Raw genomic sequence first — 72,089 nt, 5'->3', positions numbered from 1 at the left:
ATTTCTCACATAACTAAAGAGATAATAACCATAATGAAAGGCATGGGTAGTGAATGGATACAAATATTTTTTAAATCCTAGGGAATTTAGGAAAATGATGGAAACCATGAATGCCCAAAATATTAAAATAAATTAAATGAAACATATTAAAACAGGTACCCAGGAGATTAAATATATGAAATAACAAATATATGAAAATATATGCAGCAGAATCAACCAGTGTAAGGACAGAATATCAGACCTAGAAGAAGGTTTGCAGTCAGTGATCATGAAAGGAAAGACATTAAATAAGTTAAAGGAACACAAAAAGTCCATCCAATAACTGCTAGGTGATCCAAAGAAGAATAATATATGGCTGATCAAAATCAATTAAAAATCAGCAAGTAACACAAGGAACATAAAGATACTACAATAAAATAGAAAACATGGAGGAAATGGACAGATATATATATATATATATATATATATATATATATATATGAATCATTGAAGCATTCAAGATGATATAAAAAGTCTAAACAATCCAATATCAGCCAATGAAATTGAGGAACTAATGAAAAATCTACAGCACAAAGATCCATGTCCAGATAGATTCACTGTTGAATTCTACTGAAAATGTAGAGCTATAACTCCACTTTTCCAAATAATGCTTTAATTAAATTGAAAGGGAAGAAATACTCCCAAACTCATTCCTGAAAGCAAGAATTACCCCCAATGAAAAAATGATAGTAAGGTCCAACCAAAAAGAGAACTAAAGGTCAATTTCCCCAATGAGCATAAACACAAAAATGGACACTAAGGTTCTGGCAAATAGAATGCAACAAATCAAGACCAAGTTGGATTCATCCCAGGGATGCAGGAATGGTTCAGTGTAGCAAATCAATAAATGTAACACACTACATTAACAAAACCAAGGACAAAAACCACATGATCATCTCAGCAGATGCAGAAAAAGCACTTGACAAAATCCAACATGCATTTGTGATAAAAACTGTTCAAAAAATCAAAATAGATGATCTTTATCTCAATCTGATAAAATCTATCTATGGCAAACAAATAACCAACATCATACTAAATGGACAAAACACTAAAAGCTTTTGATCTAAAATCATGAGCAAGACAAGGATGTCCATTATCAATACTCCTGTTCATTATAGTTCTGGAAATATTATCCAGAGCAGTTAGACCAAAGAAACATATAAAAGGAATAAAGGTAGGAACATAAGAAGTTAAATTACCACAATTTTGGGTGACATGGTATTCTACATAGAATACCTCAAAAACTCTCACAAAAGATTTCTAGAATTAATAACAAAATTTGGCATAATAGGGTACAAAGCCAACACTCAAATATCAATGTCATTCCCATACACAGATAACAAACTCATTGGCAGCAAAATGAGGGAAATCGTGATAGCACTGGGAAAATTTTTTGCAATCACTCTAATGAAGGAAGTGAAACATTTTTACTTTGGAAACTACCCTATTATGGAAAAGGAATATATTTTCTTTGGTAGAAAAAACGAATACACTGAAAATTACCAAACTTCCAAAATTATTAAATGGATTTAAGGCAATACAGATGAAAATACCAATAGAATACCTCACAAAATTACAGAAACAATCCCAAAATTCATATGGAACCAGAAGAGACCTGGAATAGCAAAAGCAATTTTTTCAAACAAAGACAAGGCAGGGGCCATCATAATCCCCAATTTGAAGTTATTCTATAAAACTACTATGTCAAAAAAAAATAAGCACGGTACTGGAGGATAAAAAAAACAGACATGAGGATCAGTGAAACAGATTAGAAGATGCAGAAACAACTCCAAACATATACAAGCACTTTATCTTTGACAAAGTGGCCAAACACTTTCACTAGAAAGGTACACTTTAAAAAAGAGTGCTGGAAAAACTGGCTTCACATATACTAACACTAAATCTAGACTGGTATCACTCAACAAGCACTAACATAAAATCAAAATGGATCAAAGATCTAAATATTAAAGTAGAAACACTAAGTTTGCTTGAAGAGAGAATAGTTACAGCTTTTGAATAGGCAAACACTTCTTGAACTAAACCTTGGTTGGATAGGTACCATCCTAGAGAATCAACCTGGGATTTAGTCTTTCTCAGCCTAGATCTGGTCTCTATTTTCCCAGAACCACCCCACTCCACTGCTTTTCAGGAATCACACTGTTTTTGGTAAATTACAAGCTCCAGCAAATCCACAATCATTGGTAAACAGCAGGAAACCATAAAATGAGTTATGTTATCACTAGACAAATGGGACAGGATGTGGTAATGAAAAGATAAGGCAGAACATGAGACATCAGTTCCAAACATCTGATAACATCTATGCAACTGTACCAGATGACCTGAGAACTTTGGTCATGGATGTCTGTTCAGATTCCCCCACACACACCCATGATGCTCCTTGCCTCACTTTCTCACATGACCTCTTTCCCTCCAGGTCCTATAAAAAGCCCTGCTTTTCTTTGTTTCCCACAGATGGCCTTCTTGCCCTCCTTCTTCCTGCACCATGTACAATAATTTTCCTATTGTGTTGCCTCTACACGAGCCTACTGAACTAGCCTCTGCTGGTCTCTAACTCACACCAACATTACAATATTATTAAAAACTTTTTAACAGCAAAAGAAACCACCAACAGAGTGAAAGGCAACACATAGTGTGGGAAAACATCTTTGTTATCTATTCTTCAACCAAGGATTAATGTCTAGAATATATAATGAAGTGTAAAAAATCAGACCCCCCCCTCCAAATTTAAAGACTCAATCCAAAAATAGATATCTGAAAACTAAAAGGAAGAAGTACATGCAGGAAATAAATACATTTAAAAATGTTCAACGACACTGGTCATTTGAGAGATGCAAACTGAAACAACACTGAGATTACATCTTACACCAGAAAAAATGAGTTTTTGTCAAGAAATAAACCAATAGCAAATGCTGGTGGAGCTATAGGAAAAAAGGATTCTCTACTGTTGGTGGGACTATATACTAGTGCAACCATTGTGAAAATCAGTATGGTGTTTCCTCAAAACACTAAGATTGGAGGTCTCATTTGATCCAGCTATTCCCCTTCTGAGTATCCCTTTGAAAGAGTTAAAAGCATAATACCAATGTAATATATGCACATCTATCTTTATATAAGCACAGTTTGTGATAGCTAAATCTTGGGAAAAGCCCAAATTTCCATCAATTAATGAACAGATAAATAGGATGTGGGTTTTTTTATACAATAGAGTACCACTCAATCATAAATAAGGATAAATGAGACATTTCTAGGTAAATGGATGCACCTCAAATACCATACTCATAAGTGGAATAAATTAGATGCACATGTATAGGTATCACATTGTTTCTCTGGTGTAAGCAGCTGAAAGAATAAATAAGAACCAAAATATATAGCAGATATTGGAAAACAGGAAGAAAGCATTCAAGTGAGAAGAGGAATTAAAAAGGGGAGAGAGAGAAAGCAAAGAAGTGAAAGGAAACAGATTAGAAAAGAATAAAGTATAAACAAATCTTCTGTAAATAAGGAGGGGGAAAGTGGTTGAAGAGAGGAGAGTGGAATGGGAAAAATTAAAATTAAAATGTATTATGTAGGGGAAACTCAGCTGGCAGCTGGGATGAGTCGGCGTGCCATCCCAAGCCATGGGAGATTTTATTAAGATAATTGCTCCCAGAGCTCAAGGACCTGACTAGAGCCCAGCCACACTAGGCTGCACTCACTCAGCAGGATTCAGGCCCACACAGGACATGCACAGTGACCTTCTCCTGAATGGGGAATCAGAAAACTCAGCTGGCAGCTGGGGTAAGTTTGCACGCCATCCCGAGCCCCAGGAGACTTTATTAAGATCATCACTCCCAGAGCTCAAGGACCCGCTCAGAGCCCAGCCACAGTAGACTAGCGTTGGGAGGTTTTGTGGCCTGAGTAGTTTATGCCCAGCAAACTTCTTCAAGTTGAGAGCAGATGAAGTGAGTTCCAGGGCATTGGTCTTTGCCCGAGGAGAGCTTTACCCCATCCACAGTGGTTAGGTGCCTGCCCACCTACCTAGAACACTGAAGGTGGCATGGGACCTGCACAGGAACCTCCTGGACCATGCTTAGGAACCTCCATTCAGTCCCAAGAGCCAAGGGCATAGGAGACAATTTCCAACACATCCAGGGTAAGCCTTGAAACAACACTTGAAACACAGAAAAATAGGAAAATGACAAAACAAACAACAAAAATGCAATCTCAAACATCCAGCCTATCCGAAGAAAGCCTAGGAGCCATGTACATAGAAGAAAATATATTCCATACACCTGAAATACCTGTAATAATAGCAACTGAAATAAAGAAGCAACTCCAGAAAGCTTTAAAGGAACTCAAACTAGAAATAATCTCCCAGGTAAAAGAAGAAATGATAAAAGTAATGAAAGAGAGACTGAACACATATAAGGAAGCCACAGTTAAAAAATTAGAGGAACAAAACAAAAAGATTGAGTCCCTGGGTGAACAATATAAGAAATGAACAGAATACATGCAGCAGATTCAAAGGGATATACACAAAATCAAAAATTCCATCAAAAGTTGTCAAAAAAATCCTCAATGAAAGTGAAGATAGAATTTCAGACCTCGAAGACAAGATTGCAGCTAGTGAACAGGAAAGGAAAGATCTCTTTAAAATAACAAGGAATCAGGAAACAACAATTCTACAGCTGCAAGATGATGCAAAGAAAAACAACATAAGATTGATAAGGATAACTGAAAAAGAAGGGAACAACACAAATGATATCAAGAGGCTATTCATAGAAGTAATCGCTGAAAATATCCCAAACATGAGAATGGAAACTGACATTAGGATTAGTGAGGCATATAGAACTCCAAATAACCATAAGCAAAATAAATTACACCCAGACATAAAATAATCACCATCCCAGAAATCCAGCATAGAATAGAATACTAAAAGCTGGCAGAGAGAAAAGAAAAGATCACCTATAAAGGAAAGCCCATCACAATCACAGCAGACTTCTCAACACAAACAATGAAGTGAAGAAGAGGATGTACTGAACTATTTCAGATCCCAAAGGAAAATGATTTTCAACCTAGGCTGATGTACTCTGCGAAACTGTCCTTCAAAATTGATGGAGAAATAAGATACTTCCATGACAAAGAACAGCTTAAGAACTTCAAGAACACCAAGCCAACCATGCAAAGAATACTTAAAGACAGTCTAGATACACAAAGGAAAAAACCACTAAGCAAGGTAGACAACTAAACAGCATGGAAAGATAAAGATGCAACAGCAGAAAGATAACATGTCAACAATAAACCAACATATAACAGTTATAACCATTAACATAAATGGTCTCAATTCACCAATTAAATGAAATAGACTGGCACAATGGATCAAGAAATAACATCCAACCATATGCTGTCTGCAAGAAACCCATATAACCCAAAGGGAAATGCACAGACTGAAAGTCAAAGGATGGAAAACAATACTTCATGCAACAGGAACAAAAAAAAGTGGGAGTAGCTATTCTGTATTCAGATAATGTGAACTTCAAACCAAGAATGATACTAAGAGATAAAGAAGGTCACTACATATTGGTTAGGGAAAAACTTCAAGAGGAAGAGATAACTATCTTAAATATATATGCACCAAATTCCAGAGCACACAGTTATACAAACCAAGTATTAACAGAAATGAAAAATCAAATTAGCAATAGCACAATTATAACAGGAGACCTTAACACACGATTGACACCAAGGGACAGATCAACCAGACAGAAAATCAGCAAAGAAATAACAGAACTGAATCACATCTGAGAAAAATTGAACTTGGAAATATAAACAGAGTGTTCCATCCAACAACATAAGAATGTACATTCTTCTCAGCAGCACATGGGACATTCTCTAAAATAGACCATATACTAGCTCACAGAACATATTTAAATAAGTGCAAAAGAATTGAAATTATCACATGGATGTTATCAGATCATGGTACCATGAAACTAGAAATTAATGATAAAAGAAACTTTAAAAACACCACAAACACATGGAAATTGAATAATACACTGTTGAGCAATCAGTGGGTCAGAGGGAAAATTAAAGAAAAAATTTAAAATTACCTATAAGCAAATGAAAACACAAATACAACTTACTGGAATCTGTGGGATGCAAAGAAATCCGTCCTCAGAGGAAAATTTATTGCACTGAGTTCCCACATCAGGAAAACAGAACAAATATAAATAAAAACCTGTTCCTACACTTCAAACATCTAGAAAAACAAGAGCAAGTCAAGTTCAAAGCCAAAAGATGAGAGGAAATTACAAAAATCAGAGCAGAAATCAATGGAATAGAGACTAAGAAAAGAATCCAAAGAATCAATGAATCAAAGAGTTGATTCTTTGAAACAATAAATAAAATTGATAAGCTCCTAGCCAACTTTATTTAAAAAGGGAAGAATAAGCTCAAATTCATGCAATAAGAAATTAAAAAGGTGAAATCACTACAGACTCTATAGAAATACAGAAGATCACCAACACCTATTTCAAAAATCTACTCTCACAGGTTCGATAACACAAAAGAAGTGGATAGATTCCTAGAAATATATGAAGTACCAGAGCTGGGTCAAGAAGATGCAAAACTGCTGAATAAGCCAAATTCTATTAATGAAATTGAAAATGTAATTAAGTTCCTGCCTACAAAGAAGAGCCCAGGTCCAGACAGATTACTGTATAATTCCACAAGAAATACAAAGAAGACTTAATGCTGACACTCCTCAAACTATTTAATGAAATTGAAAAGGAAGCAATTTTTCCCAAGTCATTCCTGGAAGCAAATATTACTCTAGCACCAAAACCTGAGAAAGACCAAACTGAAAAAGAGAACTAGGGGCCAATCTCCCTAATAAACATAGATGCAAAAATCCTCAATAAAATATTGGCAAACAGGATGCAGCAAATCATCAAGCAGATTATAAACCATGACCAAGTGGGATTCATCCCACACATGCAGGGATGGTTCAACATATATAAGTCAATAAATGTAATCCACCATAACAATAAGGCCAAAATAAAGAATCACATGGTCATCTCTATAGATGCAAAAAAAAAGCTTTTGATAAGTTCCAACACTCATTCATGCTAAGAACCTTACAGAAAATTGGAATAGATGGTCTTTACCTCAATATGATAAGGGCCATCTGTGACAAACCAACAGCCAGCATCATATTAAATGGCCAAAACTGAAGGCCTTTACCTTAAAATCAGGCACAAGAGAAAGAAGTCCCCTATCACTGCTCCTATTTAACAAAGTACTGGAAATACTAGCCAGAGAAATAAGACAAGGGAGAGAAATAAAAGGGGTAAAGATAGGAAAAGAGGAAGTTAAATTATCATTATTTGTGGATGACATGATACTCTACATAGAAAATCTCCAAAACTCCATTGAAAGACTCCTAGATACAATAAATAAATTCAGCAATGTATCTGGATACAAAATCAATACTCAAAAATCAATAGCATTTCCATACACTAACAACAAAATCAGTGAGAGAGAAATAAAAGAAGCCACACCCTTCACACTAACATCCAAAAAATGAAATACTTAGGAATTAATCTCACAAAAGAAGTAAAAGATCTATTTAAGGGGAAATTATAATGCCCTGAAAAAGAAATTGAAGATAATCTCAGAAAATGGAAAGACATCTCTTGCTCATGGATAGGAAGAATAAATATCGTAAAAATGGCCATTCTCCCAAAACTGTTACACAGATTCAATGCATTCCCAAAGAAAGTACCATCAACATATCTCATAGATCTAGAGAAACCAATCCCAAAATTCATCTGGAACCAGAAGAGACCTTCAATAGCAAAGGCAATTCTAAGCAGCAAAAGTAAGGCAGGAGGCACCACAATCCCTGACTTGAAGTTTTACTACAAAGCAACTGTAGTAAAATCAACATGGTACTGGAATCAAAAGAGAGCCAAAGATCAATAGAGTAGATTAGAAGATATAACCACAACTACAAACACATTCAACCACCTTACCTTTGATAAAGGGGCCAAATATGTTCACTGGATGAACAACAGTCCCTTTTAATAAATGATGTTGGAAAAACTGGCTCTCCTTATGCCGAAAACTAAAACTAGACCCATGCCTATCACCATATGTCCAAGAGACAACAAGATAGAGGTTATTGGAAGCCACCCACCTGAGTTTCCCAAAATCATAGCAAAAGAAGAAAATAAATGAATGAACAGAAAAAATAAACTCTCAGGTAAAAAAAAAAAGAAGAAATAATGATTAAAATGAAGGACATACTCAATGACTCAATGACGTACTCAATGACTCTAGAGTAGACAAATACTTTTTAAAAGATTTAGGAAAATGATAGAATCATGTGTTATGGTTTGTGTTTAAATGTCCCCCAAAAGCCTCATGTGGTCATGAGGGGTGGACCTTTTGAAAGCAGCTGAGTGTAGACTTCCGGAAGAACATGGCGGACAGATAACAGCAGCTACGGAGGCTCTCTGAAAGACTCAGCTCAGAAGTCAGGAATGGTGCGGAGTAAGGAGACATAAGCCGGTGGAGATATGCTCTGCTGACTCAGGAACGAACTGGGCTGAGAGAAACCAACTTGGAATGCAGTCCTGGTGCTAGAACAGGAACAGAAAAGCCTCAGTGTGGAGGCTGGAGCCCACACCATTGGAAGCCGCGATTTGCGTTTCCCACCACGCGGCGGCTGCCTCTACATCGGCTTGGCAAGGAGAGAGACTCGCGGAAGCTCTGAGAAAGGGAATCTGCAAACGGAGTCGAAAACATGACGGGCAGGGAGGCGTGCACTGACTTGTGGTGAGGTGAGTGAGAGAAACTGACACTCTACCACAGTTTGACTCTAACGGAGGACATTCTGGGACTGGGCAGTCCTGCGGGAGCAGGGCACGGTGGCGACTTCAGCCACACATCCCCCTCTCAGGTGGGATTGGTGAGAAGTGCCTAGCCTACGTGACACTGCTGGCAGTCCCAGTAGGCTAGCCCAACCCAGACCCCAGAGCCTGATGGTGGCCTGTAGGGGCAGGCCCCGTGTAGGCTGCCTGGTCTGGAACTTCCTGGTGTGCTGCGGTGGGCGGGAACACCTAACCGGCGCAATTCGATCAGGCTGTGGCTGACAGGGAGGGAAGCTGGGCCTCCTATATAAGCTTGCATATATAAGGAACAAAGAATATGGGAAGAGGCAGCAACAAGAAAGCCTCCTCGGCCCCCAATTCTGAGAAACAGGTAATAGCGGACACCGCACCAATAGACATAAAGCACCATCTAGAGAGCCTCATAGATCAGTTCGGGAATGAAGTTATCAATGACCTGAAGCTAGAAGTAAGCAGAATAGTTAGAGAAATGCTAAGCACCACCCAGGAAAAAACAGATGGTGGAATGGAAGAACAGAAAAAGAGGGGAGAATTGTTTGATGGAGAAAACAGAGAAAGCATAGAATACGTGAAGCCGGTTCAAAGGGACTACCAGGAAACTAAAAAGTCTATCGAAAACTGGCATAACAGCTTGAAAGAAACTAAGGACAGACTATCTGAACTGGAGGGCAGATTTGTAATATGGGAGAATGAAATGAAAAACTTCTTAAAAATAACAAAGAAACAAACAGCAATAATACAAAGACAAGAAGATGATGATAAGAGGATCCATAACTTAAGAATTAAGAACATAAAAGAAGAAGTAGGGACACAAACAAATGAACTACAAAAGCTACTCACAGAAATAATCCAGGAGAATTTTCCTAATTTAGCAAAAGGTAAAGATACTCAGATGTATGAGGCATACAGGACCCCAGCTACCTACAACCCAAACAGAGCAACACCCAGGCATATAATAATAAAAATTCAAGAAATTCAATACAAGAACAGAATATTAAAAGCTGTCAGAAACAAGAAACAGACCATTTACAAGGGAACACCCATCAGAATTACAGCAGATTTCTCTGCACAAACCATCAAATCACGAAGAGCATGGGGGGAAATAATTCAACCTTTGAAAGATAATAATCTCCAGCCAAGATTGAGATATCCTGCACAACTGTCCCTGGAAATTGATGGAAAAACAAGGTGCTTCCAGGATAAAGAGGAACTAGGGGAATTTGCAACCACCAATTCAACTCTACAGAGAGTATTGCAGGATATTCTAAAAAAAAAGAAAAATACAAAGAATCCAGAAATAGTGGCGGGGAGGCCACAACGAATGGAGCAGAGAACAAAATGAAGAAGACAAACTGACAGCTAATGACAGAAAAAGAGCTCAACAGAAATGAGACAGAGAAGATTGGATGATGGGAACAGCTAGTCTGGAGAAAATGACATCTTAATAGGTAATACTGATTTAGTATCATCTTGTTTTGAAGTCTCATCAAGCTTTTGTTCTTCTGTCTCCATTGGTCTAAATAGGTTGTATCTTATTGGATTTTATTATTTACGATAGTATAAGCAAAAACTTTTAAAGACAAGGAGATTATACAGAAACTATTGTTCATTTTCTGTTAGTTGATTCTAAATACCCTGTAATGCTGTCATTCTCTTAAATGGTTTTACATTGTTTTGATATATTTAATGCTACAGTATACGAAGTTGTACTCAAGGATTTCAAGGAAAGAGACAATATGGTAACTACTTTTATGTCAGGATTATCTGGTGGTGAAACACTATTCTGCTTAAATGGTTATGTTTTGATCTGCGCTGTTTTGCTGTTATGCCCTCTTTTTTTTCAATCTCCACTCCATTATTTACTTTTTTATTTTTATCCTTTTAAATAAGGGAAAAATAAATAAAAATAGCAGGATATATTATAGTAACCCACTTTGACTTTCTATTATCTCGATTTAAAGCCCTGTATTATTCTCACCATCTTGTTTTTGACTGATGTTCCCCTATTCTGTTTTGCTGGATAGTACAAGGTTCGAAAGTTTAGGCAACAGTTGTGAAGATAGTGAGATTCATTATGACGCCCATTCTCATTGACTTTTATCTACTTTTGAAGACCTACAATGTCTCCAATGTTTTGGTTTTGTCGGTTTTGTTCTTTACTGTTTTGTTCAATTGCATTATAACTAATGATATAGGCAATTCTATTAGAGATAGCGGGAGGCATTATGGTAACCATTGTTGATCACCTTGTATTATGTTTGTACATTATCTATTATGTCCACCCTTTTGATTTGACCGACTCTGTTCTGTTATGTCACATTTGGTTTTACTCTCTTCCAAAACAGTAATAAGAACCGTGGGAGCAATAAAACCCAAAATGTGTAATAGTCATTGTACAAAAGAGAGGAAAAGAAAGCGCTCTAAATGATATAACTGCATGTATATTTAAGTGTATAAGATAGAAAATGATATCACTGAGTTTTATTGGATCATTGAACAGAACTGTTTGCAGTATCATTGTTGGAATATCCACTTTACAAGCTTTAATTTTGTGACTTGAACAATTATTTCTAAGATGACAATATGTAATCCATTAACTAGTGATTTCCTACTGTTTGTTTTTTTTTCTGTGAATCTGTATAACTTGTACCCTTTCTCTGCTTTTTTTTCTCCTTAAATAAAATTTTAAAAAATAAAAAAAGAAAGCAGCTGAGTGTAGTATTTATGAATGGTTCATTGTCTAGCACTGGGATTTCTAATGTGAGTGCTGCACCCACACAGGAGTGTGCAACATAAAGGAGCCATGCTTTCTCCTTTTGCCTTTTCACTCTTATTGCTTGTGGTTGCCATGCATGGTTTCCCCTTCACCACACCACCCTGCCTTAGAACCAGCTGAATATAGACAGAAATCTTCAAAAACTGTAAGCTAAATAACTCTTTCCTTCCTTACTTCATTTTGAGTGTTGGATATTTTATCTCAGCAATGAGAGACAAGTAACCAAGAAATAATTTAGTACCAGGAGAATCAGGTCATTGCTGTAACTGTTCCTGATGATGTGGTTTGAGAGCCTTTGGGAATAGCTTGTTAAAAGAGTTTGAAAGGTTTAGGGATGTTGTCTGAAATAGTAGAGCCAAGACACCTTTTGCTGTCCTGTATGGGAGATCTCAGAAGACCAGAAGGCTGAGAGAAATTCTGCTGGTAAAGATCAGGTTCAGGAGGTTTCTGTTAGGAGTAAGGACTGCACTGGCTGATGGACTCCAGATGATGTATGTTATGGCTTGGCAGAAAGTTTGTCTGCATTTTGCTCATGTCCAGAGATTTTTGCCTAAGACTGAGATTAAGGGTGGCAGACTAATTAATCTGGCAGAAGAAATTTCAAAGCAATTGAACGTTGAGGTGGTGGCATGGTTATTGTTGGAGGCTTTTAGTCAAATTTATGTTGTGAATTAAGAGAAAATAGCCCAGCAGAGTAGTTTGAAACATAAGTTTGGCCAGAATAAATGCTCCAGTAAATTTGTGGACTGCAAAGATGGCAGTGAGATCTCTATTGTTGAGAATAAAGAATATACAAGGTGGTCTAAGGGCATCACAAGCAGCAATGGGTCCCCATGCTTTTCAGCCTCAAAACTACAAAAGTGAAAGACTCTACTTTAAGGAGAAAGCTACAGGGTTCCATGTTCCAGAATGGTGGCAGCATAGAGTATTTGTTTTCATCATCAGGCCCAGAGTGTTCTTGACTCCAATAACTGAGAGGAAAGCTTTGCTGCTGCTCCAACTGGCAGCAGACCTCAGCATCATCTTTGTGGTACCAGTTATAGGTGAATGCAGAATGCATGAGTTCTAAGATTAAAAAGGCTTCCATCCTGATTTCAGAAAATCTAGGAGGCCATGCAGTGCACCCCTGAAAGAACAATTATGAAGCTGTTATATGAAAACAAGCATGCAGTAGAGAACCCAGAAGCTTGGAAAGTCAGAAATGTGGATCATGTAGGCAAACTGTCAAAGAAGGAGCAAAGCCAGACCAAGAGAAAAGCCATGGAAGCTACAACCATTGGAAGGCCATGGGGGTGAAGTCACTCTTGAGCTCCATTTGGAGCTCACAACAAGGTTGCTTCAGATGCTAAACATGGAATTCCAGGACTTAATGTTTGTCCTGCTGGGTTTTGGACTTTGGTTCCCTTGCTTTGTATTCCCTTGTTTCATACCCTTTAGAATGGTAATGCTTACCTTGGGCCAAGGAATGTTAGAAGTGTCTAACTTTGTTTTCATTTGTACAGGGGGTTACAGCTGAGAGTTTGCCTTAGATCTCAGAGGAGACTTGTACCTTAGACTTTTCAGCAATGCTGATATTATTAGGACTTTTGCAACTCTTAGAGATAGACTAAACGTCTTTTGCATAAAGAATGTGCATGAGTCTTTTGGGAAGTGTGGAATGTTATGGTTTGTGTTTAAATACCCCTCAAAAGCCTCATTTGGTCATGGGGGGGGGCTTTCAAAGGTGGTGGAATCTATTATTTGCTATTGGTTTGCTGTCTAGCACTGGGATTGGCAATGTGAGTGCTTCAGGTAACCAGCGTACAATATAAGGTGACTAGCTATAATAGAATGCTTTTCCCTTTTGCTCTTGTTGCTTGTGGCTGCCATGAACAGTTGTCCTTTAGCCATGCCACCATGACTTGGAAGCAGCTAAGGTGGACTGAAACCTCCCAAAAACTGTAAGCTAGCCAAATCTTTCCTTTCTTCATTTTTTGGTATTTTATCTCAGCAATGAGAGAAAGATAACATGAGTACCCAACATAAAAAAAAATCTGTGAAACAGATTCAAACAGATATCTAGAAGAGTAAAAATTCCAATGAAAATATATATAACTCATTGAATGAAGGCAAGGACTCAGTATCAGGACAGGATAATGGTTACAATACTGAAAAAAATACCTTAAAGTTATCAAGAAAGGTGCAAATTGTGTGGGGCCCAGGAAGACAGAAGCCAGTTTGCCACTCCTGTGAATCTTCAGAAGCCATGTTAGGTCTGGGAGGAGCATACCAAGAAGCCAGCTTGCCCTTTCAGTAAGCTGAGCAAACCATGCAGATTCCAGGAAGAGAAAAAGCCAGTTCATTCTTCCCGTGAGCTGATCAGAACATGGGCTGAGAATCAAATTCCTCCCACTCCAAGCAAATGGCTGATTTAGAGGACAAGCTGAATAGATAGCAACCAACCAACGTACAAAAATTACTAAATGCGGGGCTGGGGATTTAGCTCAGTGGCATAAGCACCTGCCTTGCAAGCAGGTGGTCATGAGTTCAATCCCTGGTACCGATAAAAATGAAAAAGACAAAAAAAAAATAAAAAAAATTTAAAAAATATGCATGTTTCTGGCACCAATAGTCTCACTTTCCTAATTAAAAAAAAATTACTAAATGCTTGGATTGTTTCTCTGACTTTATAGACATAAGGTCATTGGTCTGAGCATCTATTAGAAGCATAACATACACAATAAAGCAAATATGGGGGATTTCCTTCTGTCTTGTTTTTAAAATCTAATATTGGTCTCACTTTTTTGTTTTGTTCTGATTTATTATTTTTTATTCAATGTTCTGTTTTGATTGGTTTTTTCTGTTTTGTTTTATTTGATTTTACTATGTCTGATGGAATGGATAACTATTGTGAAGACACAATATATATTATGTCAGCCATTGTTGATTTCCTACTGTCCTTCTTTGAAGTTCTTTATCATTTTCACTGCTTTGTTTTGATTGGCTTTACTCTTTTGTTTTGTTGGGTTTTATTCTCTTTAAAATAAAAAAATTAGCAAGGGATCATGAAAAATCAATTGAAAGATGATGCAAAAAAGAACAAATAATATGGATTGGAGTCAATGAGAAAGACAGAGACAGGTTAAACACCATTTTTAAAAAAGGAAAACAACTATTCACAAAATAATGGCAGAAAAATTCCAAAACATGAACAAAGAATTTGACATACAAATAAATGAGGCTTATAGTCCAATTAGGCATGAAGAAAATAAATCTACACCAAGGAACATAGTAACCAATATTCCAGAATTCAGCAACTGAATGGAATACTAAAAGCTGCTAGAGAGGCCTGACCCTAGGCTGAGCAAAGTGGGAGTTTTTTACTAAAGCTAGCAGAGAAATCCAGCTTTGGATGGCTGATCAAATAACCTCAGGAGTCATAAGCAAGATGGCAGATCAATAAGTAGCAAGTAAAGAACCTTTCTGAGAAAAACAGCTCAGATGCTAGAATTTAACAACATGAAGAAGACCAGATGAAAGGAGAGGGATTCTCATGATGCAGGAAGAAACTAAGGAAAAAGAAAAAGAAAAGAAAAATGTGGACAGAAAGCTGGAGCTAGAAGCACTCTCACCAGAGCAGGTCCAACTCATGGTTGTGCTGAAGTCGGGGGTTGTGAGCCCAAGGATCTCAGCAGGAAGATGCATCACAATGGAGAGTGGAGCAAGCATGGAGATCTGCACTGGCCCACAATGAGTGCTTGAAATTTGGTCCTCCCACAGGAGGGGATGACTTGCTAGGTTACATTTTGGAATCAGGCAGGACAGGCCTAAACCTGGAACTATAGCAGCTTCAGCTGGCCACTACTGGCATGGAGTAGATTGGTGGAAACTGCTTGGACTGGGTCCTGCCCCTGTGTGGGACCCAATAGCCAGGGACAAAGTTGCCCCTGAAACTGTCCTGAACAAGTTCCATCCACATGGCACACAATAATGTGGTGAAGATCCCCAGTGGTTAACAGGCTTGCAGGGGATGGGTCAGCCTGCATTGCCTTTGCTTGTACCTCAGTGATCAACAGCAAACTGGAGAGAGCAGCAGTCCATAGCCAGCATGCTTCAGAGTAAATGTAACCAATACAAAAAGGGTCTAGGACCTCCATTATACACTTGTCTGGAAGAAACCAGAAACATGACAAGAGAAAGAAACAAAAAAAGTCTTCAGCCACCAACCCAAACAATATAGGTCCGGGAGAGGTAAACACAGAAAAGATCAAGGGCAGAAAACCTGCAGTATCAGAAGCAGCATCAGCTAACATAAAGAAATATCTTCATGACATTATAGAAGAACTCAAAACAGAAATACTAACACAAGCAAAACAAGATATAAGAGTAATAAAAGAAATGCTAAGCACCTCTCAAGAAGACACAGATGGAAGAATAAAGGAGCACAGAAAAAGGAGAGGAACCTTCGATGAAGTATATTTTTAAAATCTAGAATAAATGAAACAGATGCAAAGAGATTACCAGGAAATTTAAAATCCATTGAAAGCTGGAAAAATTGCTTGAAGAAACTAAAGATAGACCATCAAACCTTGAAGACAGGTTTTCAATGTGTGATCAGGAAAGGAAAGATCTCTTAAAAATAACAAAGAACCAGGAAGTAACAATACAAAGGCTAGAAGATGACAAGAGGATCTATAACTTAATAATAAAAAACGTGAGTGAAGAAGCAGGGATAAACACAAATGAAATACAAAGGTTATTCACAGAAATAATTAAGTAAAACATCCCAAGCATAGGAAAAGGAAATGATATACAGATAAAGGAGACATACAGAACTCTAGCCAGCTACAAACAAAATAGATCTACACCCAGACATATAATAATCAAGATCCCAGAAACTCAACACAAGAACAGAATATTAAAAGCTGTCAGAGAAAAGAAACAGATCACTCATTTTAAAAAAACATCAAAGTCACAACAGACTTCTCAACACAAACCGTCAAATCAAGGAGACCTTGGAGCAAAGTATTCCAAGCCCTGAAAGAAAATAACCTCCAACCAAGATTGATGCTCCCTGCAAAACTATCTCTCAAAATTAATGGAGAAACAAGATGCTTCCATGATAAAGAGGAACTAGTGGAGTTTGTGACCAACCATACAAAAAATACTGCAGGGTATTCTAGAGAGAGAGAAAAAAACACCAGGGCTTCTGGAACAGTGGTAGAGAGTTCTCAATTAATGGGGCAGACAGTGGAATGAAGGAGAAAATTAGACAACCAATGGAAGAAAAATAGCATAGCGGAGATGAGATAGAGGAGGTTGGCTATAATCTCTAACATAAAAGGCCTTGATACCCTAATGAAAAGAAACACAGGCAGACTACATCAGGAGATATGGTCCATTGTGATACTCTGTATAGAAAATATAGTCAATCTGAAAGAATGCTTATGGACTGAAAGTCAAAGATGAGAAAACAATGCTCTATGTGACAGGGAATCAGAGTGAAATAGGGGTAGCTCATCCAGCAGCTGCACATAGATTGGAAAGAGATGACACTTTTGTGCAATGGAGAATTACTCAGCTATATGGAGGGAAAATCTTGAGGCTTTTGTAGGTAAAGAAATACAAGTTAAGATCAAGCTCAAGGGTAAAAAGTTCAGAACCACTTAGGTAAACAGTGGGTTGCCTCCCTAATCTAAAAAGTAAAGATGTTAGCGGGATGCAAAATGTACAATGCACCACCCTATGAAAGTGAAAGGGGAGGAATTGTCTAAAAAGGGAAGGCAGAGGACATTGTTAATTGTGTATCATGATTTAAAGCCCATATTGTTCTCATTGCTCTGTTTAGTTTAGTTATATTCTGTCCCTGTCTGTCTACTTCTATTAGATTTGAGCACACAGACAGCTATCCCAGAAATAGCAAGATATACTACAGTAACCATCCTTAATTTCCTAATAACTTAATCTGAAGCCTTGTATTACTTATACTGTCTTATTATGACTGATCATATTTGAATCTGGTTTGTTAAATTGCTGTCTTGTCTTGATTCATTTTATTTGAATCTGTTATGTTTGATAGTATCAAGTCTGAGATTATAGGCAACTACTCTAAAGATGATAAGATTTGAAAGAAACATTAGGGTAACTACTTGTATGTTGGGATATCTTGTGGTGAAACACTATTTTGCTTAAATTGTTATGTTCTGACCTGTGATGTTCTGTTGTTATGTCCTCTTTTATCTCAACCTCCTTTTTTATAGTTTTTTTATTTTTATATTTTTAATTAAGGAAAAAAATAAATAAAAAATAGCAGGATACATTATAGTAACCAAAAAAAATAAAGATGATAAGATTCACTAGATACCCTTTTGAGGTTCTATAATGTCTCCAGTGTTTTGTTTTTGTTGAAATTTTCCTGTATTGCTAGGCTCAGTTTTACTATGCCTGATGATATAGACAATTCTATTGAAGATAACAAGAGACATCATAGTAACCATTGTAGATCACCTTGTATTGTAGTTTGAATCATGGACTATATTCATCCTTTTGTTTGAATGACCCCATTTTGTTTTCTTTCTCATTTGGTTTTGTTCTTTGCAAAATAAAAAACTAGTTAAATTATAGTTTACTTTTTAATAAGCTGATAGGGAAAAGAAACAAATCACCTATAAAGGAAAGCCCATCAGAATCACAGCAGATATCTCAACACAAACCCAAAGTCAAGGAGAACTTTTAGTGAAGTTGTCTCTTGGACTTTTCTTTGGTAGGCTGGATATCTAGGGTTGCATTTTGTTTCTGCATCTTATTGTTTTCTATTTTTAAATTTTATTTCATTTTCTATGTTTCATTTTCTATGTTCATTTTCTATGTTTATAAATTTCTTATAGTAAATAGCATTATCATTAATATCAAGTCTTCTCTAGGAAATTTCTGTTCCTCAGAAATGTGTTGTAAGTGTAATTGGTTCTTGGTCTTTGTCTCTGTGTTAAGATGCTACCTTCTCAGTTTATTAAGGATGAGATGTTGTGTCTATTTGGCTCAACACCCAGACCTTTGGTATTGGACTATTGTGATAGGTTCTGACCCCAGACAATCACAATGTTGTCACACAAGGGAGAACAATTGATTATAACAGATATTAAATCGAGGTTAAAGTAGTAGTTATAACAATATTTTTACACACAGTCTACAAAATGACAAACTGTGGAAACTGAGTCCTGTTCATGAATTCTCTACCTACCCCTATGTCTTCAACGTTTTTACCCAATTTGTCTTCCAATAGATTTAGTGTTTCTGTTTTAATACCCAGATCTTTAATCCATTTAGATTTTAATTTAGCAGATGGTGATAGGCATGGGTCTAGTTTTAGTTTTTGGTATATGGAGAGCCAGTTTTTCCAGTACCATTTATTAAAGAGACTATCATTCTTCCTGTGAACATGTTTGGCCCCTTTGTCAAAGATAAGGTGGATGAGTGTATTTGTAGTTGTGGTTGTATCGTCTAATTTATTCCATTGATCTTTGGCTCTGTTTTGATTCCAGTACCATGTTGATTTTACTATGCTTGCTGTAAAGTAAGATAGTTTTGCAGTGTACATTGACCTTGGTTGGAAGTTGTTTTCTTTGAGGACTTGAAATACTTCACTAAAACTAGACCCATGCCTATCACCATATACTAAACTTAAATCTAAATGGATACAGATTTGAATATTAAAACAGAAACACTAAATCTGTTGGAAGAAATATTAGGCAAAAATCTTGAAGACATAGGGGTAGGTAGAGAATCCCTGAACAGGAATCAAACTGCATGGAAAATACTTCTGAGAATCAATAACTGGGATCACCTCTTTTAAAAAGTTTCTGCATGTCAAAAGAAATCTCCAGCATAGTGAAAAGAAAACCCACAAACTGGGAAAAAATATTAGTGAACTCTCCCTCAAACAAAGTACTTCTGTCTAAAACATATAAAGAATTTTTAAAACTCAGACCCCCAAAATACAAAGATCCAATCCAAAAATGGGCATATGACATGAATACACACTTCTCAGATGACAAAATACAAATGGCAAATAAATACATGAAAAATGTTCATCATCATTGTACATTAGACAAATGCAAATTAAAACCACAGATTCCATCTCACTCCTGAAAGAAAGGCCATGATCAAGAAAACCAACAACAACAAATGCTGGAGAGGCTGTGGGGGAAAAGGAACTCTCCTGCACTGTTGGTGGGAGTGTAGACTGATGCAACCACTGTGGAGTTCAGTTTGGAGATTTCTCAAAAAAACTGTGATTGGAAGTCCCATTTGTTTCAGCTATTCCACTTCTAGGCATATTCCCAGAAGAACTGAAAGCATCATACCACAGTGATATATGTGCACCCATGTTTATAGCAGCACAATTTGTAATAGCCAGATCTTGGAAACAACCTAAGAGTCCATCAACTGAGGAATGGATAAAAAAGTTGTGGTTTTTTATACAAGAAGTACTACTCAGCTATAAAGAAGGATCACATTGAGATATTTATCAATAAATGGGCACAGCTTGAGACCCTACTCCTGAGTGAAATAATTCAAACTCACATATATGAATACCGAATAGTTTCCTTAGTGTAAGAAATGATACAAATACATAAAAGTATGTGGTAATCATGATTCCCATTATATGGCTTTGAAACCTTATAATGTTTTTACTCATTAACTGGAATGGTTTTATTCTGGGCTGTTTGATTTTATTGCCTGTGATGGCATGAATAGCTATTTTGAAGAAAACAAGACATCATAATAGCTAGTGCTGATTTAATATCTTGTTTTGAATCCTATCAAACTGTTGTTCTTCTGTCTCCGTTGCTTTTATCATGTTGTATCTTATTGGATTTTATCATATGTGACAGTATAAACAAAATTTTTTGTAGGCAAATCGATAATATAGAAACCATTGTTCATTTTCTGTTAGCTGGTTCTAAATACCCTGTAATACTTTCATCCTCTTGGATGGTTTCACACTGTCTTGATATGTTTGATGCTATAGTATATGAAGTTATACTCAAGTATTTCAAGGAAAGAGACACTATGGTAACAACTATTAAGTCAGGTTATCATGTGGTGAAACACTGTTGCTTAAATTGTTCTCTTCTGACCTGTATTGTAATGTTGTTATGTCCACTTTTATCTCAATCTCTTCCCTTTTAAATTTATTTATTTTTTATTATTTCTTTAATTAAAGGAAAAAAATTTTTTAAATTAGCAGGATATATTATAGTACCTTTTTTGATTCCCTATTAACTTGATTTGAAACCCTGTATTGCTCTCACCATCTTGTTTTTACTGATTTTACTCCATTCTGTTCTGTTTGATAGCATCAATTTGAGAATATAGGCAACTACTTTGAAGGCAATAAAATTCACTATGATGCCCATTCTGGTTTGACTATTATCTCCTTTTGAAGTTCAATAATGTCTCCAACATTTCAGTTTTATTGGTTTTGTTCTGTACTGTTTTGTTCAATTTTATTATACCTGATAAAATAGGCAATTCTTTTTTAAGGTAGCAAGAAGCATTATGGTAACCATTGTTGATTACCTTGTATTCTGTTTTTTACATCATGTACTATGTCCATCCTTTGTTTTGACTGACTGCTTTTTTGTCACATTTGATTTTGTTCTCTTCCCAAAAAAAAGTAATAACTGTGGAAGTAGTAAAACCCAAAATGCATAAATGTTATTGTAAAAAAAGAGAGGAGAAGAAAGTGATCTAAAGGACACAACTGCAAGTGTATTTAGGTGTGTAAGATAGATGACCATAGTACTAATTTTTTATTGGATCATTGAACACAACTGTTTTCAGTCTCACTGTTTGAATGTCCACTTTGTATGCTTTAATTTTGTAACTTGAACAACTATTTCTAAGACGACAATGTGTAATCTATTAACTAGTGATTTCTTACTGTTTATTTTTTTTTGAAATTCTGTATTACTTGTACCCTTTTACTATTTTTTTGTTTTTGTTTTGTTTACCTTTAAATGAATTTTTTAATAAAACAAATAGACTTGAGGATCAATGGAACAGATTAGAAGATGCAAACACAACTACAAAGGCACTCTGCCACCTTTTATTTGACAAAGGGGCTAAACATGTTCACTGGAAAAAGGAAAGCCTCTTTAATAAATGGTGTCAGAAAAATTGTCTTTCCCCATGCCGAAGACTGAAACTAGAACCATGTCTATCACCATTCATTAAAGTAAGGTCAAAATGGATCAAATATCTAAATATTAAAACAGAAAACTAAATCTACTGGAAGAAAGGTAGGTAGAAATCTTGGAGACGTAGGTGTAGGTAAAGAATTCGTGAATAAAACACAAACTGCACAGGAAATACTTCACAGAATGAACAACTGGTATCTCATGTTATTAAAAAGTTTTTGACTTCAAAATCAATAGCCAACAAAATGAAAAGAAAACCCATAGAATGGGAAAGAATCTTAGCCAACAACCCCTCAGATGAAGGACTTATATCCAGAACACACGAAGAATTGAAAAACGTCAAGCTCCCCAAATTCAAAGACCCTCTCCAAAAATGTGCGTTTGAGATGAACGTACATTTCTCAGATGAAGATGTACAAATGGAAGGTAAATAGATGAAGAAATGTTCACCATCACAGGTCATTCAAGAAATGCAAATTAAAGCGGCTTTGGGATTTCATCTCACTCTGGAAAGAATGGCTACCATCAAGAAATCAACTGATAAATGTTGGCAAGGCTGTAGAGGGGAAAAAGGAACACTTCTCCACCGTTGGTGAGAGTGTATATTGGTGCAACTACTGTGGAAACCAGTGTGGAGATTCCTCCTAAAACTATAACAGGAAGTCCTGTTTAATCCAGCTATTCTCCTTCCGGGCATTTTCCCCAAAAAACTGAAAAGTTCACAAAGATATATGTGTACTCATGTTTATAGCAGCATAATTTGTAATAGCTAAATCTTGGAAACAACCAAAATGCCCATCAAGCACAGAATGAATGACGAAGATGTGGTATTTTTACACGATGAAATATTGCTCAGCTATTTAAAAAAGATGATTTTGAGGCTTTTATAGGTAAATGGAGGCAACTTGAGACTATCATCATAAGTGAAATAAATACAACTCATATTTGCAAATATCACATTGTTTAGTGTAAAACATAATAAAAACTGAAGGAGTAATACGATCCAAAATGTATAATTGATATTATAAAAATGAAAGGGAGGAAAATGCTCTACAGGATATAAGTGTATGTATGTTTAAATGTGTAAGATAGATAATCATACTACTAAGTTTTTGTTGGGTCATTGAACAGAATGGTTTGCATTGTCACTGTTTCATTGTCTGTCCTCTTTTTATGCTTTGGTTTTGTAACCTGAACAACTAATTCTAAGATGATAATATGTAATTTATCAACTAGTAATTTCTTACCATTATTTTTTTTTAATTTGTATCATTTCTATTTTTTTCTGTTTTGCTTTTTTCTCTAAATAAAAAAAGAATTATCAAAACAGATAAATAAGGTCACTTCATACTTGTTAAGAAAAAACTTCAAGAAGAAAAAATAATAATGAGTATATATATACCTATACTGGTGCACACAAATATTAATGCACATGAAAAATCAAATAACCACTAACACTGTCTCACATACATATATCAACTAGACAAAAAAATCAAAACAGAAATCAGAACCTTATCAAAATGCGAACAAATAGACTCAGTAAATATCTACAGGGTCATGCAGTGGGCCCCAGAACTTTCAAACTCCACTTAGTCAGGAGTAAGACCCTGGCACCACACACTGGGGACCCATTCTGGCTGGCTGCATGCTCCAGAGGCTCTGAACTCCTCCCAGTCAGAAGCAAGGTCCAGGCAGTGTCACTCTCAGGGTCACATTCTGCCTAGCTTCCCTGGGTCTCAGAGGTCCTGAACTCCACACAACCAGGTAAAAGGCCCTGGCACCACACTTCATAGGTGCATCTTCACTAGCTGCACAGAGGTTCTGCACTCTGCTCAGCCCAGTGACCCAGAGCAATCCATCAGGGGAATGCCTGGCCAGCCTTACTGGTCATAGAAGTACCAAGCCCAGCCAAGCGCAGAGCCCCAGAACTGCCCATCAGGGAGCTATGATGGGTCTTGGAGAATTTGACCTCCATCAGAGCATAAGACCCCAGATCCATAGTTCAGTTTTGCAGCCCAGCTAGTCACACAGTAGATCCTGGAGTTTCCAAACTTTGCCTAGCCAAGAACAAAGCCCTGGCACCATAGCCAGGGATGTGCTCTGGCTAGATGTATGCTCCAGAGGCTCTGAACCCCTCCAGTCAGAGGCAAGGTCCAGGCAGTGCCACACTCAGGGTTATGCTCTGTCTAGCTGCCTGGATCCCAAAGGTTTTAAACTCCACCCAGCCAGATGCAAGGCCCTGGTGACAAACTGGAGGAGCATCCCACCTGGGTCCCAGAGGTCCTTAACTCCACTCAAAAAAGTTCTAGGGCCCAGCAACACACTCCTGGAGTCTGTCCCTGCTAGCAGCAAGAGGATCCAACCTCTGCCCAGCTCAGCATCCCAAAGCAACCCAGCACAATACATCAGGGGCACACTGGCCAACCTCACAGGCCACAGAGCACAATGATCCAGTGCAGTAGGTTGGTGGTGCACCCCAGCTAACCAGAGGGATATTAGAGGACTGAAACTCTGCCTAGTGCAGTGTTCCAGTGCAATCTACCAGGAGGGTACCTGACCAGCAACATGGGTCCCAGAGGAAAATGACAAAATGAAAGAGCAAGAGGCAGTCTCAGTCCTCCAGCCCACTGAGAACAAACCCAAAAGACATTGGAAATTGCACAACTGATCTTTCTGAAATGATAACAAATGACGTAAAGAAACAATTCCATGAAGTTATAGAGGAAATCAAGTCAGAAATAATCTCTCATTAAAAAATGAAATGGCAAACATTATGAAAGAAATGCTGTATATATCTAAAGAAGATCTAGATAAAAAATAGAAGAACATAAGAAAATGATGGAAACCTTGAATGAACAATATAAGACAGAATTAAAATGCATGAAACTTATACAAAGGATATTCAAGAAATTAAAAATTCCACTGAAATCTGCCAAAACTGCTTTAAAATAGCTGAAGATACAGTCTTAGACCTTGAACACAGGATGGAAGATTACGACTATGGATGAAAAAATTTCTTAAAAATAACAAGGAACCAGGAAACAACTCAACAGCTGCAAGATGATACAAAGAGCAATTATGTAAGATTGATATGTGTCATATATATATATATATGTATATGTATGTGTGTATATGTATATATGTATATATATATAATATCTAAAATGACCGTAATACTAATTTTATTAGTTATTGGAAAAGAACAGTTAATACTTCACATGTATAACCTAAGCAACCTTCTTGAAGGTAACATTATGTAATATTACAACCATTGTCAAATTCCTATCATCTTGTTTTGTAAACCGATATCGTTATTGTCTTTGGTTTCTTGTTGTTGTTTATCTGTCTATATTGCTTTCTGTTTTTCTTTTTTGTGTCTTCTTAATCTTAAATTTAAAAAGATGTCTATAGAATATGCCACCCCACATCAGAGGGCACATTCTTCTCAAATACATGTGGAATGTTCTCCAAATTAGATCACGTACTAGCCCATAGAACATGTTTGTTTTTTTATCGGTACCAGGGATCGAACTCATGACTGCCTGCTTGCAATGCAGGCACTTATGCCGCTGAGCTAAATCCCCAGCCCCATAGAACATATTTCAGTAGTGCAAAGGAATTGAAATTATGCTATGATTCTATTTGGCCCATTGTGCTCTGAAATTAGAAATAAAAGTCAAAAAAATCAAAAATCTTCCACAAACATGTAGAAATTAAATAACACTCCCACTAAACAACAAATGGATCACAGATGTGATTAAAGAGGAAATTAAACAGTACCTACAACTAAATAATAATGCCAATGAACCATACCAGAACATATGAGATGCAATTAAAGAAGTCCTGACAGGTAAATCTATAGCAGTGAATTATCACATCAAGAAAACAGAACAAACTCAAGCAACTAATGTTGAAACTCAAACTTCTGCAAAAAGAAAAGCAAGTCAAGCCCAAAGCTCATATGAGAGAGGAAACTATGAAGATCCAAGCAAAAATTATTGCAATTGAAACAAAAAAACAAACATTCAATGAATCAAAGAGTTGGTTCTTTGAAAGATTAAATGGGGCTGTGGATATAATTCAATGGCATCTGCCTGGCAAGCATGAGGTCCTGAGTTTGAGTCCCAGTTTACAGAGATATAACTCAGCAGCACAGTGCCTGCCTGGTAAGCATGAGGTTGTGAGTTCAATTTCCAGCACCAGAAAAAAAGGAAGAATAAATGAAATCAACAAACCCTTAGCCAACCTTTTTAAAACAAGGAAAGAAAAGTCTCAGGATTTTGAAAAGGATGAGATTACATCAGATCCTGCAGAAATTCAGAAATTACTAATATCTACTCAAGAACCCTTATTCTAATAAGATGGAATATATAGGAGAAATGGAAAGATTCCTAGATACATATGAATTGCCAAAGCTGAATCAAGATGATATAAAAATTCTAAATAACCCAGTATCAGCCAATGAAATTTAAAATGTAATTAAACCTTACCAACAAAGAAAAGCCTAAGTCCTGATGGATTCACTGTTGAATTCCACAAGAAATTTAAAAGATATGATGTCATTCCTTCTTTAACTCACCAATGAAATTGATAAGGAAGCAATGAGCCTAAATTCATTCCTGGAAGCAAGTACTGTATCAAAATAAAGGAAGGATACAACCAAAAAAGAGAATTACAAGAAGGTCTCCCAGATTAACTTAGCCACAAAAATCTTCAGTAAGATTCTGGTAAGCAGAATGCAAAAAATCAGCAAAAAGATTGTATACCGTGACATGTAAGATTTATTCCAAGGATAAAAGAATGGTTCAACATACACAAATCACTAACTGTAATATACCGCATCAACAGAGTCAAAGACAAAAATCACATGATCATCTCAATGAAGGCATAAAAACCACATGACAAGATGTGGCTGCCCGCCCTGCGGGCCACTGCTGCCATCATAAAGCTTGCTTCCTGCAGGCAGCCAGCATAAGCAGGGACACACACAGCTAAATCTGCCCTTGTATACTGCTTCCACTATTGGAAATCTTGTTTCCTATGGGCAGCCAGCATGAGCAGTGACATGCAACAAGATCACCCCTGCTTGCCCACCACTGCAATCTGAAAGCTTTCCTTTTTTAGGTAGCCAGTACAAGCAGGAACATGCAGCCAGATATACACCTGCTTACCTGCCACCACCAACAAGAGGTTTGCCATGGGCATCCAGCCTGAGCAGGAAGACGCAGCTAGATATGGCCAGTGTGCCCACAGGCCAATACTGGAGACCCTTGTTCCATTCAGAGCAGCCAGCACCTACCAGGAAAATAAGACAAACACACCCCTGTGTGCCTGCCACTAATGGGGCAGTCATGGTGTAGACACACAGGCTGAGAGAAGCAGCCCCACCACTATGCACCTTTGGCCACCAGGGAAGCCTCAGTGTAACTACATGGGTCTGGAGAAGCCCAGCCCATGCCATGCTACCTCCCTGGGAACTTGAGTTCAAAGAAACCCAGATGCCTGTTTTCATTTCCCTACACTGCAGGGGGGCAGCCAGTGTGTGAGTTGCCTGGGATGCCAAAACTGGCTTGTTGAGAGGAAACCAAGAGAATGTCAAGACAAAGGAGCAAAAGGCAACCTTAGACCTCCAGCTCACATGACAAGCCTGGGAGATATAGTCATGGAAAGAAATGCAAGTCACACACCTGAAATCTCCAAGACAATAACAACTGAAGTAAAGAAACAACTTCATGAGACTGTAAAGGTAATCAGATCAGAAATAATGTCTCGGGTAAAAGAAAAAATCACAAACATAATGAAAGAATTGCTTAGCATATCTAAAGAAGATAGATTTTTTAAAAAGGAGCATAGGTGGAAACCTTGAATGAACAGTATAGAAAGGAGTTACAATGCATGAAACAGATTCAAAGAAATATCCAGGAAATTAAAAAGTCAATCAAAAGCTGGCAAAACTGCTTGAAGGAGAATGAAGATACACTTTCAGATCTTGAAGTCAGGATTGCAGCCAGTGACATGAAAGGAAAGATCACTTAAAAATAACAAGGAACCCAGAAATAATTCAACACAAAGAAAAATAATTTAAGAGTGATAGGTATCAGGGAAGAAGAAGTGGTCAACATAAATGAAATAAAAAGACTATTTACAGAAGTAATAGCAGAAAACTTCCCAAATATGGGAAAGGATATGGAATTCAGAAAGTGAGGCACACAATAAAATTCAAACTAGCCATAACCAAAGTAAATCTATACCCAGACATATAATAATCAAGATCCCAGAAATTCAGCACAAGAATAAAACATTGAAAGCTATTAGAAAAAAAGAAGCAGAACACCTATAAAGGAAAACCAATCAGAATCACAGCAGACTTGTCAATACAAACCATCAAGTCAAGAAGAGTTTGGAATGAAGTGCTTCAAATCCTGAAAGAAAACAGCTTCTAACCCAGACTGAAGTACCCTGCAAAGCTATGTTTCAAACTTGATGGAAAAATGAAATACTTTCATGATAAAGAACAACTGAAGGAATTTATGACCAACAAACCAACCCTACAGAGCATGCTGGACACTGTAGAGAGAGATAAAGATGGCCATGATTCCAGGAACAGCAGCAGAGGAAGATGGCCAAACAGAATAGAAAATTGAATGTAGGGGAAAAGTGGAGGGTCAACAGTAGGAAGATAGCATGGCAGAGATGAACTAATGGATACTAGTAGTAACTATTAATGTAGATGGCCTAAAATCACCAATAAAAAGAAATACAAGGAGAGTGGACCCAGAAATGAGATCCATCATATACTGTATACAACAAATATATTTAACTGGAAAGGAAATTCAGACTGAAAATCAAACGACAGGAAACAATTATTCCACATGACAGGAAACCAGAAAAAAAGCAAGCATAACTTGCCCATCAACTGCAGAATGGATAAGAAAGATATAGTATTTTCATACAATGGAAAGCTACCTAGCATAAAGTAGGACAACCTTGAAGCTTTTGTAGGTAAATTGATGCAACTGGAGATCACACTCCTGGATGAAATGGTTTGGACTCATCTGGGTGAACATCGAGTTATCTTCCTAGCATAAAAAATTGAAAGTGGGATCCAAAAAACCACAAAATATATTAAAGAAAATAATAGGGGAAGAAATGTTTAAAAATAGAAAATGATAACTGCTGTTTATTTCCTATTATCTTGTTTTGAATTTTTGCATTGTTTTCATTCTTTTGTTTTGATGGATGTTATTCTGCTTAGTTTGATTTTATTTTGTGTGATGGTATGGACACCATTTTGAGGAAAATAAGACATTATGGTAACCTTTGTTGATTTGATATCGTCTTGTTTTGAAATCCTACAATGTTTTCATTCTTTTATCATTTTTATTCTATTTTGTTTTATTTGATTTCATTAGGTGATAGATGGACAGCTGTTCTGAAGAAAAGACACATTGTATTAGCCATTATTCAATTCCTATTATCTCGTTTTGAAGTGCTGTAATTCTTTCATTCTTTTTTTATTGGTTTTGGTCTATTTGTATTGTTTGATTTTATTGTGTGTGCTGGTATGGACAGCTATTTTGAAAAAAATTAGAGACATCATGGTAGCCATTGTTGATTTTATGTTGTCTGGTTTTGAAGTCCTGTATCACTTGTATTATTCTGTTCTGATTTGCTTTATTCTGTTTTGTTTTTTTCCCCCTTTAAAATAAAAAATCACAAAGTCTAATACCCACTCATGATTTAAAAAAGCCTACAGAGAACAAAATAGATGATCTTTATTTTAATCTGATATAAAAACCACCTGTGACAAGCCAACAGCCAATATCATACTATATGTGCAAAAATAAAAGTTTTGACACTAAAATCAGAAATAATTCAAGGATGTTTCAGAGCTATACTATTCAGTAGTATAGCTCTGGAAACATTAACAGAACAATTAGAGAAGGGATAAACAAAAGGAATGAAGATAATAAAGGAAAAAGTTAAATCATCAGTATTTGTGGATGACATAGTCCTCTACATGGAAGATCCCCAAAACCCCATCAAGATCACTCCTAGATTTAATAATCAAATTCAACAGTATAACTGGATATAAATTCAATTCTGAAAATCAAAGTTAAAATTCACCAAGAACACACTGTGTCCTGAATCAAGGCTCACTGTACATAAGAACACTGTGAGGTCTCCTAGCTCACAAAGATCCAGTGAAGATACGTGTTAACCTTCTATTACCATGACAAAATACCTGAGATGGTCAAAGGAGTAAAGATTTATTGTACCTCGCAGTTTAGATTTCATCCATGATTACTTAAACTCTCAGTTTGGGGCATGTGGAGAGGCAGTACATCATAGCAGGGAGTGCATGGTGCAGCAAAGTTGCTTGTTTCATGATGGCCATGAAGCAAAAAGAGTTTGGGAAAGGGCATAGCCTCGAATAACCAACTGCTTTGCATTAAGGCAATCCACAAGCTAAAGCAGCGGTGGTGAACCTATTGCATGTGTGCCACAGAGGGCACACGCAGCCCTCTCTGTCAGCATATGAGCCAAGTCATCCCAGACCTTGACAGTAGGCAGTTGAAATATTTCTCAAATCTAAAAATGTATTTACAAAATTATACAACACTTGCAGACAATTCTATGAGCCATCAGGGCTTCTTCTTTTTTATTATTTTATTTTGAAGAGAATAAAACCAAATGAAACAAAACAGAATAGCATCAATCAAAACAAAAAGATGAACATGGTATGTGACTTTAAAACAAAATACAAGGCGATCTACAATGGCTACCATAATGCCTCTTGTATCATGTCTGATGGAATAGGTCATCAGGACTTCTACAAGGGATTTTCTAGTATTGGAGCAGCTGCGAAGGAGCATTTTAGTAATAGACTTTTATGGTTCCATAAGATGGAGACATCTCCGTTCTTTTACTTCTTCAGATAAAGTAGATTTGAAGAACTTGATCTTTCCTGCTTACACAAAATAGATTTTAGAAATATGGAAATGGAGCTATTGGAATTTCAAGAAAGCTCTACCTGGAAAAACAAATTCTATGATCTGTGTGCTACACTTGAGAAGCCAAAGGATGCGAAGTGTAAATTGATGCCAAAGGCTAGCATAGGTAGCAGTTCTGTAAATGAAATCCATAGGTCATAATTCTCTGCCAAATAATTTTAAGTCAATGAAAACACTTGGGATTGCTTTTCTTACTTTCCTTGGATAATCTCATGCTTGTGAGCAGATGTTCTTAGCTTTGAATGGTATCAAGTCTGATATAAGAAGCACACTTAACAACTTGAGTGCTGCTTGTATTGCTGTCAAACTACTGAAGTAGGAGCCAAGATTTGACAAATGATCAGCATGCATACAACAGAAAAGATCACAATAATTGTGCGAAACAGTTGCCACGTGAAAAATTTTACCTTTAAGTAAAAAGCTGTTATTTTTCTTTTAAGACAAAAGATGTTTTTATGGTATGTGTCTAAATGTCCTCTCAAAGCCTCATATGGTCATGGGGATGTAGGCTTTTCACAGGTGACTGAAACTAGAATTTGTGGTTGATTCATGGTCCAATGCTGGGATTATGGGTATGAGCGCTACATAGGGTAGATAGCCTGTATACAATATTAGAGACAGAAAGGGTCTTTTTCTCTTGTTGTTCTTTCTGTCTTCTGTCACCATGAATGGATGCCCCTCTGCCATGTGCCACCCTCCCTTGGGAGCCAGTCAATTATGGGCTAAAACCTCTACAAACTGGGAGCTAAATCTTTTTTTCTTTTAACTTTGAGTGTTGAGTATTCTGTCTCAGCAATGAAGACAGTAACCGATACAGATGTTAATGCATGAGTCGTTTTTTCTAAACAAAAACTTCAAGCAAGGCATGGGGGCACATGCCTGAAATCCCAGCACTCAGGAAGCTGATGCAGGAAGATTGCTTCTAGTCGGAGGCCAACCTGGGCTACAAAATGAGTTCAAGGCCAACCTGAACCGCAAAAAGACAAAAAAAAAAAAAAAAAAAACCTTAAGTATTCATGTTAAACTACAACGTTGGCACTTTATTGTAAATAAGTGAGTTTGGGATTGTAGTTTGGACACTCTGTGTCTAAAAAGCTCAGCATCACTGTTGTAAAGATTCCACCACCTCCCTATAGCACAACAGCCTGGGTACCAGGACTTCAGTGTAAGGTTTCAGGAATACAATACAGATCCAAACTACTCCAGGATAAAACCTATATAAAGACATTGTGAGGGTCCATTCCCTGTCAGAAAGTTATGGGAAACTGTCACAGAAGGTTTAAAGTTCTCAGCACCCATATTCTTTGATAAGGGGCCCAGGAAAAAACAAGAGGAAAGGATGGTTGCAGCATGTACAAAAATAATCAAGCAAGTTGTACCCACATATCAATTTTCCAAAATGAATGACATTATTCTATATTACTATTATGCATACATTTAAAAAGTGTCCAGCACTTACTGGACAGTCAAGAAGCACTGCCCAAGGGGACTAAAATAGGCACAGGATAATATAGAGAAACTATCCATTCCTCCCGAGCTAATATAATCTTCCTTGAAAAATTAATATATATGGATGTCCTTTAAGTCTAAAAAGCCTTTTCTGAGACCTTCACAATTTAGAAATTTGGTGTGCAACTTTAGTGACAATACAGATGTTCCTGAAAGTTTAACAAAGAACAGGATGCCCTGGAAAATGCATTTCTAATATATATATATATATATATATATATATATATATATATATATAATTTGCCAACTTAGATCTTTTCTCAAATTTTCATTCCTTTATTTTAAAAAAATCCTTCACTCCCTATGAAGTTTCCCTTGAAAATATGCCCGCTGTTTTTCTACCACTGCACCTAGTAATCTGAGTAAACTCCTCTATTATACCCTTGTTGATAAATTCTCTTTAATGTAATTAAAGAGAAAATTTCTCATTACATCTTTGTAATCTTTGTTCATGTAATTTAAAGATTGCATCATCAGCACTGTATGCTGACTAGCAATTCATCCTTTTCTCTAAAAGAATACCATGCAGTCCTATTCTCTCCTATGATACCATGAGGGTAAATTATATAGCAGGACACCACAAAGGCTCATCCTTAATCAGGTCACAAATTTTTCCATTCAGTGCAGACTGATTTCAGACATCACAGAGAAGTGGGGAAGAGTGCAATTTTTTCCCAGAGAAGATGAAGTCATAGAAGGATGGTCTTAGATTTAAATGTTCACAGAGAGACCTCCCACACTTGGGGAGGTCATAATTGGTGTTCACAAGTGGGTACGGTTGTAAATATCCATGAGAGTGAGAGCATGGATTGGTTTAGTGAGCAGAAGTGGTCACAGATAGGTCAGGACATTCGGGAGGTAGTCTTAGATGAAAATGGTCAAAGTTGTTCTGCGTGGTAGAGCTCAAGGGTCTGATGGGATCAAACAGGACAGTTGTAAGAGTGCAGTTTCAGGTGCATCTACCTCTCACTGAAGGAGGAGAAGTCCTATCCATAGATGACAAGAGGGATTACCACATGGCCTTTATGAGGGAGTGCTACCTCATAATCTAAGGACAACTATAGGGGCATGCATGAGCTTAAAACAAAGATTACAAAACTGTTTCAGACAGGCACACAAACATCCAAGGTGAGGCAGAGAGAAATGGGCCCAAAACAGGAAGTACATGGTGCAGTCTGATAAAATCTTCTGTGTAGAACTATTGACAAATATGTGAAATGAAAGCAGATTTAATAACACCTTTAAAAAAGAAAATATGGAACCCTCCAGTGCTTAGGTTCTTTTCATGTTCTGAGCATATTCATGATGTTCATGGTCAGCTCATGGGCTTCATATGATGGGCCATGGTCTACAACAGGCCTTGATCCCTGGCTAACCTTCAGGGCCCAGGCAGTGAGAAGTTCCACCTGCATTTAAGGAGAGAGACAAGCATTGCAATCATCAGAGATTTCTCAGAACACCAGGAGTTCTGGCCACTGGAATTCCCAGTGCAAAGCAAAGTTACTGCAAAACTGACACAGGTTCGATATAGTGGGTGAGATGACACAAAGATTATCTTAACCTGAAGCCTCTCAACCTAACCACCTGGAAGAACACTGCATAGCCATAAAAGATATCCAAAGCGAGAGAAAAGAATTGCCTGATTCAACAAATGTCAATGAGAAGACTCCAGCCTAAGGAACCTTCTTGAAGGGACAGGAGAACAGACCAACATCCTAGGACTGACAGGGGAATGAGGATCACACACACACAGAGATATCACTCAGTTATTTTAAATGTAGGCATCAACTAGAGCAGAGGTCTCTGAGTAGAAGCAGTAGAGCAAGAAGATCACAATGAACCCAAAGGCACAGAGGTGCACACCCATGGGACCGAGCAGGACTCTGGACACCTCGGCTTCCTCTCCATGACTTTCCTGGGGCTCTTCTATGTCATCATAATCCTCCAACACTGGGTCCCCAGGCACTGAGGGCCTCTTCTCATTCTCTTCCACAGGAATAAGTTCGATGTCACCCTCAGAGGGCAGGGACTCAGAAAGTCCAGATCCTGTAAGAACATACAAGATTGTTAAAGGACAAACACTCTTGCAGCCCCCTCTCCATCTTTCATAGAGTCTGCAACCCCTCATCACATTGAAATCCCTAGCACCTGTGCATCTTTCTCCTTGACATCAGTCACCCTTACTGGAGCCAAGCACTTTCTAGAGGGCCTGAACCCACCCCCTGAGGCTTCCAACCTGCAATGACAGCAAAAGAATTAGGGGTGTGGGGGAAACTGCTAGTGCCACAGGAGTTAGCACGTCCCTCAGCTATTCATCTTAGAAACAGTGAAACATGAGTTTGGAATGCCCAGGTCCTTGGCACTGGTGGATCCACCTCACAGGTCTGCCCTAGCCACTGAACATGAGCTAAAAGGAGAACAACCAGCATGCAGGACAAGGACCATAACAGGAAGGGGATGCCATGGCAGCAGTCTCTCAAGATTACCCAGTCTCCGTTTCCAAGCCTTCTGCTAACTATGCTCAGCCATATCCACCTACCCATGTAGACAGCTCTGATGTAGCAACGTTGAACCACCAGAAAGAGGAAGACCAGGCCCAGCAGGCAGCCAAGAACCAGCCAGGTGATCTCAGGCGGAGTCCAGTCCTCAGCAACAGGTGGATGAGCCAGGGAAGGGGCTGTGGGGAATAGAGAAAGGCGGGGCCTCCTATGTGCTTGGATGTGTGGGGCATTGTGACCCTGAACCTGGATGACTTCAACCTCTGATGTAGAAATAGAGACCCAAGAGAGGTGGCCTGCAGTGCTACTTGAATAGGCTCATATTCTCCCAGATATGGCCTTTGATTACAAAGGAGAGTGGCACAAGAATAGTGCCAGATAGAACCAGATAGAAGGCCCAGAAGGAAATATCAGCTAGGTTTCTAATCACCAGTCCAGAGGCACAAGACAGATGCCTCAAAAGGAAAGCTCCTGCCCTCTACCTTGAAAAAAAGTCACAGTGTCCAAGATCCTATAGCATACTAGTACCAAACCTCACAGTCACTAAGGGAAATTCCTCTGAGCTGTGACTATACTCAGTCTGGGATTCCACACTCAGGCATGCAGAGGGAAGGAAAGCAACTGGCATTAAACATGGAGTGAAATATTTAAAGAGAGTCAGTGGCATGGGGTCCTAGCCTCCCTAGGGCCAGGCAAAACTAAGCCACTCTGGGCACTCAGGAACAGCAGTACAGTTGGTGAGAAGGGATCACCAGCCTAATATGAGCTCTCCAAGACACCAGCATGCAAAAATGAGGAGGTGTGGACAACCCTGAGCAGCATAAACATGCCCAATACAGAGTCAATATATGTCCTACTCAGTCAGAGCCTAGTAGGACAGAGGAATCTGTCCTTGGATCACCAAATGAGACTTTGCACACTATGAACCTGCACTGGGGGGGGGGGCGGCTCAGTAGAAAAGAACAGACATTTAAAGACAGTGCCCCTGTGCCCCTCTCCCTACCCTCATTTGCCACACACACACACCAGGGCAGTGCACACCTGCGTCCTCTTTGTGTGCACAATCTCTATGTCCTCAAGACTCGACCAGGCAGTCTAACAGTAATGCCTCACTGCCACAGCACCCCACTTCATCCAGCCACACAGGTCCTGATCCAGGTCCAAAGGCAGCCCCCTCCACTGCATCCATGGCCTAGCGACAGCCCAGCTGGTGGCACACAACCTCAGCATCAGCCAGGTCCCAGGAGTCATCACACACGATGCCCTAGGAGCCTGAGTGCCAAAGCTCCACTTGGCCTGAGCAACCATCCTCACCCCCAAGCACACGAAGTGCACCCTCCTCTGAAAAAGGTCATCTCAGGAACTCTGGTGGGATGGGTAAGCAAACTGGGACATGGAAAGCATATCTGGGCAGCTGAATGTGGATGAGCAATTGGGAGTCTGCTCATGGTCTTCAGGAATTTCTGCCTTCTCTGTGTAGGAAGTGGAAAAAAAATTCTCAGTATTTACAAACTCAGCAGCTTCAAACTCCATGCAATATTTATCTTCCTTCCCTTTGTCCTTGTGTCTCCATAGCAAAGAGTTTCTGCTCAGGAAAGAAGAGTACTCTTTGCGTTTAAGGGAGGGTATCCAGATGAGCAGAGGGATTCCACACACAAGTCCCCTGTGAAGGTCCTCAGAAGAGGCCCAGGAGCCCAGCAATCCTGATCCCCAGTGGAAGCGAACAGAGGGTCTAAGAGGACTACATGGAACACAACTAACTCAAGAGCCACATGGCAGTGACTTCTTCATACCCAAGCAGTATCCCTTCACACCTGAACAAAAGCACATTGCCTCCTACTGCACATAGCACCCAGGCCTCCTCACTGCTGGAGCAGGAATGCTGGTTCCAGGGGGTTGAAGGGCATTGCCATATGGACCTGTCATGCCTGGGCCTAAACTGAATGAAAGTCAGCCAGAAAACCCCAAGGGAAGGCCAGTTCTCTGGCCTTGCAAGCAGCTGCCCCTGGAGCCCCCAACCCAGCTGGCCACACGGGATCCCCAGGGAGGCAGCACTCCACCCCACATCCCATGTAGAAAACTTCCAGCTGCCCTGCACATGGCTGTTCATAATTCTGCAAACTGAGATCTGTGAATTCTGCAGATAGAGAGACCAGTTATCAAGGCGGACTAGAAAGAAACGAGGTGAGCATGACAAGCTGAACCCTTGCACCAACCTGAGCAGAAGACTCCAGCATCTTCCTTGTGCCCATAGTCATACTGGCCCCAGCCCAGTGATGGGCACTGCCACAGTACAGACTCATTGCCCAGGCAGTCTAGCTCATCCATCCAGACAGGCCCCAGCCCTGCCAAAGTGGACAGCCACTGAAGCTCTGAGGGCACAGCTACCACCTAGCTGACCACAGACCACGTGTGCATCCTGCAGGTCCCAGGTATCATCACACTCGGTGCCCCAAGTGCCTCCCTGCAGCATCTCCACTCAGCCAGCATAGCGGCCAGGGTCCCTAGCCAGCTGCACCCAAAGGCTCCCTGAAGAAAGGCTGAGTGAGGACACAAGAGATCATATCAGGCCCAGCACAGGAGACCTAGTTTCCCACACTCACCGGAGCACATGACACCTACATCACTTAAGGACCCTGAAGGCACCAGCAGGGACACTGACACATTGCATTGGGTCAGGCGGGTCTCTGAGCCCATGCAGCACACCTGGCTCAGCCCCACAGGAAGGATTTCATGGCCAGTGGCTGACGCATCATAGGCTTGTTCTGCTTCTCCACAACCAAGCGGCCTGCACACAACTCTGGCATCAAGCAGGTCCTAGGTGTCATCTAGGAAGCGACCCCACCCTCCATCCAGCGAGACCTCCATATAGCCATCACAGTGACTGTGTCCTTCACTCAGCCTAAGGACTCCAGGGAGGCCTAGGAGGCACAGCAAGGGGATCTTGGGTTTTGGGTGAGATTGGGATTCACAAGAATGGTCACATGCTTCCCCTACAGGGAAGAGGAAGGATCATCACCTCCATGCAGCCCCACCCAGTCTCAGTTCCTTCTTACTCATCACTTGCACTCCTCTGTTCACTGCTTTGTGTCTTTCCTCCTCCAGAGTCCTACTGTGGCACCTACCTGAGCAGAGGACAGAAGCAGAGTTTCCAAGAGCACAGAGCTTCACCCCCAGTGTGCTGGATAGGCAATTCCACAAATACAGTTCTTGTTCCCACACAGTGGAACACATCTGGCCAGTTGGGAGCATCTCCATCCCCAAAATGGCCTCCTCATGGTGTGGCCACTGCATTACCACAGTTAAACTGGGGGCACAGGAGGTGGCATCTGCTAAGTCCCAGCGGACTGTACAGAGGGTTGCCCAGGCCCCCTTCACCAAAAGCTCCAATTGGCCCTCACAAGGGCTGCTGACATTGGCTAGCCGGAACCCTGGAGAAGAAGCAAGAGTCAGTAGGGCTCCAGATCAGACCACCCAAAGAAACTGATGCTGTTGTGAGACTCCTTACAATGCATGCCAGGTCTCAAGAGTTAGGCTAAAGGCAAGAGAACAGCTTTGCAATGTGGTATCATCAAAAATTAGGCTAAGCAGTGATTAAGCTGGGGGAACTGTCAAAATCAACTTTGTCAGAATACTAAATGTGGGAGGACTCTAAGGAAAGTACCTCTCTTGGCTTGCTACAAAAGTAGAAAGTGAGACTAGGCAGAGTCAGTCAGTGGAGACAACACAGAATTAATCTGCAAAGACTAGGAGAGTAAGAGTTTTCTCTAGCCACCCCTTTATCCTTTCACACATGCACATATATACAGAGAGAGACAGACAGACAGACAGACAGAGGCACAGTTATAAGCTAATGGCAATGAAAACATTTTCTTGTTCATACTTCAAGCTTTATCTGAAATAACTGGAGCTTAAAAATATATGTTGAGACATGAATTTCTGATTTTGATTGTAGGAAAATGGGACATTATTTGTGGTTTAGAACAGCCTTCAAAAAGAAATATTTGAACTAGGCTTTTAAGTAACATTTTTCAGTAAGAAGAAATAAGAAAGGAAAATCAGAGAAAAAAAAATCTCAGTACTGAATGATACTGGTGGTAAGAGTTACTTTCAAGAATGAGAAACTGAGATTACTGGAAATAGAAGAGATTTACAGAATAGCAGTGTAGCTAAAACTAAAAAAGTTACATGTAGTGGGATCATGAATATTTCTAAATACCACATTGCTTATTTAGCAGAAAAATTGCAGAGTAGAATCTGGTTTTGGAAAAAATTACTTTTGCTAATTAAATGCAAGAAAAATGATATATAGAATAGAGCGTCCTGGCAATATTTTAGATAAGAAGCTATAGGTTCTAGTGAATGCAACTCAAATCTTTTTCAAGACAACTACAGGGAAATTATCAAAAGTATAAGACAGAGAGAGCACCCAAAACAGCAAAAGAGTCAAGTCACATAAAAAGGAACCCTCAAAACTAACAGTAGGCTTCTCATTGAACACAGGCCAAGAGAAACTATGGGATATTAAAAATCCTGATGGAAAAACTGCCAAGCACAATGCTATATGCAGAAAAATCCTTCAGAAGAAAGAAAGACTTTGCAACATAAGCAAAGAGTTCCCATCTGATAACAGTAGACCAGCCTTGCAAGAAATGCTTAAGGAGATCCTACACTAAAACAAAAAGGATGAGAACACACAAAGTACAAAACTCAACGACAGAACAGATTCCCAAAACAGAAGAAGTTGATCAAATCCCATCACCACAGAAAACCACCAAATCATGAAGACTGACACTAATCATAAAGATAAGAAATAAATGGAACATACACCAAACTAACAGAAAACATTTTTAAAATGATGGAATTTTTAAAATGTGCATTTGCTTGAATGAAATCTCATTAAATTCCTCAAATAAAACATATACACCAGATGAATGGACTTTTAAAAACTTGATCCAGCAATATTCTGTCTACAAGAAATTCATTTCACCAGAAATTACACACAGAATGAAAGTAAAGAGATAGTAAAAAGACCTTTCACACAAATAGAAGGCAAAAGTGAGGAGGAGCATCTATACTTTCATTGAGTAAAAGTAAAAATACACAAAAATGATCAATTAAAAGATCATTACACAGATACAATAATTACACATAAATGTATGTGCATCTAATACCAGAGAACCCAATTTAAAAAACAGGCATTATTAGAGCTCAAGAGAGAACACATTCATTACAAAAATAGTGTGAGGTGTCAACACCTGCACTTCATCAGTTACCGTCGTTTGTTGTCAGTTTGTCTTCTTCATTTCGCTTTCTGCTCCATTCATTGTGGCCTCTCTGCCATTATTTCTGGAATCTTGGATGCAATGGAGTCAAGGGACAATAAGAAAATCTCACAAAGAAAGTCCCATACCTCCATCCAATCATTTACCCAGGGAATCTTCTGTACCAGGAGAACACAGGCAGAAGAAGAGAGATAATTAAGCAAAGGGACATGGTATGACAAGTGTATAAATAAACACACTGAGGTTGTTGAGCAGTCTCTTCCTCCCCCTGACCCCAGCTTTCAGTCTCTATCCTTATTTTCTTCATCCTCTCATTGTTCTTCCCCCCAGGAAACTTAAGAGAGCTCTCACGGACACCAACAGGAGGACTTTTGCACAGCTTTGGAATGAATCAAAAGGCAATTTAGGGCCTTTCTGACTCCACATGTACCTGTCAGAAAATTGAGTCTCAGTAGTAGCCTTGAGGGAAGAGTGGGACAGACCAACTTCCCAGGGCTGAGACAGAAATGAGAGTCATAGACTCAGAGAAGTGGCTTTCAGGTCTTTTAAATGTAGCTCCTGTCTAGAGTAGAGAAATGGGAGTAGTAGAGTGGGAAAAATGAGATAGACACCACTGCATAGAGTTCCACACCTGTGGGGTTTAGCAGGAACCCAGATTCCCTCCACCTCATCTGTCTCCACCCTCTGACCTTCTTCCAGTTCTCTTGTGTCATCACAATCCTCCTTCAGCACAGAAAGACCATATAAGAACCTTATAGACAAATACTTCTACAGGCTCAGTCCCCTCCCTGGCCTCTGTATACTCCAATGCATGCTGAGAATTCTGGTTCTCCTGCATCAGCCCCATTGAGCATAGGATGGCCTGGACACATAGAACTGGAGTTCTGTTAAGACTTGTTGATCTCAGACCCTGAACCCACCCCCTGGAAACCCCTGCTGCAATGAAAGCATAAGGGATAGGGGACAGACCCCTTGTGCCCTGGAAGTGAGATTCTCTTCATCCATCCATCTCAAAAGCAGTGGAACACTCAAGCCCAAGAGCCCCCAGATCTTCAATCTCTCATGACTCCACAGAGTCACCAAGCAGGGCTATCATGAAGAATAGCCTGAATTCAGGGTACTGGCCAGAATAAGAAAGATCTGCCATGACTGGGGTCACTAAAACCTTTTCTGAGACTCTAATCCCAAGGCCTCTGCTCATCTCTGCTATGGTGCCACTGAGCACCCAGTACCAAGAAGACAAAACCTAATATGCAGCCAACAAGCAGTCAGGCAGTATCAGCAAGGACCAGGCCTGGGCAACAGGTGGAAGAGCCAGAGAAGCAGCTGTGGGGAGTAGAGAAGGCAAGGCCTCCTGTGTACACTGGATGCCTGGGACAATGTGACCCTGAGCCTGGATGACTTCACCGTCTGAGGTATATAGGGTGGGGTCCTCAGGAGAGGTGCTACCTGGACAGATGGATGTTCTCTCAGATATAGCACAAGATTACAAGGGAGAGGGACTCAAGCATAGGGCCCAGGTGGAAAGGACCATGTCATGGTTTATGTCTGTGTCCCCCAGGTCTCATGAATTTGAATTGTGCATTTTCTATTCATTCATTGTATAGTGCTTGGATTGATGGTGTTAGTGCTACACCCACTTAGTGGTGGAGCCAGGATGTGATGTAATGGCAGGAAGAAGGTGTGTCTTGCTCTTTGCCAGTTCCTGTTTGCTATTTGCAGCTGCCATGAACTGTAGCCCAGCCATGCCAGCCTGCCTTGGAGCCAACTGAGTGTGGACTGAAACCTCCAAAAAACTGTAAGAAATAAACCTTTCCTTTCCCAACTTTGGGCTTCAGGTATTTTGTCTCAGCAACGAGTAAAAAGTAAGACAAACCAGGTAGATGACCCATATGGAAATGCCAGGTAGCTTTATAAACCCAGAATGGGTTGAGCTAGGAAGCACAAACCTGCCCAGACACAGAGGTAGCATCTCTATCCTGCTTAGCCAGAGTCCAACAGAGCAGCAGGACAGAAACGTGTGCTTAGAACAACAAATGAGATATCTCATACAAGGGACCTGTGCTGGGGGATCTGGGCTAGCAGAAAGGGGAAGACATCTAAAGACACTATCCCTCTACCCCTCTCCTCACCTTCCCACTTTCACCGTCCACTCACCTACCTAGCAGTGCACTCCTGCGTTTCCTTTCTTTCACAGTCTCCACATCCCCATGGGGTCACAGGACAGCCTAACACTGATATTTCACTGCCACAGTACTCCATTTCATCCAGTCACACAAGCCCTGGTCCAGGCCCCCACAACACCCACAGCCTGCCACAGCCCAGCTGGCAGCACATGACCTCCTCATCAGCCAGTTCCCAGGAGCCTGTGTGGCAGAAGTTCCTGGACCTTGAGCAGCTGCCCTCACACAGACACAGCATGCTGTCCTCTGGAAAAAGGGAGAGTGATCACCTCAGGGAACCACACTGGGATTGACAGGTGGGTCAGGATATGGAAAGAGGGATACCTGGACAATTGAGTGGATGAGCAGATGGTATTCTCAGAAACTTGTGTGTTGTCTGTGATAATCCTGCAGGACAAACATCAGCCATCATGGTGTAAATGGCCTGGGTCATTTCAGAATAAAGTTTGAAGATTCATTTGTTCCCTTGGTTCAAGCTGTAATCCAAGCCTCTCCTCTATAGGCACAGGAATGTGGGCACCAGAGGGCAGAGGGGCACTGCTAGCCTGGAACTGCACAAATGGCAGCACTCAATATTGTCCACCCGGGACGTGTGGGAGCTTGTCTCCGGGGAGGGCCTCTTCTCCAAGCAGCCCTCATGCCCATATCTCTGCTGTTTATAGATAATTGTCAAGGACTGTTCTTCAGGGCACTGCTGCACACACCTCGTGTCACATTGTAGAGCACATTCAGGCACCCAGATTAGCCATCTCATTGTCCAAGATTATAGATTCTGAGGACAAGTATAGGGAGCTCCTGCTGCAGGCTCTACCAGTTGGTTCAAAGGAAAAAAAAGAGGCCAAACCGAGAGCATACAAGTCACTCAATGGCAACTGAGCCAAAAAAATTCTTGGCATCGCCTGTAGCTGGATTGTGCAGTCCCCAGCCATAGTGGAAAGCAGTATGAAGTTCCTCAAAAAAAATAAAATAAAAACAAAAAAATTTAAAACATTAAAAAGAACTATTATAAGACCAAGCAGTCTGGATACAGACCCACAAGATATGAAATCAGTGTGTCAAAGAGCCATCCGCACTCCCAACTTCATTGCTGCATGATTAATCAATAGCCAGAGCATAGAAACATCATCAGTATCCAGTGACATGAACAAGTACAGGAAATCTTTGAAGGGGGAGATGCTAGTCAGCCTTTTACAAAGGAAATACTCCTCCTTGTAACAATATTCGCTGGATGTGGTGGCATATACTTGTAATTCCAACACTTGGGAGACTGGGGTAGGAAGATCACCATGAATTTTAGGCCAGCTGGGGCTACATAGTGAGGCATTGTATAAAACAATATATGTGGTGGGGTGGGGGTGAACCAGAATGTAATTTGTTAAGTGAAATAATCCAAGTACAGAAAGACAGAAAGACAAATCTGAACAATCTTTTACATTAAAGTAAAATGCATACAAACAAATGAAATGTTACCAGCCTTTCATTGCAGAGTCATTGGTCTCCTGATACAGACTCACATGGAACACTGCAGGGAGCCCCTGAGCTTTGACTGAATCCTTCAGTCTCCAGACCCTCTGCACTCTTCCTCATCTGACTGTGGGTGGCCATTATAAGCAAATCTGGTAAATTCTTATACATTTGTAATCTTGTGTTATAATTATTTTCTTTAATAAACACTGATACATATTTTGGTACTGTAAGTGGCTCTAGAGAAACATCATTGTGAAGATGGAATTCTTTAACCTCTTTAAGGGTTCTTAGTGTTGGCTCTCTAATTTGAAGAGATCAAAAGACACATGGTCTTTCCTTGTAATTCTATGGGGAATATTGATAATTCTTGCTGTGAATTGTTTAAGTTTATGTGCTATGTAGATTTATTTGATTATCCTAATTCATGACTTGTGAAGTGTAAGGAATTCAGTGACTCCACACATGAAAGTTTTGAATAACTGTCGAAGACTGGAAATATAATGACCCTGGCTGGTTGGTCTTAGCACCTCTGGGCAAATTAGTTAAAGAAAACAATGAACTCTAAATGCCAATAGAAAAGCTAAAGCCGTCTGACTGTGGTGACAATTTAATAAAGCAAACTAAAAAGCTCAAAGATTCAAATTCTTAACTCGAGATGCACATAAGAAATTTAAAAGTTTTGAAGTTTTGAAGTAGCCACAAGGCTGAGTTGCACAAACCCAAGCATAGGTTCTCATAATTCAATTGACTGAACTACAACATAAATTCAATTCTCAGCCTCAAAGGGTATCTGAAGCAAAGGTGAGGACAGATGCTGATTGGAAAAGAATGGAGTCCCACAAACTGGGGTGCAGATGTGTGGGAGGATTCTGATGAAGCTGAGGATGCCAAGCTTTTAGATGCTAATAAGATTCTTTTCCAGAGCAAGAGATTTCCACACTCCCATTGGCTGAAGTGTTTCCACCCCTACCCTCTGTGATGTTGGCCTCTTCTAGGATACCTGAAGAAACTAATCCTGTGCAGAACAAGAATGATAACACTGACACTCCTCAGGACCCACACTTACCATCCACTTGTGCCTCTAGACCTATAATCAGGCTCAAATCCCAGAAGGCTCCAAAGGCAAGGTATGTAGTATGACCCATCAGGAGACCTGGTATTCTCCCAAAGAACTTCTTGAAACATAGGAAGAGATTTTATGAGTGTGTGAAAATGGTAGCAAAAATATACACTCGGATCAGGCTGAGTTTGTTGATATGGACCCATTAAGCAGGGATTCTGAAATTGTTGCAGCTCCTGAAGTAAAGAAAGGTCTTAATAGTTTAACTGGCTGGTTGAAAGAAGTGTGGATCAAATGATGGCCCATGGTGAAGCAGCTAGAGGTGCCTGATATCCATGGTTTACTGTTGAAGAGGGGATTCAGAGGCTTAGAGAAATGGGAATTCTGGAGTGGATCTGTCATGGTAAACCTAATCCTCTACAGTGAAATGATCCAGAAAATGTACCCTTCACTAACACCTTGAGAAATAGATTCATAAGGGGAGCATGAGCATTCCTGAAGAGCCTGTGACTGCTCTTCTCTGTGTGCCAGACCTTCTGGGGGGGCCCACAGTTACTCAATTGGGAAAATTAAGGGCAATGGGCTTGACTGAATACTAGAGTGGCAGAGGTCAAGTGGCAGCACTTAATCACCAACAGCAGGGGGCTGTCCATAATGGACAGCAGAAGCAGAACAATGACCAGAACAATTGGACACATTTAGACCGATGATGTTGGCTGACCAATCACAGCATTTCCAAAAGTGAAATCGATGAAGTGTACAAAATTGTGCTAGATTTATGTAATCAGAAAAAAATTTAAAGGAAAATGAACAAAAACATACTTCAAATCGTGGAATTAGAGAATCATGGCCCCTCAACTAGTTCCCAGATCTGAGCCAGTTTATACACCTGGAACTCCTTGAATAAAGGGGAGGCCAGGTCTCCTTGAGAAAGGATCCTGATACACCAAAAATTTATAGTCATTCTCCTATCTTTCCCAAGAAGGATGTAAGGCCTTTACCTGAGTGACTGTACACTGGAGGAAGGGGCATGATCAGACATTTCAGAGTCTATTAGACACTGGCTCTGCACTAACCCTGATTCCAGGGAACTCAAAACACCATTGTGTCCCTACAGTAAGAGTAAGGACCTACAGAGGTCAGGCGATCAATGGAGTATTAGTAAAGGTCCAACTCATAGTGTGTACAATAGATTCTCAAATCCATTCTGTAGTCATTTTCCCTGTTTCAGAATGCATAATTGAGATAAATAGATAGACAGACAGACAACTTAGTACTTGTCAGCAACCTCAAATTGATTCCCTAACCTGAAGTGTGAGGGCTATGATGGTTGGAAAGGCTAAGTAGAAGCCATTAGAGTGGTCTTTGCCTGATAAAATAGTAAACCAAAAGGAGTATTTCATTCTTGGGAGGATTACAGAGATCAGTACCCCCATCAAGGACTTGAAGGATGAAGGAGTGGTGGTCCCTACCGCATCTCCACTTAATTCTCCCATTTGCCCTGCATATAACATGAATGAGTCTTAGGGAATGATGGCAGATTACCATAAACTGAATCAAGTGGTGACTCCAATTTCCACTGCAGTACCAAATGTGATTTCCTTGCTTGAGGAAATTAACACATCTCCTGGTATCTGGTACTCAGCTATTGATTTAGCAAATGCCTTCTCCTCTATACCTATGCATAAGGATAATCAGAAAAATTTGAGATGGTAAAACCAACAATACACCTTTGCTGTCCTACCTCAGGGTCATACTAACTTTCCAGCCTTGTAACAACTTAAGTTGCCTTCTTTTCTACAAGGTATCACACTGGTCCACTTCATTGATGATGATATGCTGATTGGGCCAAGCAAGCAGTGGTAGCAACCTCTCTACACTTGTTAGAAAACAGTTGGGATCCAGAATATGGGGAATAAGCCCCCAAAAAATTCAAGATCCTTCTACCTCAGTGGAATTTCTAGGAGCTCAGTAATGTGAGACATTTAGTGATACCCATTCTAAGGTAAAAGATAGGTTGTTACATCTGGCTATCCCTAAAATTAAAAAAAAGAGGCACAGTGCCTAGTGGGCCTATTTGGATTTTGGAGGTAATACTTCCCATTTAAGTGTCCTACTCTGGCCCACTTACTGAGTGTCTCAAAAAACTGCTAGTTTTGAGTGGGGCCCAGAACAAAGAAAGGCTCCTCAACAGGTCCAGGCTGTTGTGCAGGCTGCTTTACCACTGGGGCCATATGCATAAGTCTGGACCAACCTCTAAAGACAAAAAATCAACCATAAATTATTAGAACACTATTACAATATTGTTTTCCATCACTGGCTTTCAGACTGAATTTCTTTTTGAATCAACATTAATGGAGAAATATGACAAAGAACACCTGAGAAAATTCATGAACACCAAACTAGGACTCCAAAATCTTCTTAAGGACATTCTAGAAAGAGATAACACAGACTACAAATGCATGAACCGCCCTCCAAAATTAATCCAATAGGCAAGGGGGAGGAAAGTGGGAACCAACAACAGGAAAATAACATGATAAGGATAAGTCAATACATATCATTACAATCATCAAAGTTAATGGTCTCAGCTCACCAGAAACAGGCAAAATGGATCACAAAGCAAGACTGAACAATATGCTGAATACAAGAAAAATATTTGCCTCAAAAAGAAATTCATATACTAAAACTGAAAGGATGGAAACCAGAAAAAAAAGGGGTAGCTATCTGTTTGCAGAGAAAGTGGATTTCAAGCCAAGAGTGATTAAGTGAGACAAAGAAGATAACTACATCCTTACAAAGGGAACAATCCAGGAGGAAGAGATAACAATCATAAATACATATGCAACAAATACAAGTAATATATAAAAAAAATTATCAAACATAAAAAATCAAATAAACCAACACTGACATAATTGTATTTGGGGACCCCAATACTCCACTGCCACAAATAGATAACTAGACAAAAAGTCAACAATGAAATATTAGAACCAAACCAAACCAAACTTTTGAATTAATGGGCTTAATAGATGCCTAAACAATATTGCACCCCACAATATCAGAATTCATATTCTTCACAACTTCAATGGGACATATAGAGTGAATGGTAACCCATAGAACATTGTCAAGTAAACACAAAGAAATTTACATTATCTCATGTGTATTATCGGATCATAGTGCAATAAAATTAAGCATCAGTGGTCAGCTGAGCGTGGTGGTGCACACCTTTAATACTAATATTCCAGAGACTGACGCAGGAAGATTGTTGCATGTTTGAGACCATCCCAGGATACAAAATGAGTTCAAGGCCAGCCTGAACTGAAAGGTGAGATGCTGACTCAAAGAGACCTTTAAAAAAAAGGCAGGAAAAAAAACCCACACTTCATAGACTTCATAGACACATGGAGATTAAATAACACCCTCTGAACAACCAATGAGTCATAGATGAATTTAAAAAGAAATTAGATCATTTCTACAACAAATGATAATGACAATACAACATACCAGAACATACGAACAACAATGAAAGCAGTCCTACCAGGGAAATTTATACCAGTGAATACCCATATCAAAAAAACAGAGTGAGTGCAAATAAACAACTTAATGTTGAACCTCAACTTTCTAGAAAAATAAGAGTACAGGGCCAGGGATTTAGCTCAGCATCACAAGCACCTGCCTTGCAAGTGCAGGATCATGAGTTTGATCCCTGGTATGAAAGAGAGAAAGAAAGAAAGAAAGAAAGAAAGAAAGAAAGAAAGAAAGAAAGAAAGAAAGAAAGAAAGAAAGAAAGAAAGAAAGAAAAAAAGAAGGAAAGAAGGAAAGAAGGAAAGAAAGAAAGAGAGTAGACCAAGCCCAAAGCTTGTATGAGGGTGGAAATTATAAAGATAAAAGCAAAAATTAACACAACAGAGGCTAAGAAAACAATACAAAGAATTGATGAATCAAAGATTTCATTTTTTGAAAGATTAAATAAAATCAACAGTTAGCCAACCTTGTCAAAAAAAAAAAGACTCAAGTCCATGCAATTACGAATGAAAAGGGTGAAAATAATCTTAATTTTTTAATCCAGAAGATGGTCTATATCTACATTGAGAACTTCTATTCTAGTAAGATGGAAAATGCAAAAGAAATGGACAGATTCCTAGACACATATGAATTACCATAGCTAAATCAAGAAGATATAGAAATCCTAAATAAACCAGTATCAATCAATGAAATTGAAGATACAATTTAAAACCTATCAGAAAGGTAAAGCTCATGCCCTGATGAATTCACTGATGAATTCTACAAGATAATTAGAGAAAGCCTAATACCACTACTTCTCAAACTCCTTAATGAAATTGAAGGGAATCAATATCCCAAAATTCATTCCTAGAAGTAGTTATTACCCTGACATCAAAACCAGAGAAGGACCTAAGAAAGAGAATTTCAGGCCAATCCCGAATGAACATAAATGCAAAAATCCTTAATAAGATACTGGCAAACAAAACACAGCAAATAATCATGAAGATTATACACCATGACCAAGTTGGATTCATACCAGGAATGCAGGAGTAATCCAATATATGTAAATCAATAAATTTAATAAATCATATTAACAGAGCCAAGGGCAAAAATCATATGAGTTTCTCAATAGATGTAAAAAATCTTTTAACAAAGTCCAACACCCACTGGTGAAAAAAACCTTATAGAAAATTAAATATATGGTCTTTACCTTTATCTGATAAAAAGCAACAGCTTGACAAATCAACAGCCAATGTCATACTTAAATAGACAAAAATTGAAAGATTTCACTCCAAAATCAGGAACAAAATAGGATGCCTACTGTCATCACTCATATTCAATATAGTTCTGAAAACACTCACCAGAGCAATTAGACAAGAGAAATAAATAAAAGGAATAAGGATAAGAAAAAAAGAAGCTAAATCATTGTTTACAGATCATGATACTCTACATAGAAGACCCAAAAACTCCACCAAAAGACTTCTACATTTAATAACCAAATCGAGTATTATAGTTGGATACAAAGTTAACCTTCAAAAATTAGTAGTCTTCTTGTACACAAATGGCAAACTCACTGAGAGAGAAATTACATAGACAACACCTCTCATGATAGCATCCAAAAACTGAAATACCTAAGAATAGCTAACAAAGGAAGTAAAAGACATATGCATTGAAAACTACATAACTCTGCAAAAGGAGATTGAACAGGATATCAGAAAATGGAAAGGTATCCCTTGCTCTTGAGTAAGAACCACTATATAGAAAATGGCATTAATTCCAAATTATTTTACAAACTTAATGCAATTTTGATCAAAATTCTTTTTTCTTTTATTTTAAAGAGGGTAAAATTAAACAGAACAAAACAGATAATAAGGAAACAATTTTAAGAAACACAGATTTCAAAGCAAGACCACTTCACTGTCTATCATGTTGTCTCTTGTTTTCTTCCAAATAGTTGTCCACATCTTCACATACAGTGAATACATACTGAACATTATAGTACTAAACTAATCAGAACAGGATGATGAAGGCTTTTTAGGTCTTCAAGATGAAACAATAGGGAGGTCAACAATTGCTGCCATAATGCCTCTCGTTCTCTTTGAAATAGCTGTCCTTATCTTTATGTATGTTGAGTTCAAATATAAGAGACTAGACTAATATCACTCTGAACAGTGAATAATATTATTGCTAGATTTTATATCATAATGCTACAGAGTTAGCACTGGGTATCTTAGTGTCTCTTCTCCTTCAGAGTATCTATTCATTACATTGTACATTATATAATCTGTTCCCATAAACTGTTTTGAAATTCTACACATGTGAATCTCTACATGTATATCTATCCTTTCTGTATTACAAGGAAAAACAGATCAAGACAACAAAACAAATTCCTAGAAAAACATGAAATGAAAAAGACATATAAAATCACCATTATAGGAGATCTATACTACTTACTATACTCATTATTTTCAATAGAATAATCTACATCATCAGGCATAATACAATTGAACATAGCATTACATAGCAATTTTAATAAAAACACAACATTGGAGACATTGTAGTACTTCAAAAGCAGTTAATAATCAAACCAGAATGGGTATCTTATTGCATCTTGTCATCTTCAGAGTAGTTGCCTCTATCTTAGACTTGATACTATAAAGCATACCAAATTTGAATAAAATCAATCAAGACAAAACAGTGGTCTAACAAACCAGATTCAAATAAGATCAGTCATAGTAAGACAATGTAAGTAACACAGGCCTTCAGTTTAAGTTAATAGGAAATTAAGGATACTTACCATAGTATATCTTGCTATTTTGGGGATAGCTGTCTGTGCCCCCTAATCTAGTATGAGTAGACAGACTAGAACAAAATAAAATCAAACTAAACAGTGATAAGACTAATGTGGCTTTTAAATCCTGATATACTATTAACAATGTCCTCTGCCTTCTGTTTTTACACAATTCCTTCCCTTTCCCTTTCTCAGGATGCTTTGTATATTTTGGGTCCCACTAACTCCTTTAGTTTTTAGATTAGGGGGACAATCCATTATCTACCTAAGTAGTGCTGAACCATTTTATCCCTGAGCTTGATCTTGAGCTGTATTCCTTTACCTACTAAAGCCTCAAGGTTTGCCTTCCTCATAGCTGAGTAGTTCTCCATTGCATAAAAGTGTCATGACTTTCCAACCTATCTGCAGCTACTGGACGAGTTGTCCTCATTTCTCTCTTGTTTTCTGTTACGTAGAGCATCATTTTCTCATCTTTGACTTTCAGTTTATTAACCCTCTTCCAGGTTGAGTATATTTCCTATTCAGAGCATCTCGATGGATCCTATCTCCTGATCTACACTGCTTTGTTTCTTTTTGTTCGTGTATCAAGGCCATGTATATTAGAGATTATAACCAACCTTCTCTGCCTTATCTCTGCTATTCTATTTTTCTGCTATTATTTGTCCACTTTTCTCCTTCATTTCACTCTCTGCCCTGTTCATTAAGGCCTCTATGACACTGTTGCTGGAATCCTGGGATTTTTTTTCTCTCTCTCTCTCTAGAATGTCCTTTAGTATTTTGGTAGGGTTGGATTGGTGGTCATGTACTCCCACAGTTCCTCCTTGTCATGGAAACATCTTGTTTCTCCATTAATTTTGAGAGAGCGTTTTTCAGGCTACATCAATCTGGGTTGGAGGTTATTTTCTTTCAGGGCTTGGATACTTCACTCCAAGCTCTTGATTTGGTAGTTTGTGTTGAGAAGTCTGTTGGTATTTTGATTGATTTTCCTTTATAGGTAATCTGTTTCTTTTCTCTGACAGCTTTTAATATTATGTTCTTGTGGTGAATTTCTGGGATCTTGGTAGATCTGTTTGGTTGTAGGTGGCTGGAATTCTGTAGGCCTCATTTATCTGGATATCATTTGTTTTTCCTAATCTTGGGAAAGTTTCCTTAATTATTTCTGTTAATAGCCTTTGTAATTCATTTGTGGTTACTCCTTTGCTCACATTTTTTATTCTTAAGTTATAGATCCTCTTGTAGTCTTCTAGCCTTTGTATTACTTCCTTGTTCCTTGTTATTTTTACGAGGTCTTTTCTTTCATGATCACACACTGCAAATCTATCTTCAAATTTTGAAAGGCTTTAGTTTCTGTCAAGGAATTTTTACTGCTTTCAATGGAGTTTTTAATTTCCTAGTAATCTTTTTTGATCTGTTTCATGTATTCTAGATTTTGTTTATATTCTTCATCAAAGGTTTCTCTTCCTTTTCTGGTTCCTCTATCTTCCATCTGTGTCTTCTTGAGAAGGGCTTAGCATTTCTTTTATTAATCTTTTTGTATCTTGCCTCACTTGGATTAGAATTTCAGTTTTAAGTTCATCTATGAGGTCATGAAGGTATTTCTTTATTTCCTCTGATGCTTGGCTGATATTGCATGATTGTTGCCCTGGATCTCTTCTGTATTTACCTCTCCTGGACTTATTTTCCCAGAATCAGCAGCTAGAGGGTTTTTCTATTTTCTTTCTCTTGTCATGTTTCTGGTTTCTTTCAGACAGGTATATGGTGGAGCTCAGGCCCTCTCTGTATTGCTTAGTTTTTCTACAGCATGCTGGCTAGGGGATTGCTGCCTTCTCCAGTTTACTGTTATCTGAGGTCCACACAGCAAGTGCCTTCAGCATGTTAGTCTGTGCTTTGTGGACATCACAGGTTCAGGACAGTTTTGTCTCTGGCTATTGGGTCCCGAAAGGGGTGTCACCCAGCCCAACAAGGTCCCACCAGTCCTCTCTGGGCCAGGGGCAGCTGACTGACACCATTGGGGTTCCAGGTTCAGACCTTATTCTGCCTCACTCCAAGATGTCCTCCAGCAGACCACACCCACTGCAGGACCCAGTTTCCAGCACTCACCACGAATTAATGCAGCTCTCAACCTTGGCTCCACTCTATGCTGTGCCACGTCCTCCCGCCAAGGGCCCGGACTCACCATCTCCCATTTTCAGTGGCCATGGCTTCAGTGCGACAGTGAATTGTGTGACTCCACAGCGTACCCAGCATAGCACGGGACCAGTCCCAGTGAGCACGTCTGGTTCCAGCTTTTCATCCACATCTTTCCTTCTTTTCTTTCTTTTATTTTTTTTTCTCAGTTTCTTCCTGGGTCGTGAGAATCCCTCTCCTCTCATCTGGTCTTCTCTATGTTGTTGAATTCTAGTGTCTGAGTTGTTTTTCTCAGAGAGGCTCTCTACCCTGCTATTTATCAAGCTGTCATCTTCATAACTTATTGATCAAAATTCTAACAGAATGTCTTACAGAGTTAGAAGAAACACTCCTAAAATTCATTTGAAGCAAAAAGAGACCTAAAAATGTCTGGGCAAAAAAGGCAAGGCAGGAGGCATCCAAGACTTGAAGTTAAACTACAAAACTACTGTGACTAAAAAAAAAAAAAAAAAAGCAAGTCCTGGAATACACACACACACACAGGAATCAATGAACAGATTAGAAGATGTAGAAACAACTCCAGACATACTCAACCACCATATCTTTTCACAATAATGCCAAACACACTCACTGGAAGGAAGATAGCCTCTTTAATAAACAGTGCCAGAAAAACTGGTTTTCCACATGCCCAAGGTTGAAATTAAACCCGTATCTTTCACTGTGCACTAAACTAAAATCAAAATGTATCAAAGATCTAAATATTAAAACATAAATATTTAATCTACTAGAAAATAGAATAGGTAAAACTGTTGAAGACATTAGTGTTGGTAAAGACTACAAATAAAGCCCTGAATGCACAGAAACTATACAAATATCAGCAATGAGAATCTTATTAAAAAGATTTTGCGCAGCAAGAAAAACCACCAACAGATTGAAGAGACAATCCACAGTATGGGAAAACATTTTTGCCAGCTGTTCCACAGACAAAGGATTAATATCTAGAATATGTAAAGAATTCAAAAAAATCAGACTGCCCAAATTTAAAGATCCAATCCAAAAATGGGCATCTTAGATAAGTATACACTTCTCAGATGAAAAATTAAAAACAGCAAATAAATATAAGAAAATATGTTCAAAATCACTGGTCATTCAAGAGATGCAAATTCAAATAATGCTGAGATTCTATTTCATCCCAGAAAGAATGGCCACCAATAAAATGCTGGATGACTGTAAGGGAAAGGGAATCCTTCTCCACCCTTGGTGGCAGTGTAGACTGGTCCAGCAACTGTGGAAATCAGTGTGAAGATTCCTCAAAAAATGAAGACTAAAGGTCTCATTTGACCTAGATATTACCTTCCTTGGTTTCTTCCCAAAAGAATTAAAGCATAATACCACAGTGAAATGTGCACATCCATGTTATAGCAGCACTGTTTTTAATAGCCAAATATTGGGAATAGCTCGAATGCCCATCAGCCAGTGAAAGGATGTATTTTTTATACAACAGAGTACTACTATACCATAAAGAAGGTAAGTTTGAGACATTTCTAGGTAATGAATGCACCTTGATACTGTACTCTTAAGTGAAATAAATCAGACACAGATTTGTAAATATTGTTTTGCTCCTCTGGTGTGAGAAACTGAAAGTGTAAATAAATACTAAAATGTACTGTGAAATAGGAAGAAGATGTTCAAATGGGGAGGGGGCCAATGAAAGTGGAATAGGGAATGGAAAGAAGGAAAAGTTTTTTAAAATGAGGAAAAAATGAAAACAAACTTTTGTAACAGGGGAGAGGATAAGGGACTTAAAGTTTAGGAGAATGGGGGAAAAAGATCAAATTATGCCATATACAGGTACAAATTCTCTTTGATCATTATGTATATGCAAAATATACCAATAAAATCTGATTGACAAAAAAATAATAGTTAAATTGATATTTGATTGTGGTCATGATTTGCATTACCCTGGTAATTAGTGATACTGAACATTTTCTATGCAGTTGGTCACTTGTGACTTGTGCACCTTCTAAAATTGGTATTCTGTTGGTATATTTTAGATATTCTTGGTGATAATATTCATCATAGAGAATTTATGCTTGTACAGGGTATATATTTCTTCTACTTTTTCCCATACCCCTCCCTCCCTTCAATCCTCCTACCTTTCTTTATTTACAAAAACTTTTTTCCATTTTTTCTTTCTATCCTTTTTTTTGCCCCTTATTTGCTCACACCTCTAATTCCCCTTCTCATTTGAATATTTTTTTCTATTTTCAATATCTATTATACATTTTGTTCCTTATTTGTACTTTTAGTTTCTCATACCAGAGAAACCATGAGATATTGATACATGTGTGTCAAATCTATTTCACTTAAGCAGACCCACCCATTTAGCTAAAAATGTCTCAAACTTATCTTTCTTTGTGGCAAAGTAGGGCTCCACTGTATCAAAAAAAGTTCTGCATCTAGTCACTGGTTGATAAGCCCTTGGGCTCTGTTAAAGTATTTCTCTTTCAATTTTGAAAGATGGTTTTGTGAGGTACATCAACCTGGCTTGAAAATTGTTTTCTTTTGGGGCTTGAAATACTTCTCTTCAAACTCTCCTTGACTTAATGGTTTGTGCTGAGAAGTCAGTTGTTATTCTGAAGGACTTTCCTTTATAGGCGATTTGCTTCTTTTCTCTAACAGCTTTTAATAGTCTCTTCTCATGCTGAATTTCTGGAATCTTGAGTATTGTATGCCTTGCCGCAGATTTATTTTGATCATGACTAATGGAGTTCTTACATGCCTTACTTGTCTGTGTGTCAAAAAATTTTCCCTGCCTAGGAAGTTTTCTGCCATTACTTATGTAAACAAGTTTTTGGCACTGTCTCATGCTTTTTCACCAACTTCAACCATTCTTATGTTATTCTTATTGTCTAGTAGCTGCTGGATTGTTTTTTGTGTGATTCTTTGATATTTTTAAGAAATCTTTGTTTTCATGACCGCCAACTGCAATCCGTGTATACCTGATAGTATGTCCTCATGTTGGCTCATTCTGTGTATACTTTCAAATGAATATTTATTTGACTCTGTTTTATTCATTCCATCTCTTTCCTATTTGGGCATTCATGATTTCCAGTCACCTGTATGCCTCTATTTTTTAATCTGTATCTGCTCTAGAGTCCCTAAGCATGCCTTTCATTATGATCACCATCTCTGTAGTTCTCTGAAGAATTATTTCTGATTTGATTTTTTCTAATACCTCACTCATCATCTTTGTTCCTTATACTATTACCACTTCAGAGAGTCCTGGTGGGCAGCTTTCAAATTGTTCCATTTCATTGTCTCCAGGTTTTGCCTCTGGTGAGCTGAACATTTGGGGTTGAATCTTGTTTAAGTGTCTTCTCATTTTCCTTGTTTGTTTGTTTGTTTGTTTGTTCGTTTAATTCTTGGGTTGATTCTTGTAAAGTGCTAATGGCAAGTAGCTTTATTGCTAGCATTCAGAACCCTCAGGAAATGATTGCTTCTCAGAGATGTTTTCCAGGCGTACCTGGGTTTGGGGTTTTGCATCTTTTCCCTCTTCAGTTTTGTTGAGGATAAGAAATTGGTTCTTACTTGATGCAACTCCTGGTTCTTTGGCACTGGCCTATAGTGTTTCTTGTGACTCTTAGGCAATCTCAGTGTTGCTGTTACCGCAAGAACAATTGACTAAAACAGTAGAATCAGCCACAGCAATAACATCAAATACAGCCCAGAAAATGGCAAATTGTGGTAACTATTAATTTGCCACCATATGAACCAGATTTGTGGTTGCATAACAAAATCTAAAATGAACCAGAAACTTTTATACAGTAAATAAGCATTCAAAATGGTGATTTTATCCTTAGGTGAAAAAATTTAAAAGGAGTTAGGGGAGAAATGGGAAAACAGAAGAAGAGGAAGAGATTAGAAACAAGACTAGAGAAAAAGGAATATTAAGGAAACTTTGGGAATGTAGTGAAGAAGACAGGAGGGAAAGAGAAGGAAGAAATAAGAAGAACAGAACAGAACAACCAAAAATACTAGAAACTTTATTCCATTTATTTAAAAAACAAGCCCAAACAATCAAGAAGAAACAAAACAAAATAAAAGCAAGGAAAAAAGAAGAAAGTACGATTTTTAAAAATTTTCAGTTCAATTCATGTCCTTGCTGACACTGGTAGACAACATGAGCAGACAGAGTCCAGATGCAGTACCAGCAAGCCAGCCATAGCTTTACAGAGGGTTAGTGGATAATCCCAGCAAGCCTGCACCTCGATTCCACTGAAGTTCAGACTGGTTTCTGGCTATGAGGCCAGAATCTGATTAGATCAGCCTGTAACACTCTGTGTGCCTCCTGCCAACTTTCGCTCAGCTCCCTGATCTCCTGCAGATTGAACTTGGCAGCTTCACCCTGACACCAGGAGTCAACTGCAGTTGTTCTGAGTTCTGAGTTCATGGCCCCTCTCCAAGGTGGCTACCAACAATTACCCTCCCCTGGAGGATGTCTGAACCTGAATGACTCATCAGCCATTGGAGTCTACTGCACTCACTGCTCCACTCTATAGATGAATTTCTCTGCTCTGCTCTGAGGCCTCTGAGGTCTCTGGTAGTCACCATGAATCTGCAAGTTTGAGCCACCTCTCCTTGGCAGTGAGTCTTGGCTTAGAAAGAAAACATCACCTACCACCCTCTTCTTCATTGAAGTCTCTCTTTGCTTTCACTGTGATCTTTAATTCTTGTGTCAGATCCTTCCTGGGTCCAAGGACCCACCTTCCACCTTCTCTTCCTCACCTTGCTGTATTTCAGCATCTGGATACCAAATCTAAGAGTGGCTCTTTCTCTGCTGCTCATCATTCCACCATCTTCCCATTTGTACATCTTATTTAGAGAACTGCCTGTTCAGATCCTTTACACATTTTAATAGGGTTTTTTGTCCCTGATTCAGAGTTGTCTGAATTCCTTATAAACTGAATTCTAGCCTTTTATCTTCTGCATACTTTGCAAATATTTTCTCCCATTCTATCAGTTGTTTCTGTTTTGTTGATGCTTAATTTGATGTAATACCTTTGTCAAGTTTGCCTCTGTTGCTTTTACTTTTGAGGTTTTATCCAAAAAGTCATTTCCAAGAACGAATCATAGACATAAATATAAAACCCAAAATTATAGAACTTCTATAAGAAAATATGGGGAAAATCCTCATGGACTCAGATTTTGCAAACATTCCTTGGATATGACAAAAAAATTATGAGATAAATAAAAATCCATAAATGAATTGACCTTTATTAAAATTAAAAACTTCTTGAAATAGACTGCTAAGAAAACAGAAAGGCAAGCTATAGATATTTGCAAATCATATAACTAATAAAGAAACTATATCCAGAAGATATAATGAGCACTAATACTTAAGAATAAGAAAATCAACAGTCTAATAAAATTATAAGCAAAATATTCAAGCTTCATCAGTGAAGATGTATAGATGGCAACTATAAACATGAAGAGACAATCAGGCTTTAGATAAATACAAATTAAAATCATTACGCATTTATCAGAGTGGTTAAAATTAGAAGACTGATTGGTACTGTTGGAGAGGATGTGAAAAGACCAAACTCAAAACATGTAGTACACTTTGGAAAACAGTTTAGGAGTTTTACAATCAGCTAAACATACACCTCCCACATTATTTATCACTATTCCTAGGTACCTTTTTAAAGGACATTAAAGCTGGGCATGGTGGCTCACGCCTGTAATCCCAGCACTTGGGAGGCTGAGGTGGGAGGATTGTTGCGAGTCTGAGACCAGCCTGGGCTACAAAGTGAGCTCACGGCCGCCCTGAACTGCATAGTGAGACCCCGTCTCAAAAAAGACAAAAAATTTAAAAACTAAGGAAATTAAAGCACCTGTGCCTAAAAGGACTGTACATGAGTGTTCATAGCAGCATGCAGACAATGAGTAACCCCAAACACCCTCGTGTAGCTGAATGCATAAACAAACTGCCACATATCCATGCAATGGGGTCTGGCTCAGGAATGAAAGGAACTGAAATTGCTGATGCAGCATGGATGAATCTCAAGATTTCAGATGAAAGACACTACAGTACTCAGTGCTGATCCCGGAGTGTCATGATGTGAAGTCCAGCAGTACTATTATTCTTTGTTCAGAATGATTTTAGCCTGCTTTAGTTTGTTTAATCTCAACATAAATGAAAATATGGATAACTGCATGTATGTTTAAGTGTATAGGATTGACAACCATATTACTAAGTTTTTGTTGGATAGTTGAACAGAACTGTTTGCAGTCTCGCTATTTGAATTCCCACTTTATATGCTCCACTTTTGTATCTTGAACAACTATTTGTAAAAGGAAGTATGTAAATATCAACTAGTGATTTCTTAGTGTTTATTTTTTTTTCTTTGAACATTTGTATTATTTCTACCCATTTTCTGTTTTGTTTAGTCTTTCTTTAAATAAGATTAAAAAATTTAAAAAAAAAAGATTTCAGATGAAAGAAAAAACATACTGTATGATTCCATTTACATAAAATTCTAGAAATGCAAATGAACATTTAATGCCAGAAAGCACAGCTGTGGTTTCCGGCAAGGGCAGGAAGAGGAAACAGTGCTGGGTTGATGGGGTCCATTATCTTGATTGTGGTCATAGTTTCATGTGTGTGTTTATACATCAAAACTCATTAAATTGTGCACTTTATATGTGTGCAGTTTATTTATGTCAGTTACACCTCAATAAAACTGCTTTTAAATAAAGAAAACTTTCCATAAAGAAAAATCCAGACCCAAAACCCACAGAGTCCGAAACATGTGCATAACACACTGCCTATGCCTGGGCTGGTTCCACAACCACCAGAGCAAAGCTTTCTTTAGGAAAAAAGTTCTTAGAAAATCAATCACTGTAATTTGCCACATTGAAAAACCAAGAGAAAAAAATCATGTTCCATCTTCAGATGCAAAAGTTTATATAAAATTTAACATCATTTTATGAATGTAAGTAAATAAAATCAAGCCTTTGCAAACTACAGACAGGAGGGGACTTCCTAGGCCTGGTGAGGAGCATTACCAGACACACCCATGCTCTCACTGCTCTCACTACTTCTGGTGGGCTGTGCACGGGGTGGTAACCAGTGCAGGAAGATAAAAGGAAAGGGAAGCCAGGGACCTGGAAAGTAGGAGAGCTAAAACCAAAGAGAATGCCAGCCTGGGATGGGAAAAGTTCAGGAGAATTTGCAGGAAGGTTGGTAAGAGTTGCAGATTTCAGCAAGTGTACTGAGTACAACCAGTAAACAGGAGTTAACTGTCTCTAATTAGAAGCAACAAACATAAAAATGTAAACTTTTCCCAAATGAAATTATAGGAGAGGCCAGGACTTGACAATTTGACAAGCACACTTATGATTTACATGAAAGTCCATATGGAGAGGGAAGAGTTAGTTACACAAGCTACTGGGGCTGACTTCAGAAGTACAGTTGAATTTGACTGAAATCACTGGGGTCTTCTCTGAAGAGGAGGCAGTATGGGCTCAATACCATTAGGACAGAGATAAAAATCAGGACCCAGAGCAGGTTTCTTCCTACCAGGAGGGCTTGCTGTCATGAGCTTGGGTAGAACATGCAAGTGTGGATGTTACAAAGGGGCAGAGAGAGGCAGACAGGAGACTGCAGGGATGGAGCTTCCACCTTTTTGTTCCTCAGGCAGGAAACTGGAGCTGCTTCCATATTATGTCCAGAAGCCAAAAGAGAAAGAAGGTGGAGACCCAGAGGAAGCCCCATGGGTAGCAGAGCTGGCAGAGGCCAGCCCCACCCAGCAGCAGGACCCAGGATGTATGTGGACTCAGATGAGGTGGCTGGGGCAGGAAGTCAGGCCCTGCCTTGTGGCTGGCTTCTGAGAAGGCAGAGGGAAACTGACTAAAAGTGAGAGATCAGGAGGGTGTGGTGCTAAAAGACAGGGTGTGGAGGCAGGAGGATGTGGAGCCTAAGTTTGCACTTCTGGGTGTTGAGCCCTTGGTAGGGCACGACAAGGGGGGTCACACAGTAGTGATCATGAGGAACAGGCAGGACTCTCACTGACACACTTCCAGGGTCTCCCTGGCCCTGAGATTCTGCTCAAGGATCAGCCTGTACACATATTCTGCCTCCCATGTCACCTTTGAGCCACAGAGCTATGCTTCATATTCACTACGCATCCCACCTACTCCTGAGACCCAAGCAGAACAGGGCTTGTAGTTGAGTCCCACCTCTAAAGCAGCCCTGACATAATGAGGCCTCACAGCCAATGGCGAAGAGTACATGAGTGGCTGGTATTTGTTTTTTCTTGCTGTCATTTTTCTTGTTTATTTTGTTGGTACATATTAGGTAGACAAGGTAACATTCATCATAGGAAATCTGTACCTGTACACGATCTATCTGGCTTCTTTTTCTCCCCACTCCCCTCCTTTCTCTTTAACCCCTTTTCACCTCCTCATTTACAAATGCTTTCTTTTCCATTTCCCCCTTCTATTCTAATTTTTTCTTCTCTCTTCCTTGCTTTTTTCTCTCCTCTCTCCCTTGTTCCCCCTCTCCATTTGAACATGTCCTTCCAGTTTTCCAGTATCTGTTGTACATTTTAGTCCTTATTTACACCTCAGGTTTCTCATACCAGAGGAGTGACTGACATTTGTAAAATGACTTTGAGCAGGAGACCATAGAGCCAACTATCCTGGTCTCTAAGTCACCACTGGAGTCTGGACTATATTAGGACCAGGACCCTATACTAGCCTGGGGGGCTACAAGTCCCTAGCCTATCACCAAATGGTGGATCAGCTGCACCTTGTGACTGATGAGTCTCTTTTCAGACCATACAAGGCTAGGATTGGAGACCCCTTGGCAGGCTGTGGCACTTTTGCCACAATTCCACTGCCTCCTGACCCCCATGGCCATCTCCAGGTCACCCCTCTTCTGTGGAGCTTCAAGCCAGACACAATCAGTGGAAGCTGGGGGTTCCCAAGAGGAGCACCTGCCACTCACAGCATAGTCAAAGGGTCATAATAGGGGACTACATGTCCCAGGGCTCCAGACAAGTGAACACTATGGCCCAGAAAGAGCAAAGCTCAGAGCAATGATCACCTCAGGGTCTCAGTGCTGAAGACAGAAGGTCCTGATGTCTGTAACCCCTTCCACAGCTCAAGCTACCCTGTGGCCCTCAAAGTGGGCCAGCTAGGGAAAAGAAAGAGGTAACAACAATGCAGAATTTCTCTGAGCAAGCAGATGGCAAAAGTCTTGGTGGCCTGCACCCACAGTTGAGACCTCTCATGGGGCAGTGTGCAAGAATCCCCAGGTGGTTTTCATCTCAGGCCTCTGCTGCTTGTCTTCACCACAAGGGAAGGGAAGATGTCCATCTGCCTGGGATCTGGTCCATCTGACTCATAAGTACAGTCAGATGGGAGGCAGCTGGAAGAGGGGAAAGGCAAGAGGGACTTTCCATGCACCTCCTGGGGACCAGGGTAGGGAGTGGCCTGTACTCCCTCCACCAAGCCCTAGCCCCTCCTTAGAAAGCTCTCTGCCTAAGCAACTTCTCTCTACCGCAAGTTCCTTGGCACAGGCAATGTATCAGGGCAAGGAGGGTTCTCTGTGCATACACTCTGCTTATTATTCAGAAGCACACTCTGGCCAAGGAAAGGGGATGTAGGTGGTCAGCTATGCATCACTAGGCTGCCCTCCCCACCTTGATGACACAGTATGTTTGGACCTGCCCAGCTGCAGGAGATTTTCCCAGCCACTCCTGACTGCAACCTTTGGGAAGTAGCAGAACACAGGAGGAACTTGCTTCAGTCTCTAACCATTGATTATTTTCTCCATTGCAAAGGAATCTCTTATTGAAGAAGGATCAGTTTTGCAGCAGACTGCCCTGGATTTACATCTTCCAAGGTTTTCATCTTGTTAAAACCCGGATATTTACAGAAACCCTGTGCTCCTTCCAAGAACAGCTCCACATGCTCCTTGTCTTAAGGCTTTTTCTAGACTCCTTGCAACATCCAGGGCCAGAGAGATCTTATTCTCAGCTCAGAGTCTATGGTGGCCCTCAGCCACCCTGCCCCTACCCCTAGTTCTCATATTCCTCTGGAACCACACCTTCTATGTCTCACATTGAGCTCTCTCTGAACCTCAAGGACAAGGTAAGTTGCTGAGTTTGCCAAGTCCCTAACCCACAGCAGCATTGAGTCATCAGCAAAACCTGGGAAGAATGGTTAGGCCCTGAGTTCCTTCACAGGTGCAGAAGATGGCTGGCAGTCAAACTGGAGTGCATAGGACAGGGCTGGAACTCAAATTTCATGAGCCTTTCAATGGGTGAGAGCTGAGCTATGCCTGTATTCCTGAGTGTGTTTGTGTGTTGGCCTAGGTATGTAGCTGTGTGTTTCTGAAGCTGGGTGTACACCTACATACACCTGTGTGCTTTTGAGCATATGTGGGACTGTATCTGTGCCTTAGTCTGTGAGTGTGCACCTGTGTATTTACCTATATTATGTGCCATATGTTCCCGTGTATACCTATATGCACCTACACGTGTCTGTGTGCGTGCACCTAGGCACATTCACATGTACCTTAATGCATGTGAGTATGCCTACATGTGTCTGCATCTATACTTTGGTTGAACAATGAGCCCAGTAGGGTCTGTTGGTGACCATGTCTCTTGGGAGTAGATTTCTTTGTGGAGGGGCAGTGTGTCTGTGCTTTCACTGTTATCTCTTTTTCAAAGTTGCATTTGTCTGCTTGCTTCAGGGGGAGAAAGTGAGGTTCTCAATACTGAAGGGCTTGGCATCTGGCTCCTGGGCAGGGGCATCAGTTTCTGGGGAAATCTGTGTATGCTGGAGCTGGATCTTCTTGGAGGCTATTTTCTTTTTCCTTTTTTCTTTTTTTTTTTATATTTAGAGAAAAAAAGGAAAACAGAAAAAAGGGTAGAAATAATACAAAATTTCAAAAAAACAATAATAAATGACTAGTCAAAAAATAACAGTAAGAAATCATTAGTTGATACATTATATATTGTTATCTTAGAAGTAGTTGTTCAATTTACAAAATCAAAATATAAAAAATTAACAATCAAACAATGACAGTGCAAACTATTCTGTTTGATGGACTAACAAAAACTTAATAGTATGGTTATCTATCTTGCACACTTAAACATGCAGTTATATCTTTTAGAGCACTTTCTTTCCCTTTCTTTTGGGGCTTGCTTGCTTGTTTTTTGAGACAGGGTCTTGCTTGCTTGTTTTTTGAGACAGGGTCTTGCTCTGTAGTTCAGGCTGGCTTTGAACTTACTACATAGCTGAAGCTGGCCTCAAACTCACAGTGATACAGTGATACTCCTGCCTCAGCCTTTTGAGTGCTGGAATTACAGACACCTGGCAGGGCTAAATCTTTACCTATCTGGCAGAAACCTGAAATTTTGTGGGAGCCTATGCTGGGAGGGTTTGCCCATGATGTGGAGATGGATATAATTTTGATGCCTGTGAGGGAATCTAAGTTTGGGGAAAGAAGTGTGTGACTCTGCATTTGTGTTAAATTAGGAGAGCACTGTGTTGTATGTAAGCATCTGGGGGCCTGTCTGGACTGTGTCTTAAGTATAGTGCATGAAGCTCTTCTGAGTTTCAGTTTGTCTCCACATGTCTGTATGTTAAGAAATCAGCTTGCTGCTATGAGTCCAGCCAACATAACATGGTCCTTGATCCATCTTTCAAAGAGAAAAAGATGTTGTGTATGGTGGTGCATGTCTGTAATCCCAGCACTCAGAAGGTTGAGGCAGGAGAATTGCTGTGAGTTCAAGGCCAGCCTAGGCTACATAGTGAGTTCAAGGATAGCCTGGGCTATATAGTGAGACTCTGTCTCAAAAGAAAAGAGTTAAATTCAAAGAGAGACATAACTAGAAGGGACAGATGTTTTCTTAAACCCCACAGCTAGTAGGTAGCAGATCTAAGCAAAGGCCAATTGACATGGGTCACAGGAGCCTGTCTAGGAAATGGAAGGGATGTGGCTTGTTTCACCGAGCCTAGCTCCCAGGCTGATTAGTTGGAAGCAACAATACCAGGGATCAGAGCCAAGCAAAGGGAAGGTCTCCACATACCAGGACTTTCCCCCACTCCGCCCTTGCTGTGTGGCATCTCTCATGACCCAGTTGTCTAGAGCGAGCTCATACATCTGGGCCAAGATGAAAACTGACTATTCCTACTAACCTCACTCAGGGCTGGGGTTATGGGGTGGGCAGTACCAGCATCTGGGGACGCAGAAGAGGTATCTGGGTAGCCCAAGGGCAATAGGAGGCCTGAGGAAGGACTGAGTGGCCCTTCTTCAGAGCATCTACTCTGGCCAGCAGTGGCAGAAGGAGCAGCCCCTTCAAAACTCTGCTACTTACATGGGCTTGGCTCCAGCCATGGCGTATGCTTCTCCAGGCCTCATGGCCAGCTGCGGAGGGATGGACTCTGTTTTCAGTTTGCTGACCAGCCACCTCAGTTGAGGGCACCTTAGAGGCACTAACAAGGTGGAGAAAAGTCTGGAAGTCTGTCCTCAGCCATTCCTGCTCAAATTCATTCTTTATACAATTACTCAGCTCATTCAGCAAACTGGCTAAGCTTTACTTTAAGGATAAAAACCAGACACATCAAAGCCCATGTCTGAAATTACAGTGCAGCTATACAAGCAAAGCCCAAAGAAACAGATTTACTTTAAAACAGGGGCAGGGGCACTTGCTTGGCTCAGCCACATTTTGAGACTGGCCTGGCATCAGAAACACCTGAATCAGCTGTAGGAAAAAAACTAGGCTTACTTCTACAAGACAGAAAAGGAGTTCATTTCTGTTCTCCACTTCACTGTCTGTAAGGCAATGCTGTGTGGAGCCACTACAATCCTTGTTAATCCTCATAGTAAGTTCTGCAAAGCCACCACCATCACCTGTGTACAGATAGGGAATCTGGCCAAGGCCTGGCACTGCCCTCCTCATGCAAGGCTGCTCACTTTCCCACTGACCCTCAACCCCTCTGCTGACACCAGGATGCCCCCCTTGTTGCCTGGTCACTAGCTCAGTGATATCCCTGATGTCTTCTCTCCTGACTCTTAGAACCCCTGTCCATTCATCCCTGAGTCTAGAGTGACCCCAGCCATGCCTACTTCCCAACCTGGGGAAAGATGCATGAACTGGACCTGGTGCAGGCAAGGCTGAGGCAGTGGGGAAAGGGTTTCACAGTGCCATTCAAAGTGTTATTCTTCAGTTCATACAGTCAGAGCTCTCAAATGTGCTCAGTGCACCTCCAGGACAGACAACATTTGTCTGATGGATTTCTGTGCTGGGCTATGCTGTTGGCCTCTTCAGCAACCTGTGGAAAACGCGTAAATGCCATGGCTGAGCCATGATCTGAGGGAGGAGGGTGGACAGGGAAGAGGTCTCACTTTCTACTCTAGGGAAGTTCAGCATGAAGGGGACAGGAGAAACTGTTGGTCTCTCCATCCAGCCTGCCCAACCCTGCGCCTCTACTCCCCAAAGTAGGGCCATGGGCACTATGTCTGCAAGAAACAACCACTCAGAGGTGACCGAGTTCATCCTGGTGGGCTTCCCGGGATCCCTAGGGCTCCACCTGTGCCTGCTGGTAATGTTCCTGATAGCCTACATTCTAACCATCACTGAGAATCTGATCATCATCGCAGTAATCTGTACCAGCCCTGCACTACACAAGCCCATGTACCTCTTCCTCAGCAACCTGTCCTTCCTGGAGGCGTGGTACATCTCTGTCACAGTGCCCAAGATGCTGCTCAGCCTGGCCATTCCTGAGTTCCAGCGTATCTCCTTTGCAGGCTGCATGGCACAACTCTACTTTTTCCTGGCACTGGCCTGCACCGAATGCACGCTTCTGGGTGCCATGGCCTATGACCGCTACGTGGCCATCTGCAACCCCCTGCGCTATCCAGCTATCATGAATCCCAGTCTCTGCAGCCTCTTGGCTGCTGGTTCCTGGCTCTCTGGTTTCACCATCTCCCTGGGGAAGGTCTTTTTCATCTCCCGCCTGGGCTACTGTGGTCCCAACATCATGAACCATTTCTTCTGTGATGTTTCCCCCCTGCTGAATCTTGCATGCTCTGACATGTCTGTGGCAGAGCTTGTAGACTTCCTCCTGGCACTGCTCATCTTGCTGGGGCCGCTACTGCTGACTGTCTTCTCCTACGCAGCCATTCTCAGCACAGTGCTTCGCATTCCATCAGCTGATGGCCGGCAAAAGGCCTTCTCCACCTGCGCCTCACACCTGGCGGTGGTGGTCATCTTCTACTCAGCCTCCCTCTTCATGTATGCCCGGCCACGTGCCATCTATTCTTTCGACTACAATAAGCTAGTGTCAGTGGTGTACACAGTGCTGACACCCCTACTCAACCCAGTCATCTACTGCCTGCGGAACCAGGAGGTCAAGCAGGCACTGCACAGGGCACTGCAGAAGGTGGTTCAGGCCCTGCGGATCTACTTCTAGACGGACCAACACTGCCTTCACCTGTTCCTGAATTCCCTGAACCTTCTTGCCAGTGACTCTGGACAACCAGACCCCTTTAGAGGCTGAAGGAAGAAGTCAGCGTATCTTCCCACTCTGAGTCCTCACTTACTAGGTAACAGTGAAGTGGTACCTCACTTACTGGGTCCCCAAAAATGGCTCGCCCCATTCTAGTGCCACTCTGGAACCCTCACCCTGACCCTTAGGTGCACTACAGGATTGTGTTCACCTAGGCCTCTCTCTAAATAACCACTTGGGTAAGCTAATATTAGTCCCTTTACATCCAAGGGGAGCAGAGTAGATGTTATCACCCCAGTTTCTAGGCAAGGACACCAACACACACACACATGCACACACACACACACACACACACACACACACACACACATCATGCAGACCGTTCAGCAGCCATCAGCACCTCTGTCCCCCATACCAAGCTGAACCAGCCCCAGTGGCCCCTGCTAAGTGGCTCTTCCTCTATCCAGGCCCCCACAGGCTTCATGATGGTTAACAATAGGACACAGTAGAGAAGAGGACAAATCACTCACTGCAGAAGCCAGAGGAGGTAGAGCAGGGAAGGACCAAAATTGTTCCTAAGCAAAAACCAGCACTCATGCCCACTTGAAACTGGTGTATCTATGACTATCACCTCACTCTGTTAGAAGTAAATGAGGTGGTAAATGAATTCAGGGCTCCTGCTGGAGCTGCTGCTAATCAGAATGTTAGGGCTCCCCCACAAGGGTTAATAGCCAGTGCTCCAGTCTTCCAGCCCTCTCTGCCCATTTCCCACTACCTGCCATACAATGAGCAAGCATGTTTCAATGCCATTAGAGTGTAAAAGGCCCTGACATCCACCAAGACCCCTGCCATAGTGTCCACACTGACCAAAGGCCTGGTTTTAAGGGCTGGTATCTCAATGTGTCCTGTAAGAACCCTTCATCTGCTCCTCTTGAGAGGCCAAGAAGAAAGAGAAGGTCCCTGGCCACTGCATTAGCAGCCCCTGCCTTAGCAACCATAGCTTCATACACCCATTTCAAAGTGCAAGAGACCCAGGCAGTGTAAGTTGTAATGATGCCATAAGAGTTCTGCACTAACCATCAAGCATCATGAGGTCCCACACCCACCTCATCCCCAACCAAGAACTGCAGAGACAACAAGTAGATGGTTCACAAGTCACATTATGTCTGTAACAGCTCTTTCAGGGAATGATTCCCAGCCATGCTGGCAAAGCAGCTTACCTATGAGGTGGACACTTGGACCTCGGAGCTCAACTCGGGTCCAGCAGAGAGCACATGGGAGAGAATGGGTTGGAGGCCTCATTGGATACTCAGGTGTTAGGTTCAGCTGATCAACAGCTGCACCAAAGCCTACAAACCATAGCCCCTACCCTGGATCAGGTTGTTCTCAATGGCACAGACACATGATGTTTAAGGACAGACACCAGGGCATGAGAAACAGGCAAGTCCTGACAGTGTGGTGCATGGCCTGAGGGTCTCTCTGAGATTCCTTTTGTTTCACAGAGAAGATGAAACAGGAGCAGAGGGGAGGGAAGAACCAAAACTAGCAAGAAATCAGAGGACTAGCCAGGCAAATGCCCAGGAAGAAACACTCTTGCTCCACAGACTGGACAGTGAAGAAAATATCCCAGGAGAAGTGCCTTTGCATAAAATGCTATGAGTACATCCTTCTTCCAAAACAGATGCACTTTACTTCCAAACAAAACTCCTATAAACTAATCTTTCAAAAAAAAATAGAATAAAAGCATTGGCTCACTGGTGCATTCTTTCATGAACAAAGTGCCAGCTCCAGCCACGGTCTTCCAGCCCTACAGAGACCAGGAGCATCAGGGAACCTATAGCCTGGCTTTGATGCTGCAAGCTTGGATCAGTGGAGTGCACTTGATGCCAAGGCAGTGGGGGCAAAGGTCCTGCCCTGAATAGACAGAGCATGGCACTCACTGGGGAGGAGAGCTGCCTGCATGCAAACAGCAATATGGGGAACAGGGAAAGCACCCCACACTCCAGAGCCCAGAAGAGCTAGGGCACAGACTCCAGTGACCCCCAGATCCCTGTCACAGTCCTCCACTTGTCCCATAGTGTCCAGACTCAATCTGCTACTCACAACTGTTTGTCCCCCAAAGCAGTGATGTTCCATCTTCCAGGCCTCTCCAAGGGTCCCTCTTCACTACCCCATGCCACCACCCAGTTAGAATTTTTGCCCTCAACTCTGTTATCCTTGCCCCTAATTTGCCCTGCCTTGTGCCATCAGGCTCCCAAATGTCTGTAAAGTGAATTCCCAAATCCTCATCAGGCTCACTCTCACTCAGGCATCCCCTAACCCCCACACTGCAACCCACACCCATCACTAGCTGAGTGCCAGCCCAATCCATCTGCTCCTGTCAGTGGCAACCCCCACTGCAAGGATGCTTGAAGTCAAGCCTTGCCTAGAGCCTTTATTCCAGTTTATCTACAAGAACACTCTCACAGAGAAGCATTCTCTAAGCCATCGCAGTTCCCAGTAGGTATCAAGGTTCCCAGAGATATGGAAGTTCGTATGTGCCCGTCTGCATGATGGGGCCAGGCTACTTCTTTCTGTTCACCATCTGTCCCAGGCAGATGAACCCAGCAGAAGAAAAGGTCCTTGGGCAGTGAGAGCCTCTACAGAGAGAACAGAGAAGGCCTAAATAGATGCAGTGGTGAGCCAGCTTCAATGGAAGCTGCTCAGTACAGTGGAAGAGTAGAGTTTGTCATCTGAACACATCAATCAGTTCCTTCCTCATCCCAGGAAGTGGTAAAGATCAGCCCTGACCCCAACAGAAACCCAGAGACAGGAAGCTGAGGGAAGCCTGGAAGATCCTGGACTTGGACATGTCCAGACTCCTGAGAACAGAGTGACAAGCCTCAGGTGGTCACTGACCAGTAACTCTAGCCCCTACCTGATCCCTAGACACAAGTGGCAGCCACTTCCACATCCAGACAGGAGTCTAAAAGATTCATGTCTAAAGAATCTGGTGTCCAACAGTCAAAGAACTAGGGTGTTGGTGGCTGAGGGTAGGGGGAGCTCCAACTAAATATCCCTGCCTGGCATAGTCAGCATTTCAGGTCTCTCCAGTGTGGGCTGATAACCAGCATTTACAGACACTGAGTGATATGATCTATGGCAGAAAAAGCTGAAGGAAATAGAGGTAGAAGGGAAAAGAAATTTCAAAAATATTTACATGGACATAAGAAAATATGGATTATGTCCTTAAAACAATAAAGCATGAAAGAAAGACAGAAGAGGAAAAAGAAAGAAAAGGGTAGAGACAAAAAGAGAAAATCCTTGCAAACCCAAACTGTCAGAATAGAAATAAAGACTCAATAAGAATGGGGGGGAAAAAAGAAATCACTCACACAGCCCAACCAAGTGATGTGAAAAATGGATGCTAAATATATTTTAAAAACATAAAATTAGCCTGACAGATCCAACACTTATCCCAGAAAGAGTTTCAGAACGTTCTAAGAAAAGAGAGGCATGGTGATGCACACCAAACCCTCCAACAGGATGATTAGAGTTTCAGCCCTCTTGAATTCACTGAATGGGGAAAAGTTAAGGAGAAACTACTAGACTGAAGAATAAGAGAGGCAGGTGTCAGGGAGGTGGCCCTGCTCACAGGCCAATGGCAGTTCCTTCTACTACCAGACCGTGCCAACCAGCATTGACCCCGGAAAAACACTCTGCCCTGCTAATGAGGCCAAGGAGCTATACTTCTGGAAAGAGAACAAACCGGGTAAGACCTGGCCCCCATGAACCCGGGACAACTCAGGATCACCAGCGGGAATGTGAAGTGCAGACTCTGAGCTTAAAGTCACGGGATGCTAGACTTCTATCATGTGTTGGAAAAAGTAAAAACAAACAAAAATATCCTTTCTAGAGGACAATAATGTCACAGTAAGTTTTAAACATGTTCTCAAATAATCTTCAAAGAACACACACAATAAACACACAATCAAAGATAAGCACATGAAAAAGTGAGAAACAAAAGATAAGAACAGATACTGGGCTTATCAGAAACAGACTCTAAAACAACTCCACTTCCAGACAAACTGAGTACAATGTAAGAACTGCTAGAAAACCAAACACTATTGACTTGACCTGATTTTTACAGAATGCTCCACTTAACAGTGTATTATACATTCTTTTCTGGCCCACATGGAACATTATCAAACTTAAAATAATTAAAATTGATACATGGTATATTTGAT

At 40.1% G+C, this 72,089-nt stretch overlaps 1 protein-coding gene and 1 pseudogene across 1 annotated transcript; one reads left to right on the top strand and one right to left on the bottom strand.

Annotated features, from left to right (window-relative positions):
- Positions 1-34,181: 34,181 nt before the first annotated feature.
- Positions 34,182-57,790, bottom strand: LOC100724069 (scavenger receptor cysteine-rich domain-containing protein SCART1-like; annotated as a pseudogene).
- A 5,135-nt stretch (positions 57,791-62,925) lies between these two features.
- Positions 62,926-70,312, top strand: LOC100724345 (olfactory receptor 6B1-like). Its single transcript, XM_063245030.1, has one exon. The coding sequence runs from the start codon at positions 66,784-66,786 to the stop codon at positions 67,825-67,827; it is 1,044 nt and encodes a 347-aa protein (XP_063101100.1). The 5' UTR covers positions 62,926-66,783; the 3' UTR covers positions 67,828-70,312.
- The last annotated feature ends 1,777 nt before the right edge of the window (positions 70,313-72,089 follow it).

The sequence above is a fragment of the Cavia porcellus genome, unplaced genomic scaffold, assembly GCF_034190915.1.
Source record: "Cavia porcellus strain 051 isolate PalLab524CR breed Dunkin Hartley unplaced genomic scaffold, mCavPor4.1 scaffold_2, whole genome shotgun sequence".
NCBI lineage: Eukaryota > Metazoa > Chordata > Mammalia > Rodentia > Caviidae > Cavia > Cavia porcellus.
Note: the sequence above shows the minus strand (reverse complement) of the source record. Positions and strands in the feature narration are given on the sequence as shown.

Coding starts and splice junctions, on each gene's coding strand:
- LOC100724345 (XM_063245030.1), top strand. CDS start 66,784: ATGAAGGGGACAGGAGAAACTGTTGGTCTCTCCATCCAGCCTGCCCAA.